A 72,089-nucleotide genomic window follows, 5' to 3' on the forward strand; every position below is an offset into this window, starting at 1 on the left:
TGTTTTCAGTCAGCTGCAGATATTACTGTTAATGTGTTGATAATGATTTTTATTCATAAGATGGCTCTGGAGATAAATGACTTATTTTATGTAATGGAAATAACTTTCCTATAGGGTGTTTGAGAGGAGGCAATAAAGATTCTTCAACTATCCAGACGGTAAAATATCAGAGAAATTCCCTCATTTCTTCAGAAAGCCAGATATGTGTCTTTTTTTAATGGAGAACTCTGTATTAGTAGGGAAGACAAATTTTCCTTAAATAAGCAAACCGATTTAATTGTACTGCATTCCCAAATAACCACAACCTTTCAGCAGCAGCACGCAGGAGTTCAACAACACTTATTTTGCTCCTCTGAATGTCCGTCGGTGACTCATCTTCCTTTCCAGGGACATTTTGGCGAACTGGAGAAACGCCACAAGGCAGGGCCTGGAGACCAGGCTTCAGACCTAGGGTGATGTGTTCAGTACTTCCCCAAACCTCCCACGTGCCACAGGCAGCAAGTTTTACATCCTTAGCTAATTATATATGAAATAAAATCTAGGGCCAACATGCTGACTTCACTAGAGAACTCTGTTTAACACAGAGCAGATTTTGACTCTGGCTCACCGGAGGAGGTTCTTAATTAATTTTCATATCTCTTCTTTGTGTTTGATGTTAAGCATGAACTGTAAACAGCTCGGTGAATCGGGCCCTGTAGAGCCATGTCAGGTTATCCAGTGCAGGTACCCTCACATTGTACTGAAACAGCCCCCGGGTTCCTCCATCGTGTGGACAGACTCTGCAGGATGTATAGAGAAACATGTGGATTTCAGGAAGCACAGGATCAGAAAGAGGCAGCAAAAAAAGAAAAAAAACAAAAAGAAAGAGAAAAGAAGGAACCCAAAGCAAAAGAAACTTTTTGGACCATGCTGTTTTCAAGCCCTCAACTATACTCTGAGCTCCAACAAGAGTTTACATTGACATTATTTACTAACAGGTGGTATTTATTAGAATCTTACAATGCAACAGTGGGCAGAAAACAGGAAAACACTCATTCCTCTTTGGAAGATGGATTTTTTTTTCTATCTTTCTTGTTGTTGTTTTTGTTGCTGTAACTAATTTATATATTTATTTTTACAAAGTAAGCCCAGTTAGTGAAAATTATTTTATGCTCCCTTGCTACTATACCAACAAAATGAAATCCAAGTTCCTGCATGATGTGACATGTAAACCATTTGTGCTGAAGTGACTGCCAGGAAATGGATGGAAAGTTTTTATCCTGAAGAAAGACTCAAATAAAATGCTAGCGTAATCTAAAATGATTCACTGGCAGTAAGAGCATGTTTTTTTGTGTGTGTTTTCTCTTTTTAATGATCAATTTAGCTCAGCCAATATGAAATAACGAAGGGCATAGCAGGGAAAGTGATGTTTGTTCCCTCTGATGTTCAGCAATTCTGAAAAGTTAGCTTTCAGAAGGAAAACATAATTTTGTTCACTTTTCATGGGAAAAAGCACCTTCAGCAGTGCTGCCATCTATTTTAAGGCACACATTTTAGAGTATCATTAACGTCTTACGAATACTAGCATTTCCTCAGGTTCCTTAAGGCAGGTGATGATTTAAGACTCTTGGCTTGGCTCTGTGTAGATGCTGCGATCACAGCTGTACCTGCTTGTCTCCTTTAGCATTCTGGGGTGCCACGATTCATCTCTATCTCCTTTCCTCAAGGCAGTCAGATAGTAAGCAGCTCATGTAAGAAGGTAAGTTAGCAGTAACGAGTAGGAGTAAGTTAGCAGCCAACAGAGAACAGATAAATGCCTCGTTCCTTCTTCAGAAGATAACTTCAGATTTTCAAGGCAGCCCCTTACTCCTTTGCTCAGAGAAGGTCAGAACTGAGTGCCCATTTTTCTGAACTGTAGGAATAAAGTGTTTTTTGCCATCGAACTCTAAAATTACACAGCCACCAATCACAGAATCACAGAATGGTTAAGGTTGGAAGGGACCTCTAGAGATCATCTAGTCCAACCCCCATGCTCCTGCAGGGACACCTAGAGCACGGGGCACAGGGCGGCATCCAGGAAGGTTTGGAAGATCTCCAGAAAAGGAGACTCCACAACCTCTCTGGGCAGCCTGTTCCAGGACTCTGTCACCCTCACAGGAAATAAGTTCTTCTTCACATAGGGGTGGAACTTCCTGTTTCAAATTGCGCCCATTACCCCTTGTCCTGTCACAATCAATCCATCTTCTCTCTCCTCTGGAGCTTCTCTGCTATCACAGAGCCAATTCAACGTTTCCCCCAAGGGCCAAGAGTAACACCTGAGAAAAAAGCTTCACTTTGTACGAAACCAGAAACGTGTGCAGCCACCAACGCCAGAGAGCCCTTGGCCCCGCTGCTCCTCGCACGATAACTTCAGCCCTGTCTCAGTTCTCGGGCTGCTGCAGCTGGGAGAAGAGGTCTCTCCCCACCTGTGTCACATCCGTTTCAATCTTTGATTCACTTACTCAAGGAAATATCAAGAGGTTTCTTTACGTGTCAGCAATACGGCTGGACAACTGATGTGCTGGAAAGTTCAGCAGTATTGTGGAAACAACTGCTTTGACGCCACCATTTGCAGCACCCAAAGCATGGAGGTTGGATCCGGCTTTCCTGGATTACTTCCACTGCACATTCTTCTTCTCCTATCTGAAGACTTTCTTTGTGAGCAAAGAATGAGGCTGCATCTTGGGAGTGACTGGTACCTCCAAAGATGATTCTGGTAGATTATCATGCCCTGCTTCCCTGCTCAAGGAAACGATGCAGGGCGCTTGTGGTGATCGCAGTGCTAGCATAAGCAGCCTGCCTTTCAGCCACTTTTCAATACAACACCAAAGCAAATCCTTGCAAGCTAGCAGTTGGATTAACTGACGTGTGTTTAGACACCATACTGTCTTTACGTAAGGCAGATTTTTTCCTGCAAACACGTCGCAGATAAATTTGGCCTTGCTGAAGTCAACACAAGCTTACCCACTATCTGAATAATGAATATTTAGGAACTGTGATTTAGACTTACTTTTGGAAATAGTAAGATCAAGAATACCTTCTTATGTTTAAAAAATGAAAGAGATTTTTAGAAGTCTTGTTTCCTGCACTGAGTTTTAATGAGGGAAAAATTCTAAGAGAATTAGTACACCAAAGCAGCTAACCAAAGGTAAAAGTTACATTTAGATAAGGAAAACTGACTGCCTTTCTCACCATTTCAACTAATAAACATTACATTTCTAACCACCACTTGGTCTCTAGGAGCAGTGAAGACCAACATTTAAAACCAGTTAGATTACATTGTAAGCAAGGCTCTACACAGCCAGCCAAAGGTTGACTTTAGGGCTGTTACATACCAGGTGTTTCAAAAGACATTAACTTTTCCAATTTAAGAAAGTGTCCATTTCCTTAGGCCTTCCCTCAGCATAAAAATTGCCTCCGCACACCAACATCAGTCAGATATGTGATTCTTAAACAAGAAAATAACAACAGAGTGATTTGTGCATGTGAAAGCCATTATTCTTGCCTACACCCACACTTTTTGTTCAGTCTTGTTTATAATACAACCCTTAGAGCACCATGTAGAGTAGCTGTAAGGATAATTGAATGCCTGTGCTAACACAGTACAACTGTGTACAGCTTCATGCAGACTGTCCCTTAGCCTTGGCGACTGCCATCCACAGCAGCACTATGAGACACAGCCAACACCTACTCCCAGTCCTAGCTAATATGTTCTTGCTTCAGTGAAGGCACTCTGGGTTTGGGACTTTTGGTCCCTTTCCCTGTGCAGGCTACATGATCGCATTTGAAATGCTGCTCAGATTGGTTTTCCGCATTTTATGTAGATTTTTTCAAGAGAGTTCTGCTGACGGCCTTACAGCATTCAATAATTTTGGCTTGAGGAAGTTGAGGATCAGTAGAAATAGCCAGTGAATGTGTATTACTGTTTCTGACTGATTGCCTGGAAATGAAAAATTACAGCAGTTCAAGAAGACCCTTTTTCTCCTTTTCTGCAAATCTGTTTTGTCCTCACTGACCTAAGCAGGGATTCTTTTGGCTTTGGATTAGGCTACATCCTTACAAAAGACAACGCCAAAGCACAACCGAGCAAACTTGCCAGTTTACATGTTTCATGTGAAGACAATACTTTCCTATGTTTAGCGGCATGATGGTATCAGCATGATGGTATCATTTTCTGTTTCTTCCTGTCTTCATTCATGCCGAAGCCGGAACCCAAAGAATCATTGTTATATTACAGAACTGTGGTAAGGCTCTTACAGTAACTAATAATAACAGTGGATTGCTTTTTATCAGCGTGAGGCTGGCTAACTTCTGAATATCATGTAAAATGCAAAGTGGACTCCTTTCAGTTTCTTTTCTCAGCAGTTCTCCCTTCCCTGTCTTTAGCATAAACGATACGGCCATCTCCTCAGAATAGAAAACGGAAACAAAGAATTCACGAGCCCGCAACAAGAGCAAGTGCCACTCAGCACACACGCTGCTCATCTGCACCACACGTTAGCCCTGGGGAGGCCGGGTCGAGCCAAGAGCTGCTTGCTGCTTGCGTGTGGAGCCAGGGCCAAAGCAAGGAGCTGGCAGCAGAGCTACTGGAGGGAGCTCATGGACGAGCCAAGGGCAACGGTGGCAGGGGCTGGAGGTACTGGAGGTGCCGGCCTGGCCAAGGGCTCTGTGTTCAGCTGCCAGCTCCCCCTGACTGCCTCCAGCTTGGATTCCTGCTTGGAATCGCTTGCTAACATATGGGAGGATGTAGGAGAGCCACATTCGCGAGGAGCAACTTGGAGACACGGCCGTGCGGCGTGTTTGGAAGTATCGGCGCATGTTTTCAAGAACAGCTCCTTGAACTTTCCTTATCTGAAACTAGGAAACCTGGGAAACTTCCACTCCTCCCCTCTAGCTTACTGTACAGAAGAAGCCATTATCACAACAAAAGCTAGATTTAAGGTGCTTTGGAAAACTAGCTCATGGCTATCCTTCAGTAATCAGTCGTGATGTAATATAGACCCGGCAATCAGCAATTGGTTACTTTTACAAAGTAACCACAACGACTTCAGTTCTAGCTGGAAAAGCACGCATCGCTACAGACACACAGAACTTTGACAGCAGAGAAGACTGTGAAGCAGAGTTATAACGAGATAAAAATGCATGAACACAGAGAGCAAGCACTCTACCACACTGAAATAAAAATAAAAGCCTCCAGAAACTTACCACTGAGGTTAGAGCCATCTGAAAACTGTAGATTCGTGCAAGGCCAAAGTCGGCTAATTTTATCTGCCCACTGCTGGTTACAAGGATATTTTGGGGTTTCAGGTCCCGATGTACCACGCGATGTGAATGCAGGAAATCCAGTCCCCGAAACAACTGAAGCATCATATCCTAAATGCCAAGAAGAAATCAATATGTGATTATCAAGACAAGGTGGCAAACAGGTAAACTCAGTCCATAATCTGCAAAACTAATTTAAGTACTGACTTGAATATGTGCACAGGAGATAAAAACACCTATTAATATAAAACAGGCAGGATGTTGCTGGAGCCAGCTGACTTGAGCAGGTGTACTTATCACATTAATGTATTGTTTCCAGTTGAATTATTTGAGGTTGATTGATAGAAGTATAAAGCCTGGTCAACACACTTTGAAGAAATAGCAAAAGCATGTCCATAAATCCCAGGACAACTTCAAAAGAATGCTGTCCAAGTTAGAAAAATACATAGCAGCTTTTTGCTCTTAACTCTAAACCACACAGCGCTTTGCGTCTCACAAGTCTATGCTTTGTCTTGCCTCACTGAAGTGGAATTTTATCATTCACTTCAGCAGACGCAGGACGTATTTTAATCAGAAAAGCTGATTATATGATTGCGTTGTCAGGATTTAATGTCACAGGGGGAAAAATGTACGTAGAAGAATCTACTGCACAGACTCTACACAATAAGACAGGAACTATCCTCAGATCAAAGTCTGGCACCATATCTGTGTAATAATCGTAAGTAACAGTGCTTGGTTTTGCCTTCTGTTGCACTACAGTGATGCAATCTTTCATGACATCTCCACAGCTGAGGAAAGTGTTTCATCTGTACCCGTTGTTTTACATCAATCTTAGTAACATGAAAGGAATGGACGAACAGACTCAAAACTAAATAGTAGAAATCCCCTGAATTCCAAATTGGGAGGACACCGTCAACTTGAAAATTATTTTGGCAAAACAGTTCCAAGCAGATGCTGTGACATGAAACAAAGGAAAAGAGACAAAAGAAGGCAAGAAACAAAAGGGATAAAGCAAAATTGTTTTTGCTCTGGGCGCTTGACACCAATTTGTATAAGTCCCTTTCTATGCTTGCTGATGACACATGCCCTGTCCATTAGCCATGCAGCAGGTTGACCTCTATTAGCAACCAAAATGATGCCAAAAAAAACACGAGAAAACAGAAGGATGAAGTGAAGTTCGTTGCTTTTGTTCTTCTCTATGGACTCTTCTAGAGACCATCACAGGACCTGGGAAATCCTTGCACATTTTTTTTAAGCAAATATTCAGAGCACATTGTTTAAAGGGCTGCTGTCAGTAAATGGGTTAAAATAGCTCAAAACGTTCAACATTTTATAACATTGCTTCAGCTGGATGCATTTTGGATGCCTGCTATGTAATTTAATAAAAAAAAATTATTTTCACGTAACGTTCTCTGACCATCAGTTATTACAAGACTCACAGATATTAAGGCTGGGAGTGATCTCATCTATGATAAAACAGGGCCTATATTATAATTGCCCTATAAATGCCTGTAACAGTGGGCCACTTAAGAAAGATTATTCTTGATCTGAAGAGCCAAATGATGGAGAAACAACACAAGCTGTGACACTGTTTAATTAGTTATAACCATCTCTGGGGGATGGCAGTAAACTGAACTCTCTTTTCTCTGCTAGCTAATGCCTTTCACTGCCTTCACTTCCACAGGAAGACCAGAGATCTTCTCATTTTGATAACCAGTGTAATGGGGTTTGCTCCTCTAAGGACATCCAGGGCATACTGAATAAGCTATCTATATAACTTCCCCGTGCAGTCCAGAAATTTGTGGAAGAGCCAGGACTGCATGTTTTGCAGGTTTCAGGCATCAGCAGAATTAATACGTGCCCTATCTGGTCAGTCTGTGCTATTATAAATTAGGTCAAAATTGCAACAGTGTTTGGATCAAGCTTGCAGAGATGAGGAACACAGAGACATATCTAAGCATGTGGTTATCTTAAGCATGTACTTAGTTGTTTCAATGAATTTGGGCCTAAGTGTTTTATTCAAGAGGCAGACATAATACCAGATAAACTAAGAAATAAATTTAAACAAGCTAAGGCTTAGGCTAGATCACTGGTTAGTCCCTTTTTTTGTCTGACATTTCTGCATCATACTCATTTGTCATGAATGCAAACTCATTCCTTAAGCTACCAAACACATCAACAACATTTTTCCTGTAACTTTTACTGGTTTTGTTTCATATTTCTTCTGCAAGCTCAGTGAATACAATTCTGCCCTGCTAGCTGCAAGTCGCAAGCAATGTCTTCGGCTTCTAAATTCTGAGTTTTCTTCTAGGTCTGTTTTAAAAAAGTAAAGTATTTCAAGATGGAAGCTGGGCATCTCTTTCCCTTGGCCAAAGAGACTGAAAAGAAGATGAATACAATTTACTAAAGTTCTTGTCACACATAAAAAAATAAGATGTGCAGCAGCCAAGTGTACTAGGAAAGTACACTTACTTACTTATTTGTAAGTTTAAAAGGTCTATAAGATTGTGACTGCCTTCAGGCAATCATGGCCTTACATTGTTTTCACTTTCAGGCTACATTTTGCAGTGTCCTCTATGCATAAAACTAAAATATTTATCTGTAAGTCAGATGAAAATTGAGCTATCTTGCAGAGGCACTGAAGAAAAATACACTTTCCTTGGTGACAAAATGTAGATTTAATTTTATAAAAGTCTCAAAATGGAAGCAGTTGGAGGTGAAATTTTTGTGGAGATGCCTCTGCTTTTCCATGTTCCACCAAACATGGTACCAGAGATGGCATCCCTCAGCCTGCTACTTTATCAGCACCACCTGTCAGGAACAACTTGTGACGAGCCTTTCAAGCAACATCCTGCTGTGAGTCTCAACAACGTGCAGAAATATGCCTTGCATAGTGTTCTTCGGGGGAGTGTGAGGCTCGGGCTGGGGCCTTCCGATCCAGAAATCCCTCCCAAGGCACCGCTTTTGAGGATACCCCTCTGATCCTTTAAGTGTCACCCTCCACTTTGGCTTCTAGCAACAACAACTGTCCTTTGGCTGTATTAAGTTACACTTTGTATAACTACAGCCAGATTCTCTAGATGGCTCCCTGATCTATATTTATTTATTATTAGGCCAAATGTACAACAGAGGGAAGCAGTGACACTTTTCCATGCATAAAGGCCATTCAAATCGCTTTGAATTGCTCTAGATGCAGTTGCTGCTCCTGCCTAACCCAAAAGGATATGGCTTAGTTGTTAACTAAATAATTCAAATATCTATCCAATAAAACCAAAATTATGCAGTAAGTGTGCAGAGGTTGAATTTGTGTTTGGATAGAGGGCTGCAGAGCTGTGCAACTTGGTGAAACCACCTGCCCCAGCACAGCAGTTGAGAGCCCGCACCAAGAGGTAGGTCACCCAGTGAGGGCCACGCGTTTTATGGCCCTGACATCTTCCCCACTGCTCCGTGGTCTGGAAGGAAAGACCCAGATTCCCCGAGGCCACGGGGATGCAGGTTCCGGACACCAAAGGAAGAAAGGCCCTGAAGTCCATAGATATCCTTGGTCATATCGCCAAACAGAGTAGCACAGCACAGACCCTTTCCCAGCTGCTGACAGACCCTGAATTTGTACAAGAGCACAGGTCTTCTGGAGTTTTGGGTGGGGTGGGCCCTTCACTTCTCTCTGCTCGGGTTGTCTTCTTGCATTTGTGCAGAGCAGAGCAGCATGGCCCGTGCCGGCTGGCACTGGGATGCTCCAAACTGCGGAGTCTCTTCTGAGTGGCAGAGGAGCTGCCTGAAGACTCCCCTGGCCTATGGGATCAGGTGGAGTTTCCCAGCCACCAACTGCTTTCATTTTAAAGGATGTTTTCTAAACATGCTGGAATGAAAGCTTAAAGAGTCTTCACATTCTCTGGGGCCTATTTTTGAAACAGAATAATTACAGCACTTTTATGATTATACTTTGTAGCAAACAGTCAACATTAATTAATGCCCCCAAAAAAAAGAGGCATTCCTGAGGAATTACATAGTACAGATACATGAATAGCAAAAGACATGATTAATGTTGCTACACTGAATCCCGAAGGCATGCGCAATAACTTAGTGACTCTCTATCAAATGCAGTGAAATGCAGTATTTTATTTATCTTGTCCTGGCGTGGGGCTGGGACCCCTTCTGCAAGCCCACCTAGATGGCAGCACTGGTGATGGGAATCCATGGGGTTGGCGGCCAGGACACAAGGAGAGGGACAAACAATCCTGGATTACCAAATTGCCATGGTGAAGGTGTCTTGCAGAAAATATTAAAAAATATGCCTTGAGATGGGGTGGTGTCCAAAGGATATTCACAGTTCTCACAGTCTGAAGACCTGCTCTGCACTATACATACAGCTTGGGACTTCTTCCTGCAGAACACATACATTGCCTCACATACACACTATGCACGTATATACTCATCTACACGTTAGTGTTTTGAAGAGCCTCCCTGAAGGCAAAGGTACCCCAACCCACCCAGCAAAAAAAGAGAAGCACTAAAATAAAATGGTCTGTTTTAAAATAGCTAGACCTGTCTGTTAGATAAAATACATGAAAAACTAGAGTCTCTAAAACATTATTTTGAAGACAAATCTAGTTATAGTAGAAGCAGTGAGGTAACTGAGATTAGATAAAGTCCTAAATGAGTTAGTATGAAGTATTATTCAGAGAACCAGATCGTAATCAGTCAATTTGATAAAATTTGCACATGTCACTATTTTGTACAGACTTGCTTGTGTATCCTGAGCATTGCGTATCTGCTTCATACAAGAGTAGAACACCTGTATAGAAGATTGACACATTTTGGGATAAGCGCATTTTAGTACCAGTAGCTTAACATTGCCAGGTTATCACACAGTATTCCATTCATCTACTAGGTTTTGGTTAGGCAAAAAAAGGTGAAATAAACTCATCACTGATCTCAGTATTTTTGAAGCAAAGTCTAAATTCAGCATAAGGAATGTGTACACATTTACGTACACATGTATAGACACACATATCAAAACATTTCATTTCAGCCAGATCAAAATGACTTTATGTCTATAAACCTTCCCACATAAATTTCTGATTTCTGAACTCAGCACCCATGAAGCCAGTTTGCCATCAAGTTTTACTGTTTCTGTTGTTAATTATTCACACTGATGACAAGAATTTGCAAGACTGAAAGGAAATCTATATAATTCTTGTTCTGATTACTTATTTTTAGTGATTCAGTGTATCAAAAATTCATATCAAAATGGAATTACCAGACATGCAAATGAGACACATAAAATTTCCTACTTGGCTGCTGGAACTTTGAAAAGAAAATACATGCAAATTAAATGAGAGCACAGGGGGAATTTGCTTTAGCAATTTGACAGAAACTGGTAAATGTGGGTCTACTAGCAAAATCTGCTCTGAGTATGAAGTTTTTAGAGCAGATAAAATAATTAACGACCTTTTCTTCCACTCATAAGTCTTCCCACTGGCTGCACCCATCAGAAAGACCTACGGAATTTATAGCTCTGGGCCTAGATAAGCAAACAGTATTTTCCCCTCTGTCTCTGGATGATACCATGACAGTTGTGTAGGTCCCCAAATACTTCCCGAGAAATTTCCTTTCTTTTGATATTGTTCCTCTGCTACAAGCTTCTCCTAAAATTGCCTGGGAGACAGCAGGACCTTACAGCACGCCCTGGCTCAGTGGCTGTTACCTGTGCTGTTCTTCTATTCCTCTCAACATCTAAAAAAGAGACGAGGTCTGCAATGAACCTATAAACTGCTCAAACTGATCATTGTCTCAATGGCTTGGTGAGCCCAATACAAGGGACATGAAGTGGCATCCATGATTCGTGTGCCTTCGCTCTGAGGTCTTTTCTGGCATCTGTTTGGGTATAGGCAGTCCTCACATTTAATAAGTACAGCTCTGCAATAGCAGGACATGTTTGCTAGCTTGGGCAGAACTGCAGCCTGGATTTTGAAGCGTGTTTTTTTTCCTAATTAATTCCCACTTCTTTCCGTTGTGTCTATCAACACGGGAAGTCATCTTTCGTATGACTGGTGCTGTGAGATTTAGCCCTTATTCCTTCTGGGCTACACACCAGACTCTCACTTGGCTAAGCTGATCTATCTGGGGGCACTGTGTACACCCCCATAGCTCCATCACCCCTCAGTAGTGTTTAAGACTTTTAGTTAAAAAAAAAAAAAAAAAGACTTTGATCACTTCAAGTGTTTGATAGCTACCTCCTCCTCTCATCTCAGGACATCTCCATCTTCTCTTTTTAGCCTTGGCTTTGGCATTCCTGGGCAGTGTTTTGGGACGTCATAGGTGGATCACCACTTTGGGCCGCCCCACGGGGCCACCTCAGAGATCAGGGCATTCGCGGCTCCAAAGTGTCAGGTGGCTCCTGTTAGGAGCCCTCATCCCGAGGGGACTCCACAGGAATCACTGCCTCGCTCCCGGATGGGATCTACATTTCCCACACTATGACAAGCGAAGAGCCAGCTCTCCTCACACTGCCGTCGCCGTTCCTCACGAAGGAAGTGCCCCAAAGCTGCTCCACCAGCAGGGCAGCCATCCAGCAGCACCTGCGTGAGCCTGCAGGCCTGAGGGCTCTTTTGAATTTACTCAAGCTCTGCAAAGGGTTAAAAATATGGCATATGTTGAGAGTGGACGCTCCTGACTTGCAGGAAAGCCACATTGCCGTGGGGCCCCGACTAGGCTGCTCCTTCCCTGCAGCTGTCTGTGCGGAGCAGCTAATTGTATCCACTCGTTTAACCTCAGGGTAACGTCTGGAGGGGACCAAGTGCCACAAGCGCACTTATTATTTTATTATTATTTTTTTTAACGGTCATTTCCTCTCTGGTGTAACTTGCATGACAGCATGTGACAAGCAGAAATTAATGGGGACACTGCTGTGCCAATACCTCTTGAATTGCTCTGACACTGGCTGCAGGCTGCCTGCTTGGCCACCCAGCCAAGACCTCACATGAAACATGGCAAGGGGCCCGCAGCTCTATTCACTCCCGAGCCAGCTGGTCAGTGATTAGAAAGCCGAAACAATGACGTGCACATACATCAAGGAAAATGCTTTACAAACAGCCTCGGACTCGGGAGGTAAAGTCTGCTGAAAGAGTAAATCTGTAAATTCACCTTCTGGGGACTGCTAATTCCGGCTAGTGCTGGAGGTGAGCAGCAAGGTCCTGTTAGATGGCTGCGCTGCACTCTTACCTGAGCACGAGGGCTAACACCAGTAACTTCCCAACATGCTCAGAATAACGTGCAAACGGCTTAGATCGCATTGATTCAGGTCCAGGGGAGCATTCAAATTATGTAAATACATAGGGATTTATGACAGATACTCTTCCTAATGGTCTGTCAACACCTTGGCACCGTTGCTGACATTTCTGCAGAAATCCTCACTGGGTTTGTCTGCAATATGCCATCAAAAAGGCTGAGATCTGTTTATACGCTGACAAATAACAACAAAGGCTAAGACTTTAGAAGGATCCCAGGGGATCTGGATGAGCAGCTCTCCTACACCCAAGGCAGCTTTGAACATTTTAGCCAAGACTTTTTTGAAATCTGTTGAATCCTTGGCTAGATATAAAAGGCTGGAGAAGAGCCTTTCTCCCTTAGTTTTGCTCCTCCTTTTTTTAAATGCATATGATCTCTATGAAATGTCTGCATAGCAACAAAAAATACGCTTTAAAAATGAGAAAAAAAACAATAGGATTCTATTAGAAACTCAAATAACATTAAAATCAATAGTACTTGGGTAAGTCAGTTCTGTGGAGCAGAAATCAGGGTTACTGAGGAGTTGGGACTTCCATTCATTTCATTTCTTTTTGATTGCTTCCATCAGTGAAATATCTAGGAATCCTGCATGAGTTTCAAACTGAGGGAGAAGCTGGTCTCCTATCAGGCACAACCAAAGCCCAGTGCAGTCACTGGGAATTTATCCATCAATTTTCAAGGCCTGGGCTGGCCACACTGCTTTTTAATGTCACCCTTCCTCCCACACCAAGCAGAACCTGCAGGACTTTTAGTGAGTTGTAGCTAATCTCTTTGAGACATGTGTCAGTGATTTTGACACTGGTCATCAAAATACAGCTATTCTCTTAGACACTCTTAATAAGCAGTTAAGTGTTTTTATTAAAGCTGTGAAAACAGAACAAAGTAAGAAGACAATCCCTTCCTCACACAGTAAGTGAGGGTCAGCTGTATACTTTTTAAAAGATAGTTTTCAACAACATTTTTATGTACTGACATGGCAAAAGTATTGTGATGTTCATCAGTGGCTCAACACTGGTGTCAGTTACTACCTGAGCGCTAGTCCCAGCAGTTCATTTACCTTTTCTGCCTCTGTTGCCCTGTATTATAAATTCAGGGATAATGGTTAACTATTTCATGAGTGTTACAAAGATTAACTGGTTAATGTTTGTTAAATACTCCAAGATCTAGAATTAGCTTTTGGTTATGAAAGCGTAACAACCTTCAAGAAAACAAAAGATAAAGATTTCCTAGATGTTAAGTTATGGGTAGAAGTGGGCATTAAGGAAGAGCTTAGAGCAGACAGTGGCCTGCTGGGAACCAACTGGGTCAGGAGAATCAAGCAAAGATCTCCATAGTTTGCTGTGCTGTTACAGGACTAGGAGCTCTAAAAACACTCATGAGGATGAGAATCTTATTGATGCCTAAGTACATCTAAACCAAACATAGTAAAAAAGAGAACTGTTTCTTCAAAACATGCATCAGCTTGGGTTGCTTTCTGTGTTTACAGAAACTACTCATTTTCAATCGTATTAACGCTGAATTGAAAAATCAATAGCTCTTGAACCACCAGTTTTATAAGGTGAACAGCCACTTTGTCCTACAGACAAAGCACAGTGAAGAGATGTGGCAAGAGGAACGAGGCATAGTCTATTGTTTTCACTGACTGCCTGAGAAGTTTGAGCATCGGACTCTTTTTTTTCTGATATCATATTTTTTCTTCTCTCTTTTATCCCTTAATGTGCTCTGCTTCCTGTTCCTGGACTACCTCAAAGCTGACCCTTCTTCCCACCTTCTCTGTATCCCATCTTGCTTGACCATTTCCTCTTTTACTCTCCTGCCCTATGGCTTTACTTGATTTCCTTGAGGTGGTGTTTCCCACAGACTGGGTGATCACTGAGCAACATAGACAAGCAGCTCATCATCTGATTTCAGGTACAGCAGTACCTGTCTGTAGTAAGCAGTAGTAAGCAGTCATCTGTTGGAGATGTTTGCTCAGAGCGAGTCTTTTGTAAAAACAAATGGTTTTGATGGTCCAGCTCTAGTAGGAGCAGCTGCAGCAGCAGATATAGTCCCCCACATCTGCTGGTGCCCTCCAAAGTACTGCATGCCAGTAGTCCCTCCTGTTATGAGTGGAATAACACTGATTTACACTAGCTGAGGAGCCGGCCTTGTTTTCTTCTGAACACCTGACTGGTTCTTAAAAATGAGGACTCTTCAACTGGTAATGATACGATGAGGAGTAAACCTACTATTTATTCACATTAAGTTTAGCACAGTAGATAAGAATCAGCTCTGCTTGGGAGGGAGGAGGGTAAGGAGGAGGCACGGAAGAGAAGTGAGACATGAGAGTCAAGAGCCTCTGGGAGGGGAGAAGGTTGTCCCCAGTGTTTCACAGGCACAATACTCCCCCGGCTCTCCCCCTACACTAAACATACACTTTAATAAAAAGCCAAAAGTATATTAGAAGCTGACTTGTAGAAAGGGCTGATCAGTGGAACAAATTGCTTACATGAAGAATTATCTTTTGAAACTTAAATGTCACAAATGATGCATGTGACAAATGCATCATGGCTTCTCAAAAGGGCAACTTGTAGCAGGCAAAAAAGTGTGGCATTTATTATGTAAGCCAATTTGGAAAAGACAACAACAGGTCTTCTACTGTATTTCCACCATTCATGGAAAAACTGTGAGAATAAAACTAGCTACGATCCAGACAACCTGCACATTCATGAAGGCTTTGCTTAATCAGGCCCTAGAAAGATAAGTCTTTTGTTTTCCCTATCAACAAACAAAACACCGCAAATCACACAATACAATATCAAACTCTATGTTATTCCAAAATGACAGTCAATTAAGTAGAAGCAAACTGTATATTTAGACGAACAAATGAAATAGGCTAGGGATCACTATCAAAGGCCTTTTGTTTTCTTTTGTTTATTAAACAGCAACTGTATTATTTACTGCAGCTTTGCAAGCTAGTGAGCAGCTGGGTGTAACACATTGCCATGCTGTGTAACCTCTCCTTATGCTTCGTTAGACTCCTTATCAGGGCCAGAAGAAAAGAAATCTCTCTGTTATGCTTTTCCTGTGGCAAAGGAAAAGACAAGATGATGACTTTCCAGCTCATTTCACTTGTACAACGTCCTCATCAATCACCATGGGGTAGGTCTTTGTTATTTCCACTGGAGGACTGTTCTTAGCTTTCTGTCACAATAAAGCGTGACTCCACTAACTAGCAAATCAAGGTTACCTCCACCACATTTGTAAAACAAAACAGAACGCAAACATAAGGCGAAAGGCTATTCCTGAAATATTTTCCAGTGTCCCAGTTTCACAGATGTAAACCTAATCTGAATTGTGTTTTTCTTTTCATTGAAATGAAGGCTAAAGCCTGAAACACTCACAGCAGTTGAGGTAAGGAAACTAAACTACCCATTTCATCAAGAACCAGAAGTTTTCTGCTTGTTTTGCGACTTTCTGCTCCAGAAACCAAGCAAAAAAACTGTGGTTTATTTTTATTTTAAACTCTCTGTCAAGTATGCATCCCTTAGCAGTTTTGGTTCGCTATAGCCCAAGCACTTGGCCTCTATTCTCCTTTTCCTAGTCTTCAATAAGCCCTATAGATATCAGTAAGAATTATGCGAGCAAACAAAAAGCATAAAAAAGGTACATATTCTAATCAAGGCAAAAACATAACAAAAATGCTTTGTGAGATGCTCTCTCCTCCTTTAACTTCATGTTTTTATATGCCTGTTCCTTTTTGGTCTGTGTTGTTTCTCACTCGATAGTTATACACAGCTACTATTACTATTGTAATAACAATCATATGGCTCAAAGATCACTGTTGACTTTGTTGAGTCTCAAGTTAGACATTTTTACTTAAAATACATGAAAGACATCTGTATACTCTTTCATTAAATGCATTTTACATTCGTAATATCCTATGTATTCTTTTGGAACCATTTCCATTAAAATGCCAAGTCTGGGTTTGGATGGCAAGTATTTCCTTTGTAACACTAAGGGAGGAGTAAGCCACTGTCAAAATTTTTCTCTAAAAAGTTCTTGCTAAAGTATTTACGTGTCAGAACAGGAATATCTGAAGTCAATTCCAAATGAAAGACTATTTTAGAATGAATCATAAACTAAATGTTAAAAAAAAGACAACACACTGCCATTCCAATGCCCCTTTCTGTAAAACTAAACATAAACTGACTCTGTCGTTGCACTCACAGAATATTGTAACGTCTTGGAGATTCTGAGATCTCTTAATTGCAGTTATGCAACAGAACTGTCACATCCTAAAACAAAGGACAAAAATTCAGCAGCTGAATTTATTGACTTGGAAATGAAATGCTCTTAAAAGATGGCTAACATGTCTTCTTGATTATTTTTGTCATTTTAAAGTTACAGTGCAGTGCCTTCTATTGTATAGATCAAAGAAATGGAACATTTTAAAAGTTATCGAGAATTTTTTATGTTGTTGGTTATAAAGTCACATATTTAGTAGCAGTGAAAACTCTTGAGTAGTGATGTTACTTACAATTAATCCACTAACCAATGGGCTCTTATCGAATGTTTACTGTTCAACATTAATATGCAAACAGCATATTGTGCTATAGCTTTTAATGAACTGGTCTGAAAGGTAAGAAAGAGCTTCTTTGAAATGTATGTTCCCAAGGGTCAAGCTTTTCTAAGGCAAATGGGATAAATGCTGTGGCCAGAAGAGTTATGATTCAAAATAAATAATTAAATGAGCCAGCCTGTTAAATCTGTGATCTGCAGGGTCCTTTTACCATTTCAGCATCCCTTTACGTAGGTGCAGCTTTGTAATAAGCAGGAGCCTGGTTCCAAAGACACAGGCATTGCTCACATGGGGCAGGTGACTTCCTTCACCTGAAAAAGCATTAAGCATTTGAAGATAAGCAAAATTCATGTTAATGACTAAGCTGAGACTCCAGAAACAACAGTTTCAAGTCTTCTTTGCAGTTGGTAACGCTGGATAACAGCTGATTCTCCTCTGTTGGAATCAGCTGATTTGCAGCCTTTCAACCTCACGTCCCATAAAGTCACGGCAACCTGTTCATATAAAATTAAGCAGCCTAAGTAAGTGCTTTGCTGGATCAGCACCTCTGCTCCCTTTGGGGTTTGTTGTATAAGGCCTGAAGTTGAACCAGAAGGCTCAGGTATACATTTCAACAGATCATTACATGCTTTGTATACTGACATAAGTGGCAGACTGTATAATTGTAATGTTAACAGAGGAGTCAAAAAAAAAAAACCTAAAATAATAATGCTTATGAGTTTTTGAATACTGCTTCCAAGCCCCAAATTAAGGGCAGATTTTGATGTAGGAGCTTGAGCCTTTGTAATTTTCTCTTACTTTAATTGTGAACTGTTTGTGCTTTACATGAAAACAAATGCAAGGCTGCTTGCTCACCCATGCTGGCAGCACCGCACCGCACTGCACCGGTGCCTCGAGGGACCCGCGGTTCAGCCCACCGAAGTATCTGACCCCTTAACGTGCAAATATTACAAAATCAGGTCTGTTCGATTAAAACTACAAATAAATCAATCATTTTAATTTCTAATTATTATTCCCTGGCTGCCTCATAAAGAGCCAACACCAAACAGGATTTCTACTATGTCACTCATGAGTCCCTTCTAATTTTCCGTTCTTCTGGCAGCTGCTTGCTAACTTCCCAATAATGTGTATCTTTGTTTGGACTTAAAAAAAAAGAAAGAAAAAAAGGATATTCTCAAAGTGGAAAGGAGCTCATTTTATTTCCCTTTGAAACCTGAGAATCCTGTAACATGACGCGTATGCCGATTACAGAGAACTGATACACAGAAAGGAAGCAGTTGTGCAAATGTGTGAAGTGGAGGTGGTGGGGAAAGGGCAGAGCAGAGCAGAAACACCATTTCAGACAAATAGCGCTGCTGTAGGAGAGGGCTATCACACTTCTAACACAGTGCCCTGTAAGGGCCAGCACTTCACACAGTAAAGAAGGACCTACAATGGTAGCCACTGTGCAGCCTAGGGTTCTCACAGAGAGAGGCTCTTCCATTAAAAGCTCACAAATAAAATGGACAAGACAGACCCCAGGTGGAGAAACAGTGTGACGTTTCCATGAAATTAATTTTTATGGGAACAGAGTCAGTTATGAGGAGGTAAGCAAGGTAGAAAGAAAAGTGATGGGCAGAGAAACTGTGGAGAGAGGGAAAGAACAGAAGGTAAGAGTGTTATATAAATAAATACAAAGTGAAAACGAGGTGAAAAAAATGAAGCAAGAAGGGAAAAGGAAGCAAGCAAGCAAGCAAGGAAGGAAGGAAGGAAGGAGCTGGAAAAACTGAGATCGCACAGGCAGAGAAAAATTCGTTGAAATCCCTGGAAGCGCTCAGGGCCTCGAAGCGTTTTGCTTTGGCTGCTTCAGCAGTGGCGAAGAGCTGTTGAAGCCACATCTGGCTCTTTCCGTACTTTCATCCTGGAAGGGTAGGGATCTGATGGGAAGAGCGAGCAACTGCTCCGGTTCTGGTATCTGTGTGGGCCGTGAGAGTGGGCTTGTCGCGCACGTGCTCCCAAGGACTGGGGAGGAGGGAGAGGGGAAGCCTCAGCTGGCCCCATTTTATGCTCTCCTTACGCCCGTACTCCAGCTCAGCCGTGTCTGATGGTGCAGCTGAAGGATAATTTTAAGCTCTACATACGAAAATACACTAACAAAATCCAGTCTCTAGGCATTCGCATGGAGTTTTCCTCTCTGGCGCAGGGCTAAGTACATCTGTTACTGAAGAAAGAAACAAATACGACATAGCTTGATTAAATCAGCATGCCACTAAAGTAATACCCTTCAATTTTTTTTTTTAATTGTGGGATACAATAACTTGCCTATTCTTGGGCATAAAAGCAGTGCATATAGCTATTGCAAGTGTTTAAAATTTCTCTTGGATCGACTGGAGGAAATAATTTTTAACAAGTAATTTATTTGATTACTATGTTATCTTATATTAGACGCCATGTCTGGCTAATTAGTTATTTTGTTGTCCATGGCCATCTCATGAGCTGTTATATTAAACTGCCAACAGTCTCTGTGCTGGTGCAGAGGAACTGAGCTGCAATGACTTGGGTTGGCTGCATCATGTAGCCATGCTGAGTTCAGCTCCTAGAGCCTGGAGTTCAGTGAAAATAAATACATTTGTCAGGCACTCTGAACACCTGCTGCTTTGCAACTGTGTCACCCTGCCTCCTCTTCTCCCTCTCTGTCTGCTTTTTCCAGGGCGAGGTGTAGCTCTGTGGGAATGCAGATGTGTAACGGCTTGATTTCCCTCAAGTGCAGAAATCACTGTTGAGGAAGTGATTTCGATCTGCTCCATCTAAAAATCAAGAGCTGCTCTTTGAACACCTCCTCACAGCCTCACATCTGCTGCAGGGTGGCCTTCAAATTATGGGCTAAAAATAATAAAAGGATTTCAAGCAAAATTTAGAACATGGATAAATCCGATTTAGTCTATTGTTGTGTCTGTGCTTTGCATGCACTGTGAACTGAGACATCTTTCTATCATGGCTTTAACAGTAGCAGCTCCTCTTTGTCTAAGAGAAAGGCAGGCTCTGGAAACACGACCAATGCTTCCACCGATCACTGAGGCAGGATTATTTGCAGAACATCCTCTCTCCAACACCACACCACCACAGCGGAAAGCGTCTCCAATACTCCTGACTCCTAGGAACTGCCCCTGGCTCCATGAGTGAGGCATGAGGCACCAGATGTATGTCACTCGTCCAAATGGCCTAGCCCCACTTTCACATCTGGCTGAGCATTGTTCCTACCACATACTCCCTTTCTTCCATCCAGTGTCATCAAAGCACCTCACATAGCAATTGCTAGCACACTGATATTTCCCTGTACCAGTAGTCTGAGTAACCAAGAGCACTAATCAAAATAATCCAGTAGCAAAACCCCAAGTAAATCAAGAGCATTAATAGCATAAAAACATGCTAAACAATAATCCAATAGCAAAAACACGACTAATCCAAGAGCATTTAAAGGGAGTTTTAAATAATAGGATTCATTAGCTTTTTAAAAAATTCTTGCATTACTTCAATGCTTCACAATTCAGCTCCACAGAATTAACAGAAATTGAGTTGATAGTGACAACTCACTTCCAGTGTTTGTAATTCTGCAATTTTTCAATGACTTGATCATAAATTATATCCCACTAAAGCGGGAGAGAATCCCCATTCCTGACCACAATTCACAATCACTTAAGTTTCCTAATTCCCTTTCCCTTCCCGAATAAAGATGATTTTGGCTCTTCCTCTATTGCAAACAATAGAGGCCCTCTCTCTTCCTCCTGACTTCAAAGGAGGATGAGTCCCTTAGGGACATACTGAACTGTGCTGCTGCCTACAAGAATTTGGACCATAAAAGAAAAGTAGATTGAGATGTCTATTTTAAGAGTCTTTGATAGACATCTTTTCACAGTGACATTTGTAATTCGGTGTCATCGTTTTGAGAGCCTAAAACTATTATTTCAGTCAGGTTGCTTTAATGTATCACACTACAATGTTGCTTGACCACTTTCCAAACTGGAACAACTCACAGAATGTGAAGCGCTCCAGTGACTTCTACTCTACTCAGGACAGAGTGATTTAAAATTATTGGCGTTCATCACGTTTCTATAAGTTCCAGTTTGTAAGCAATGGAGGTTTGAACAGTCCTGGCCTAGAGCACTGCAAAAACACAACTATATGTTTTGCTCATTTGAGGATGTTTGCATTTGAATTTGGAAATGGTAGGGAATGGTGATACTTAACCCCACCATCCTTAAAATCAGTGCTTGGGCACTGATTATAAAAGTTTCGAATTAAGGAGATAACTGTGTAGGTCACAGAATCACTGAATGGTTGAGGTTGGAAGGAACTTCTAGAGATCTATCTTGCAGCATTGTGCACCGAGCAGTCTCTCCATCCAGGTCATGACTCTGCATAGTGAGGGCAGGCCTTACGTTACTGCCTGTGCCACCACCCAAAGGTGATGCAGCCGTGTCCTCTGCACGTGGCAGCAGTGCAGGGAGGTTGCAGGACCCTGCCATTTGCAGCGAACACCCCCTTTTTAAGGGTTAGTGCCTGAGGAGCTGCCATTTGTGCAGAGCCTTCCCTTGCAGCACTGAGAGCAGAAAATCAGAGGACATAAAGGAAGATGTGCAGCCATCTCTCACAGTAACTTATCAGCCTGGTCATTTTGTTTTTCGTGCACTTACAACAACAACCCTTCTTCAATTTATCATATGACTTCAGAACAAGATTTATTGGAAAGCACTGTACAAGATCTTTTGCAGCTGTAAACTGGAAACATTTCACTGAAGCTAATGGATTTACACCTCTTCTGAACACCTAGGGATCTGATCCATTATTTGTGGACTCTGGGCTCCAAATTCCTCACTCAGTTTTTCTTTCTTCCTTCTGACAAAAATACCGGCAGGAAAATTTTATTAAAAAGTCTTTTCTTAGTATCCTGCTTACTTATTAATTCTAGTAGGCTCCTTTCTAGTGCAATTGCTCTCAGAGGAATTGCTTTTAACTTGGTTTTGTTAAATATGGCAACACTCTAAAGACTGCCTGTACCGTGGGGTTTGTTTTCCAGGAATATCTCGCTTTGTTTTCAGAACTGCGTGATTGTGCGACATCTGCTCCACATCTCAAACGTGATCGGCTGAGTAGGTACAACTGTGGCAGATGGCTGATGACTCACTCACCTTTTAACACTGAACCCTGCTTTGCTTTCTGAGAAGCAACATCTTCATATTAATTTTCTAAGTGTCAAGCAAAGATGCGATCCAATATGCCCGGATTGCTAGTATGTAACATAAGTTAGGGGACATGAACAGGATGCAAAACAGCAAGTGAGTATTTATTCAGTTTGTGGCACATGGCTTGCATTAGTATTTTAAAATTTGGTTCAGTCACTTCCAAGCTTTCATTTGCTATCAAGTAAATTCACAAAAGGAAATTAGTTTCACTTGTAGCAAAATCTGGATCCCTCAATCAGATCTAGGCTCCCTATGCAAAGGAGAAAGGCAGAAATAATATCCAGCAGAAGTCATTCACTTGAGTGAGGCTTCAGGAAACAGCAGATGGATTTATATTAAACCTTGCCCCCTTTGTGCCTGGGTACCCTGCTCCACCTTGGGGAACACCATGAAGATTTGCAGACCAGCACGGAGGTCACAACATGGCAGTAACACATGTACCCAGGGCACCAGAGACGTTGCTGAGTTCCCTTCACTGCCGACTGCCAGTTTGAAAGCCTATACAGTCCCTGTGCCTTGGGTAGCTTAAATTCTTATCGTTCAAAAAGAAAAGTATTACAGGAAGCCACAAGTTTACTTACTTAGCAAGACATTGACTGGCAAATTTCATTACTAAAATTAAAGAACCTTAGCAAGTTTATCCCCTCTCACTCATACATCTTGGTTTGGCAAATCAAGATAACCAGGAGGACCTCCAAAGCACCATTCTTTACCACTTAATTTGTGCATTTATATACCAAACCATCTTGTGCATATATTTATTTACAGCTAAATATGGTTACATGCATTATAATATCTTAGGTATATCTAACCTAACTGGACAACTCTTTTGCATGCACATGATTTCCATATTAAAAATGCAATTAGGATTACTACACCCATATCCGTATCTTACTAAACTCCTTTGGGATCAAAAATAAACATGCTAGCCTCACAAGCATCTGTTCAGAATGCAATCTCCTAGCTTAAACATGTTTCAGTACACAAAATTTAGACATCATAATGCTTTAATGTCCCGTTAACTATTCTGTTAATAAAAAAAATCCCCTTTCTGTGGCAGACACACGTCACTCCTACTTCCACTTCCTTTATGTCAACTAATAAAAGCCAAGTCTAAATCAGCCAAGTCTCTTGGAGGCTCAGTGGTTCACGCCGTTAACATTACCAAAGACCCATGTATGACTAACAGCTGTCTCTTAAGGAAACTGAACTCATACCTTCCACATCCAGAGAAACTGCCCTAAAGTTGAAGACTATCCCAGGAAGGAAAGGAGAGAAGCTGATGAGAAAGCAAAGACGGAAGATATTGTCACTGCTGATTGTGATTCATCCAGGATAGAATAAATATTAATCAGTCATGATACAGAAGGCAAATAAGAGTGAGCATGACTATAACCCAGCAGTTACAAAGACAACTTTTACTGTATTAAGGCTTGGAACATAGGTCTTCCCTTTCCAAGGTACATGCTATGCCTATAAGTATTCTGAGTCATGTTCTCCATCCCTCCAGCCCAGTGAGTACTCCACAGTAGAAAAATGGAAGATCTTCAATAGAAAAGATTTAAGGTACCTCTTTCCAAAGTAACTTGACAGCCAGAGCTGTCACCACAGAAATGGGCTGTAGCACTGCACGCATAAGCCTGCGACCGGCAGAGGACCTGAACACTTATGTCCTCCATCTCCCCACAGATCCGCCATCTCTGGGGTGATTCAGGCCAAATTGTACCTTGTTTATTCTCAGGGCTTTAGATATGAGAGAGACCTTGCTGAGCAGCATTAAGACTGAAGCCTTAGTTGTGTTTGAGTGATTGATACAGTTTCCTCCTCTAAACTACTACAGCCTGAATGTTATCAGCTAAACATGAAGAAAAAAACTTAAAATAGTGTTGTCACTTACATTACTTGATAGTTAAAATCCCTGATTACGTGCCAAATCAGCAAAAACAGAATCCAAAAATAAAATAGTATGTAATGATGGTAGTTTTTTCACGCAGAAAGGACCTTTTGGGGCAGATATTTCTCTCATAGTAATCTTATGTCATTCGAGTTCCACTAACAACTGTTGAGTTTACACCCTGGTGCCAAAAGAGGCATATTACATCCTTCAGCTTCGAGCTCTCCAGAGCTTACTCAGCTCATTTGGTACCTCTGTATTGCTGACATGCACAGAACTTTAACAGATGGCCTTACAATACTGGCAGTTGTTTTGTACTGTGCAAGTGGTGAGGGGAAATACTCTACGCAAATTGCATGCAATACTGCAAAATAAATGAAGTACAAATCCCTATTAACCTCAAAAGCCAAACTATAAAAAGTCAGATTAGTCATTGACCAATATATGTGCTGTGGGTTAAATGTTCAATTGCTGCAACATGGCAGTATTTCCCTGCAGTCAACAGAACTATATTTTGCTTCAGTGTCTACTAGGAATATCCATAAGGACAGTGTCACTAGGAAGGCACCAAAATGCATTAGGAATAATTAGGACTAAGTCCTGAGAACCTTCCTCACGTGATCAGCCCTAATTGACTGCCAGCAAAACAGTACCTGTGTAAACTGGGTATTTTCAGGATAAAGCACATAAATAATCAAGCAATGAAGTACAACTGAAGTTAATTAAATCTATCCTTCCTCCTGTACTGAACAGAATTCATAAACTAGCATGTCAGCTACTGTGCAAATGTTGAAATCAACAGAGGTGACTAAGTAAACAGTAATTTTACATTTTTTCCTCACTCACAAGCTGAGTTTTACTGAGGTTTTACTTTTTTCTGGCTGCATGAAATGCAGTTTCACCGTGCCTAAGAGGACAGAATTGCTACTCCTTGTTTTTGTGCTGTTAAATTTGCTCTTTTATTGTGCTAAATTATCAGATATATCAACTGGGTTGAACTAGTAAACTGTGTATGCTGAAAAGCGCTTTTTCAAAAATAAAGAGAGCAATTTTCTTCACAAATACATAATCGCCACAAAACATGTTTGCACATGTGCAGTACAATTTACTAGCGCAAATTTAGAACAGGTTTTTAGAAAATCACTAGAAGAGTTTTAGACCAATACTTACCTCTTCTGTTGGCTTTGAACTAAATGTAACTGGAAAGATCTTTCATGGGCTGGGGCTTCAGCTCCCACTCAGGTCAATGTATTTAGATACACGATATGTGAGCCACCTTGTTGTTGATTTCAGAAAGTTAACTACGCTGAAATAAAGATCCCATAGCATCTTCAAAGCTCCAGAGGGAGGGAGAACCCTACAAATATTATCATAAAAGAGCCTTTCAGATGCAAGTGTTGTTTTCCAGGCTTCTGCTGGGACTGAGTAAAGGCTGTATCCATGTCTTTAATTTTATTTTATGCACTAAGGTTGCTTATAGTGGCTGGAACTGACTTCTGTCATACATTTGTGTCTCTGATACAAGCGAAAAGATATTTATCACTGTTTGTATTATTTTATATTGAAAGATCAAACAACTCCTAAGTCTGAAGCTGTTAACAAAAGCTATTAAAATAGCTAAATTTTAGATAGGTTTCATGCTTTCTCTTCCCATCTTTTTCCCCTCAGGATTCTTGCCAGACTAAGATGACACAAAGTATTTCCAGAAGTACTTATACAAATGCCAGATAATCCTTCCCTGAGAGCATAAATTATTTCTCATGATGAAGAAAGAAAAGCAAAAGAAATGTTAAATAGATAGAGCCAAAACATAGGCACATCAATATACCTCTACTTCTGTTCCCAGGCTTGAACATTTTCTCAAACATTTCAAGCTATGATCCCTGATGTAGCACTTCACTATGGAATTCCCAGTAGAGAAAAAAAGAGGATTTGGAAAACCTATTTTAGTATCAGCAATACAAGCATTTCCTATCTTGGGAAAAGGTCCTCCTTTGCAGATGCAGAGCATGAGATGACCTGCGATGGGAAAACTTCATGATCGCCCTGCCAGGTACTGAGAACGTTTCCAGCTTCCACCACAACTCGCTGCCCACCGGAGCACAACCCCTTTTCCAGGGGTGCCGAGCCCAAGCCCCCTCCCCACACATCCCTGGTGAACATCTGCTCTGGAAAAGGACAGACACCCTTCTGGTCAGAGGGACATGAAATGAAAACAGTCTCTTAGGGACATCATGCAAACACAGGAGAAGAGCAAACTATGAATAAAGAACAAAAGGCAAAATAAGGGAACAAGCACAGGATTTATGATTTTCCCGGCACTCTATCTTGTCCATTCTAACAATATCCAGCGCTCTGACAGACACCTTCTCGGGAAGGTTCAAGTAGCCCTGGACTAAACAGTAATAGAGTCATCTGCTTGCAGGCCCAAGTAAAGGCCATTCTTAATGATTTGCAGTACTAAATTTGGTAGGAGTGCAGTAAAATAGTTGAGTGTCAGAGGACTTACTTACAAAACTAAGAGAGGAAAATGAGTACAAGGTTTCCATACAGAGAATCCACCAGTTACTGACTGCAGATCTCTGCACTACCCTGGAAGTGGGACATTACTCAATTTTCATATGACAGAATCCTGTGGAAGCAAAATGCAGTTTGCCCTTGCAAGGCCTTGCGATTTTATCCTTTGTCCTGCCTATCTAATATTTTCTGAAATAATACCCGCAACTTTTCTTCTTAAATACCTTTATAGTTTCAGTAGGTACTCCAGGCTCTGGAACTTTATCCAAATAAGTAGTCAAGTCTTGATCCACATGTTCAAACACTAATGTTAACTTGGTCTCTCTGTCTGTTCGTGACACGGTGCACACATCAAACAATCTGAGAGGAGGAAAAGGAAAGAGGAGGTAAGTACACAGGATTCAGTACAATCATACTTTCCAGTGTATATACATAATTCTAAATTTCTTAAAGTATATAGATTAAAAATATAGAAAGTAGTTTTGTATTTATCCGTGTTCTCTGCCTCATCAACTGTACTCCTTTCCCTCCCCTGTTCTCCCCTCAAATAATACAAATAACATTTTGAGAAACAAAGATGCAGTGTTCACATGCACCTTCAGTTTCTTTCCATAAGATTCCCCTCTTCAGAACCATTACATGTCTCTAGAATTAAATTCTCTTTGGGAGAACTCAATTTTTGGACACTCAATTTTTGTGCTAATTGGTCTTGCAATCTCTGAGAAGCAAGTAATACTATCAGAGTCAGGATATAGCTTAGAAAAGAACTTGAGGCACAAGGTACCCCTTCCAAGAGCGCCTTCTTTTCTCATCCCTTTTGGTCACTCTTTTAGTAGAATTTCTTCATCATTTCACCTTGTTGAAGAACAGTAAGTTCAAGCTAATTGGTCTCCGGAATGTCACATTGATATTATTTTATTTTATTGATTGATTGATTTTTCATCTGAACATGAGAAAAAACTTCTCGACTGTGAGGGTGATAGAGCCTTGGAGCAGGCTGCCCAGGAGGTTGTGGAGTCTCCTTCCTTTGAAATATTCAAAACCCTCCTGGACGCGATCTCTACATGCTATAAGCTAACTAATAGTTATAATTAAATGTATAATTAATAATTACAATAAGGAATTGCTAAATAATATCTAATGCTAAATATCATCCTTTTATGCTATTTTTATTAGGTGACAGTAGAGTCAACAAAAACGTAAACACAGTTATTAAAAAGAAGACTATATAGATAAACTAAAGAACATAGTATTGATAGCACTTCAAAAGTAGCACCGAAGGTAGGGCTTATCTTGGTCAACAGCACAGCAGCTATGTTGTTTTATCACGTGTTTTTTTTTATCCCCATACTTAGCAAAACTGCTTATTTACTTTGGGATGGTGAAAGATTTCTGATAACTATATCAAGTAATATCTTTGTTCTCAGTCCTAGGGCTAAACACTTCATATCTGTAGCCAACAGCTTAGGCACAAAGCCTTTGGGGGTCATTAATTTTTAAATAGGTCATCCAAAAAGACAGACTAGGAAAATATTTTGAATTAAGTATTTACTTCTTATCTTAAATCTCAAAATGTTTCACAAGAGAAGGGAAGGCAGGAATTGGCATAACTGTGAAGACTGCAATCAGACTGCACTGTGCTTCACTTGATATGTTATAGATTACACATTTCAGGGCTCAGGTCCCACTTTAAGAGCATTTCCTATATCTTATTTGAAAAGAAAAATTGCTTATTAGGTACCACGTTTTGAAAATGAATGCATGCACAGTACTTTTTTCAGTGAGAAAGCACTGAATCATAACCCGAAAAGTCATGGCAGTTTCATAAGTTAAGTATTTTTTGAAAACACCTCTTTGATAACTGGACTCCTTTATCAGTGTTTCCACAGGGCAGCGTGGTATAAAAATCTGCTTTAAAATGAAACTGAAGAAAATTATCTGTTTTCTAGACATACTTCACAAGACTGACAACAGCACTCAGATTTTTCAGTTCTAGCCTCCACCTTCCCAACATGCATCAAACCCCGCTGTTGTTCCAAGCTCACTACAGAAATACCAGTGTGGGTCTTCTAGGATGCTGCCAGCCACCACCAGAAGAAACAGTGGAGCAGCAAGAACTCACATTCACACCAGCTGAGAATACCACACTGCTCTAAAACCACCAGGGGAAAGAAAGTCTCCTTCTTACTAGTGGGATATAAATTGAGCCCCAAACAGTTTTTGGTTAACAGTTCTTTACTGTGACTAAATTTTACAAAAATAGTTTGTTAGAGGGTTTTTTCTTTGGGGAAAAGCTGAAAGAAAGTTGCTACATTTTCTCCAATTTTTTCCAAATCAAAGCTTACAGGTTGTGGAAGAAAAGTTATTTGAGAACTGGGACTAGAGAATATGGAGAGTGTGTCACCCTAACTCTTCTAAAAAAATACAATTTAATGTGTATATATGAACAAATATTAATTAAATGGTTACGGTAAAAAAAAGTGACTCTAACAGCAAATGTCCAAGCACAAGTCTCCTACGGGGGCATTATACAGGAGATATCTGCCTTGCTTATGGTAAAATCAGTTTCGTGGAAAGTCACACACCACCCTGAAAAGTGAAATTAGCTGGTATTTGGCTGGAGGTTAATAATCTGCCATATATTTATATAAATCAATGTGGAATGTAGCCGGACTGCCTATAACCCCAACACATGCAAATAGAGAGGAGCCAGACAGGTCTGAACATCTGAACATAAACACTGGAAAATATTTCCAACTGTGTGATTCCTTTGTGTTGACCTACATTTACCTAAAAATGTTCTGAAACACCTTTTTTTGCCAGGTATTTAATACACTGGCAAAATCATCCTTTCAACTATAGCAGAATTATTACTCTATAAAAAAAAGGAAAAAATATTCCGGAATATAGAAGCAACGTATAACTTCCAACTTACTTTAGAAGAAAGTAAATGCTGACTCTCTTTACTTCTTATGTGTAGGGCTTATTTTGATTCTGGCTTTTTCTGGCACTGCCAAACTAGGAACTCAAAGGAGAGCAATTCTAGTCGCCTATAATCACATCCCTGAGAAAAACCGATCCATCTTTCACTTGCATACACCTTTTATGTGACAGGAGAAGAAGTGCTTCACGGCTAGTAATAAAAACTCCTGATCCAGCAGCAGGCTGGGTGGAAGCACACAGTGTTTACTCACAGAAAATACATCTGCTGCCTTAAAAAGATAATTATTTAAAGCATTGCTTATGCAAGTCCTTGATATTACAGAAAAAAGTAACATCTGGCATTGCCTGTGCTAGTTATCCTGGAAACAGATAGAGTGCAATGAGGCCTCTTTACTTGATAGCTTCCGTAGGGATAAGACCAAGATTTTCCAAATTACATTCTTTTATATCCACTGCAAAAAAAATCATCCCTATACACAGCTCCATCAAACTGCCTTTAGTTAGGATTAACTCTGCACCTTCTTTCAAGCCACTTCTTTGCGTTTTTCTGTGTGTAACTGCTAGACTTGCCTCTCTGCAACAGGCTGCAGCATATGGCCTTTTATTTAAAGAGCTACTTCGTCCACACTGTCCTAGCAGAAGTCAATCTTCCTCAATTAATACAGGATTTCCATACCGAACACTCTGTAAACACAAGCCCTGCCCTTCTATTGTGTTCACCAAAGAAACGTTTGAATTATTTGATTACAGTAAGATCCGCTATGGGAAATCCTGCAAGTATTTGACAAGATGTTTGGCTGGGAATCACATGTAGCTTGATGTGTCAAGCTGAAGTTAAACACTGTCGAACAGATACGCACTGAAGATCTGTGCTTTAATGCAGACGTTTTTTCAAGCTAATTGTACTAAAATGAAAAAGCTTACTACCAAGAAATTTAAGTTTCTGGGGGGTTTTATATTACTAGCACCTAGTGGGTCTTGTTGTAACCTGACAGAATGCCTGCTTTTTTACAAAAATACCTTGTCTTTTGCATGCAGAAAACAAGATGATGCATCTTGAAGTCTTTGTAGCTTCCTATGTGCGACAAATGCAATTTCAGTTCCATTGTGAACATTAAATGCTTTTAGAAGAAATGAACCATTTTGCAAGTTCTTTTGAAAAATGCTGACTCTTCTCTAACTTGGAGCCCTTAGTTGTTACTGTACTTGCTTTTGAGATGCTTTGTGGACTGCTCTAAAGTTTCCCAAGTGTAATAAGAATTTTTTTCCTACTACTTTTTCTGGTGACAGGGATCAAAACCATCCATTCAAGACACCTGCAAGAATGTTCAAAACAACAGCATAGTCTGACATGGAGATATTAAAATCTGTAGGATGTGAGCTCTCTTGTCTACTGTCACACAGATGAGGAAACACAATTGGAAAATTAGTCAGAACAGAGTCAAAGGGAAGACCAAAGAATGAGATAGCTGCTGCCAAAGCATCCAAAAGCTTATTGTTATTTTTATTGCAGTAGGACTAATCTGACATGAACAAAGATCCTGTTACTGTGCTGGTCACTCACAGCACTGAACAAAAAGACAGTCCCTGCCCTCAGAAAGTTTTTAAATAACAGGGATTTATTTTAATTTTCTTAGGAACAGTCTCTGCCTTGCTGCTTCCTGATTTATACATGGCAAAGAAAGAGAACTGGAGCCACTGATTTATGAGAAGGAGAAAGGTTTAAGCAAACCATGGTGTGGCAATTAGTGGCATCGGAATAAATTGCAGTTCTAAGGCTTCATAAGTCTGCATGAAGTCTCAGAGGAAAAGAGTTTGGTGGTCTCGACCTTGCTCTGAAAGACATTTATCCAGATGACAGAAAACCATGACAGAATTTATGTATGATTGACGGTGTTTACACAAACACCACAAGACTGAAATACCAGGACTATTACAGGTCATGGTTGAGGTTTATTGACAAATATGTGTGGGAGAGCCCAAATAGCTTCTGCTTTCACTACATTTGGCTCAAGTTAGGCCTGGAAGTCTATAATTTTCATGGGCACAAAAATTTCAGCCTCTCATACCTAAAACCATTGACAGTCAGGCATCCTTTGATGGCATATTTCAGTAGCAGCCTTAGATTCTTCTGCTCTTTGAAAGCCTCTTGGTTTCTAGGACCTGGTTTCTTACTAGTCACTTCATCCACCCCAACTTTTTAAACTATGTTGTCCCTGAAAAATCCTATTTTCTTTGCACTTTTTTTATTTTAGCTACCTTCTCCTTTCCTGTTTTTGAAGAAAGGAAGACCCTGCTAGCATCAGTCTCCATTTAGACTCACATATACTTGGTGTATGGACCATATTGCAGATGAACACAGTAGTTTGGCAAATGAACTAGGACATGTGCATTGCAAGAATCATGTTCCACATAGCAAAACAAGAAATTGAACTTTTTACTCCAAAATGTGTAACAATGTCTTTCCCTTTCTCCAGGACCTACTTCTCTGCCATATCCGCATCAGAAATCACCTTCTTCTCCATCCCTATGCACATGCAGATGCACAGGCCTCTAAATTCAAAGTATCTCATGTTTTTGGAAGTGTGCTTTTTCTGAAATAAAATTTCTAAAATCACGTAATAGTACAAGACTTTCAAGTTCCCTTTTCAAAAATGTTTGGGGTCTTCTGGAGCTTCTCAATTTGCTTGTCACGCTAATCGCAGCTGCACTGCTGAGCATCAACACTGTGTCTCCATGGCGGACTGCAGCGTCACACAGAGACCCTTGGACAACCCCCAACTGACCCACCTCTGCACTGAAAGCCCTGGGTGGGACAGCACAGCACTGCCTGTAGCACGGTAAACCACACAGCGAGCTCCACCTTGCCAGAGCCAGGTTCCAGAAGCATGTCCTGATTAATTAAAAGAAGCTTCAGTATCTCTACATGGCTGCTGGCCACCTTCAGCCGCAAAACCATTGTATCCGGAATCCTTAATGTCTACATTTCTGCTGATTTTTGGTGGGGGGGCATGGTTCAGCACGTCCTCCCTGCTCTGCCATCCTCCCAGGAAAGAGTAGCCGTGTCTCCTGCCGTCATTCTTTCAGTAAAATAACAGAAAGGGACAGGAGGATGTAACATCACATATAACAGAAGAATTTATCTCAGATAGGCCGACATCAGGAAGATGAGATGTTTTCAACTCTGCTGTCACTTAGCCATTACCTGGTGTGTACAGAGCAGAAATAGCTACCGCATAAAAGTCACTGCCTGATGAAAGGCAGGCAGCAGTACGTCTTATTCCAGCAATATAGGTCCAGGACCTATTCCAGCAGCATCCAGCCAGTATGCTTTCTTAGAGCCCAGTCAACAGTGAGGTTTAAGAGAAGGAAGGGAGATATTAAGATGACAAGCAATCGTTCATCTGCAAGCTGAGCCTTGTGCTGTAATTTTTTCCAGTCTCTCCCCTCTAAGCCTTGGAAAAATGATTTAAAATGCTTAGTTTCATAAAGGATGTTCTTGTTCTTTAAGTGTGTGTGAGAAACAGAGGCAGAGAAAGGGACAGTGAGAAATAGATGCTCTTGCAAGCGAAGCAAACGGCGCTGGCGAAGCTCCGACGGTGTGGGCTGCCCGGGCAGGCTTTCAACACGCGGCTCGGCCTGCAGCCCTGACCTGCAGTGCTGGCTCTCCCACGCCAGCCCCACGCCGGCCCACGCCAGCCCGGGGGCCGCGTCGAAGGGTTCTGTGCTGCAGGCAAACGTCTCTCGGCTGAAACCACCAAAACTCATTTTCATTTGCAACAGAAGCCCAGCTTTGCGCCCAAAAGATGAGAGGGCCAAATGTACTCACTGTGCTAAAGGATTCAGTTGTTAAGACTTTTACTTCAACAAATACTACATTTGACAAGATGTTCTCTACACCTCTCTCTGTTTCTAGCCTAATGCCGCCTTTTCTAGCTTCAACACTGACATTTCTTGTTCACCTTTGGGAAGGGAGATTATTTTTAATAGCCAGGGAACAGAAATGAATCTGCTAAAGCTCAGCAACTCAAACAACATTCCCACTGGCAGAACTTCAGCTTCAGGACTCAACCTATAACCCACCCCTTTCCCAAAACATTTAATTCTTACCAGTCTATGAACATTTTCAAGTCATTGGAACTGATTTTAAACCCAAACTTGGCCATGCACTGAGCAATATCTAGAGAAACTATCAGCCTGTTAATGACAGTATTTACTCTTTATACTGCCCTACCAAACAGACTCTCTGTGCCGGACAGACCAGGAAAACAGCACAGCCTGTTGTAAGGAAAGTCACTGTCAGATTCTTTAAGATCAGCAATAGCTGTCTGAGCTATTTGTATTGCTCTCATGCGCTCCTCAGGCATGCAAATGTACGCTGCTTTTCAGAGTTATGTATACTGCTGTTATACACTACTGAGCGCATGCGTAAGCTTCCAGTTTAAAGTACAAATTAAAGATGCTCTGATTCTTTGGGACCGTATGTGCATCTTTTATTAAATGTTTCGAATTTTTGGGAGAATACCTTCCTCAGGGAAAGCTGCATTCCTTTTTAGATGGTTTCCATCCTTTAAATGGCTCAACATGCAAATAAAACCTATGTCTGAATACTGATTTTGTTGAATTCAAATGAAAGGACCACAGAAGCTACCCTTGACTCCCAGCTGTACCTAGTGCAAGAAGGGACACAGTGAAATCCAGTCTTTTTTCATGTATAGTCCACAGTCAGACTGATTGCTACAAATTCCACATTTCAGTTTATATTTTGAATTCATGATTGTGCCATATGTAAGCTGATCATCTTCCTGGGCTTTAATAAAATCAATACCCGATCTTTAGAAAATTTCAAAACTTTATGAATTATTACTTATTCTTGTCTTTAGTAGCTCAAAAATATAATCTCTTTTCCATTTGGAAATTGCCTACACTTTAGACAACTGACTTATTGTGAGCTTAACATATCAAAAATAACGACAGGAAGAATACCACTCAAATTCAAGTCAAATGTTCTTTCTCATACAGTCTTTAAAATCCTTGCAATATCATAGCAGAGATTTTTTTTTCAACATTTTAAACATTGTAAGTAACTCTAACACAAGTCTGTTTCTAAATTTGCTTCTAAACTCTTGCTTTGCTGCGATGAATGGGGAAACTTAAAGGCCAAGAAATGTCATATATCTCTTATAATTAACCCACTAGTCACTGGGCAGACTACAATGCAAAACCCTCTGTGCCTCTTAACCCTATATGCATGTGGCCTGCACTTGGGGAAACTATGGATTTGTTACGTAAGAAATTATAATCCTCTTATGGAAAGGACTAAGTGCTACCGCTACATGGGCCAGTAGCAACCACACCACCAAGCCACTGAGGGAGATGCAAAATGGGTGCTGACTGACCTCAGCATCTGAGTGGTAGGGCTGGGACAGAGCATTTGCAGTGAATTTTCCTATCTAGTTCACACACTATTTCCCCAACCTCTAGGCATTTCTTTCTTCCTCTAGGCATGTGCAGGAAATCACAATACCTACTATGACAGCAGCTTTTTTTGTAGAATCCTGGTCTTGCTTTTCTTGCTCCTGCAGGGAGACTCCTACAACTTGGGGTGCTGCATGCAAGCTCCCCTTTTGGGCTTCAATGGCCCCGTTTGTACACAAAGTCTCCTCCTCCGAACTTTTTTATTAGCTTTATGACTCACCTAAATTCCTGAATATGGCCATGCTTCTTGGGAAAGGATGTTTGTGATTTATTGCAAGGAGTTCATGACAATATTTGTTTTCCTTACACTCTCAAATGAACTGAACTATGAACTGTTGCTTTCTCGGTCTTCACCTGGGAGACTAGGAAAACATCAACGGATATTAACAGTTCTTGTTATCTTACAAATGGAAACATCAATTTGCCATCAGTTATTTAAGCTGCATGAAAACAACTTTTAAAATGTCTAAATCTCTTGAAAGCATCTGTTTATGGACAGCTAGAGCTAATGGTCCCTTGCTGCTCAAAGTTTCCTGTAAATGGACCAGACGTATCTACCCACTTCCAAGGCAAGCACAGCAGTTAGGCAGCAGAAGCAATTGTGCTGCGTGGCAAAGTGAAAACTAGCAACAAGTCTTAGATTTTATCTATAAATTCCACACATGCTTGTCCTGTATGAGGTTAAAAGACGCAGAAATAGAGACGCAGTTCACAACATTTTTTGGTTATACTTCATACGAGCGGTGACTCTGATTGATTGGGCTTTGATGTCAGATTTACTCCCAAGAAGGCTGTATGTGCTAGGAACTGCTGACCAAGGGAGTCCCTTCCTTCAGCACACACTGCAGTGGGCTCCATGACCCGAACTGGCCTTCCAGGGAGCTCGTACTGTGCCTGTCACCTCCACAGAACACGCTGAAAACTGTTTCCCCCTCTGCCCGTAGTCCGTGACGCTCTGCAGTTATTCCCAAAAACCCAAGGACCATGGCAATTGCTCACACAAGTAGGAAAGACAAACAGAATCTGGTTTTGCAAGATAGCCAGATCTACGCACTAAAACATTGCATTCCTCTTTGTGTATTCTTAAAGAAAACAGGAGTAACAGAGTTATATATAAGTTTACACTTAAAAGAAATTCCAGTGGGTGAAGAGGGCAGAGTTAAGACTTGCAAAAACCTGACAACTCCACCAAATGCAGCTTTCTTTGGCTATATATCATCAGATAGTTCAAGTGCCGTCCATTAAAAATTAAGACTCTAGGGAAGTATTGGGCTCTCTCCTCAGCTACCACAAAAGAAAGGTACGTCATGTAATTTAGGCGCTCAGCAGTTTGGTGGTTAGGCTACGCTGAGCGTGCCTGCCCCTGGTGTGCTCTGGGGAAAGAGGAAGGGAGCAAAATAACTCCCTGGAGGTGCTTTCTCTCCCTCTTGGCAATAGAGGCTGCCTAGGTTACTGACAGAGACCTGACACTTGATTTTAGTTGAACTTCAGAGAGATGACTCTATCCCAGATAATTTAGCTGGTGGGATATCAGGATACGTTCAATTTTTGAAGAGACTTTCTTCTCATGAGGAGCTTAAGAAAAAATAAGAGGTGTTCAAAAAACCTACACTGAAAACACATCTGACATACTCACTTAATGCCACAGACCTTTATCAGCCCTAAAATTCTCTGCACACAAGAGACTCAGCCTAAGCCTCATGAAGTTATTACATGTATTTAAATGGCTTTGGCTCAGGCCCTGAATTTTCTTTAATTTGAAGGGGAGTTCCACCTGTGACAACTCACAGGATGCAGTTTAATATTCCTGCTGTACTGAAAAGGAGCAAACGGGACTAATAAATCTTCAATAGAAATTTACAAGATTTTTTCTGGCTTAATAAATTTAGCCAGAAGGCAGTTGCTCTTAAACACTCACTATATAAAAAGAGATGGATCCTCATTTCCATTACCATGCAAATGCCTTACTCATTTTGTCAGAATTCAAGCCACTGCATTTTAGAAGTGCTTAAAAATGGAGCTTCATGTATATATATATATATTTTTCCCCATAGAAAGGTTTGCATTCTGCTCAGTACAGTCACAGCTATGTGTGCTCTTTGATTGTTCTATAATTTCTGTCTTGTTTTAAATTAATTCCCAGCACATGCCAAAAAAAAGCCCTAGAAGTATGTCTTCTCAGGTGCTTTCATCCTCTGTTCCTCAGGTAGCTGTCTCATAAATATGTTTCCTCTTTTTCCAACCAGTTTACATGATACTGCGAGCCAGTCATTTATAGATTAATGCATGCTGAGTTAAGTATTGTACAGGCTGTACAGCTTTTTAAGTATTTCCTTTACTCTCTTGCAAACATATGTAAAAGAAAACAAATTAAAGATTATTTGCAGAGTTTGGCAATGAAAATGAGGTGTTAGTAGCATTTTGAGCTAGCAATAAATTTTATTTGACTGTTTTATTACTTCAGGGCAATGGCAACTATTTCTTTTGGGGTGCCTTTTAGCAGCATGAGATTAGGATTTACATTTTAATGCAAGGATAATTTTGGAATAAATTCATTATTTTTTAAGTGAGGGCATATGTCAGATATAAATAAATAGCAAAATTGTATTTTGGCTGATTTGCAACAACACGTCTTTCACGCTTTCGAAGTAACTGAACACACTTATACAAGAAACGTTGCAAAACAAGGTCTGGTTCCTGCGCTAAAACAATTTTATGTATAGGCAAATGAAAACAAGATGAATATTTAGGCAATCCTTGCAAGCAAAGAAAAGTGTAGTCTGCCCTGTCCGTGTAGTCGGTATCAGTCAAGGAGGACCATGTTACTACATGTTTTTTTTTTTTCAATTTCCTTCTCTTTTCAACCTAACATAAAAAAATACCCAGTCTTCATTTTACCACTTCTTGTTCTACATGTTTAACTATGTTCTCCCATCAGCCTCTCCTCAAAAGTCTCTATTCTTCCATGTGAATAAGCAGTCAAGGAAAGACCAAATTTCCACCATATTCCTAACCATACTAGACATCATTGTTTATGTAAAGATTTTACAACAGAATTGCAACAGGTAATTTTATATAAAGAATTCACCTGCTACTGAAAACCCTATTACATTTTTCATGCCAGGTTTCTCTCTCCTTTTCTTTTTCTTTTACTCAGCTTCCACATCTCTCTTCTCATCTATCCCTGCAACTTTCTTCTCCCAATCTATTTTCCATCACTATTTATTTACTATCATTTGAATGATTCTGTAGGTCTAACTCCTCAGCCTCAAGTATTAAAATTATCAATTTACCAATGTAGGTACTTGACTTTCTCAATAATTCCCACCACTCAGGTAGAGAAAGATCATTTCTTCTCCACAGCAAGAATAAAATCAATTCTCTATCACTAAAGGCCTATAGTAGGCCACTACAGGGAGCTGGGCCTGTTCAGCCTGGAGAAGAGAAGGCTGAGAGGAGATCTGATCAGTGTCTATAAGTACCTCAAGGGAGGCAGTGAGGAGGATGGTGCTGGCCTCTTTTCAGTGGAGGCCACCGACAGAACTAGAGGTAATGGCTGGAAATTGAAGCACCAAAAGTTCCACAGGAACTTAAGGAAAAAATTCTTAACAGTGAGGATGGCAGAGCGCTGGAACAGGTTGCCCAGAGAGGTTGTGGAGTCTCCTTCTCTGGAGATCTTCAAAACCCGCTTGGACGCAGTCCTGTGCCACGTGCTCTAGGTGACCCTGCGTGTGCAGGGGGGTTGGACTAGATGACCTCTAGAGGTCCCTTCCAACCTTAAGCATTCTGTGATTCTGTGATTCTATGATTCTATAATGTAAAGCTGCTGTTGGATAGTCAATTAGTGCTAAATATTGATACTTTTTTTCTGTCTATGAACATTTGCCAGTAGAACTGGCCTACAAAGATGAATATAGTTGCACCTATATGTCCAATGTACAATGAAATAGAAGGATTTAGAAGATGAAATAAAATTCTAAACTTTGCTGGAACAAATACAGTTAAATTTTGAGATTTTCTTGGCTTTTCCACATATATCCACATAAGCTTATGCACATGCGCACAGCTTTCTAAAGCAACCTATTCACTTTACTAGAGTTATAATCTGTTGACAGTTCCATGATAAAAAGTTGTTTTCCAGCTTTGTAGTTCAAGCTATGAAATAACTAGTTCCAACAGACATGTGACTGAAACATTTTAATATGTAAAATCTGTTAACATAATAAATCAATTTAAATTTTGTAGGCTGCTTCCTAGTAATGTGAGCTGTCATGTCTAAAGATGACATAAAAAACCACCAACCTTGAAATTCCAACACATTATTCCAAAAGCTAAAGGTATATGCCCACCACCAATCATCAAGGATTTCAAGATTTTGATAATTCAGGGGTGAACCTTTGACAGGTTGGATACCATATTTTTTCCAATTACTTGTAGTTGTATCATCAAGTAATCTGCTCTAAGGTTATTTCAGTTAGTTATGAAGGAAGAGTGTGTGTAGCATCAGGATGTTATTAATAGTGAGATAATTGGCCCACTTAGTAGCAAATGTTGTACCAGACCAGTACAGCAGGGTGAGAAAAACAGGAAGGAGACTTAGCATTTGAAAAGACTTTGACAGATGCCTTAAACCACTTGGAGCCTGAACAAGTGGAGGTCTCTGATCCACATCTTCAACTATTCTTCCACTTGGAAAAGATGAACAAATTTTGACCGAAATGGCGCCTGTGTACTGAAGTTCAAGACTGGGTACGAGGTAACCAGGATGTGACTACCCATTCCAGCTACATCCTGTTCCCTTTCGTACTTTGGTGCCAAGTGCAAACTAGAAGCAGCTTGAATCAGTGCATTTTACAGAAACCCACAATCTGCTATTAGGAGGAGCACATTTTTGCTACCTTAAAAAATAAAAACGGCTTCTACAAACTCTTATCAATAATCCCTCTACTCCAAGATTTGGTAAAAAAAATAAGGTCCCTTGTAAAACTGATTTGTTGTTTGATTATCATCTCCTCTATTTTTGATAGCCCAAGCACCCTCTAATTTCAATACTAGTCTTTTGTTCTCCTACCCCAATTTCCTATTTGCTTTTGTAACTTTTCTTATTTGCTGTACAAATTCCCCACTAGTGTTTCCATTATCCACCTTTTAACTTTTGCACCATACCGATAGGCATTAATCTCATCTAACATTAGCTGGGAGTCCACTCTGTATTAGTCACCCAGACAAGGCATTTCCAGAGGGCAATGAGCTCCATTCCAGCACAGGTACTGGAGTGGCTGAGATGAATCATGAGCAGAATGCACATTCTCTCTCTCCATTCACTATGGAAAAAACCTAAATCATCATTAGGTTGGAGTATACACTTCATATTTTGGTGGCTAAAGCTCGATGACTGCTCACAATTCTTATCTGGCATTCCTATTTCATTGTTTTACACCTGGGTAGGGGTACCTTCTCTGCCAAAGAGGTGCACATATGTTTAAGCCATCCTGTACCTGGCACCAAGAAAGAGGCTATAGACCCAAAACAGTAACTAAGATTTCCAAGGAAGGGTAAGTACCTGAAGTAACAAAATGTCCTGCTACAAATCTCCATTGAACTAACTACCATGCTAAATCTAAGCATTTTAATACAGTCCCTCTAGATTTTTTAACTACTTCCTCTTTTTTAAGCTCTCTTTTCTAAAGCCTACTGTTATTACCAAGTTTTGGAACCATCCTTTCTCCAAAGATATCAAATATAATTATCTTGTGGCCACTATTACCTTGTGGCTTGACTGTAAAAAGTTCTTAAACCAACTGTTGTACATCACTTCAAAATATGTAGAGAATAATCTCTCTTACTTGTACTTTAAGAACAGTTCCTTCATCAAAGGGGTCTATAATTCCATTCCTTAAACCATGTCCACTTTATTAACAGTGGCTGAAATTATCCTTTACTATGCTTTTAGTAAATTTAGTTGACTTTCCAACCTCTTCCAGAATTAAGACTCAATATCCATCTACAGATGCAGAGGGTGGTAGAACAATCCTACATGTCTGTTTTGTTTCTTAAGACTTAAGTTTTGTTTCTGCAGAATGGTCTTGACTACTTAGCCTGAGCTCACTAAAGACTAAGCAGCCTTTTAAATGCATTTGCTTAGAGATGTAGCAATATCCCATGAATGTGGGACATTCCAGTGTATCTAAAACATCTTCTAAAAACACTCCCTCATCAGCGTTATTCACCTATCTGGGTTTCATCTATAGCCACAAATACCTTTCATTTTCAGTCAAATGAGTTACCTAACACTTTTTTGCAACTACTTTTGGTTTTGTACTGCTGTAGTCTCTTTGTGTCTCTCCTTCTGCTTGCATTTCTCAACTGGATAGAGATTTGCTTTTGTATAACTTTTATATAACATCCCCAGCAGATGTTTTAATTGGACGTAATAAAATAAAAATAATTCTAAAATCATGAGAATAAATGCAACCTGAACAATAAGCAGCACAATGGTAAGTAATGCCAGGGAACTCTGTCTCTCCTGTTCTAATAAAGTTACAGACAAAAAGGCAATGTGATGAGTGAGATTCAGTGGAATGAAAAGATTCAGGTGCTCAGTCCTGCTGAAATACTTGTCTGTGCCCTTTTGAAAATAGCAAATGTTAGAAGTTTAATGGAACGTTTAATTGTCATTTTCAAACTCTACAGTCATTGATTCAAACCTGCCTGGATCACTGTTCTGATCAGCTATCACTGTTTTGATCAAAACTGGTTGTGCAGCCTTTGAAGAGATGCACACTAGGACAACAAGTTGACTGGAGATATCTAAGAGAAAACCTCAAAGACTCGTGGCAGGCCTATCTCTATTATCAATCTAGAAGGTTATCTAAGGATAAAAAATGCACTAATTAAAACTGCAGATGCTGCTCAATCTCAGTGTTGTAAAGGTCACATATAAACCAAGTATGAGGTTAGAAAAAAATATCAAATGAGATCCACCTTTTAACCTACTCTTGTCAAGAAAAATAATGCAGGTCATCATTGACTTACACTGTCAGTAAGAAACCTGGAAATCAACAATAAATGTTATTGTGTTGTACTAGTGAGTAACAAATTAGATGTGCATTTTTTTCTACTGCAGTACATCAATTAAAAAGTCCCTAATTGTAGATATAGCAACATTACTTCCTTAAGTAGTGAGACGTATGTAGCACTTAAATGACTATTCTAGGTGAAGTACGACACAGCATAAATTACAATTTAGGGGTAACAACTTGGGGATATGCAGCAAGTATTTGAGAGTGCAATATTAAAGTACAGAAGAGTTATTTATGGTGCTAAAGAGGAAGATAAATGAGAGCAGCAAAATTGATGAGGATAAACTTGGAGTCCCTATCAGTCAAAAACCTCCTGATGAGAAAACTACTTGTATACCACAAAAGACCCATAAATTCAGAAGCTGCAAATCTAAAATCTGCATGGAAAATTCTCACATTGTATACTTGAGAGAAGAGCTCCACATAGACTGCCGGCTGTAATAAATACTTTTTCATCACAAAAGTAAGAATTTATGATTTCAACAACTGGAGTGGGTATAAAATCACTGCAACTCTATGCACTTCAACTTCAGCAGCAGAAACTCAAGCCTTAAGTTTACAACTGTATTCTTGAATTAGCTGAAATATGTGAATGCAGTTGCCCCATTAGTAATGAATGTTAGGCTGCTCACCTAAATGAACAGTTCATGGTGTGTATTGTTTTTCAGAAGGTAGCACAGGAACAGCCTAAAGATTTTTCTTCGACTGTAATCTTCTGACTAAAATATTCTAAATGCAATGATCTACTAATGCAAAGTCAGAGAGCTTGAAGGTCATAATCCACTTTTCTGAGGAATGTCATACAAGTCTGGTCTATTGAAGGGTCCAAGTTTGTCAATTAATTAAACTTTATTATCAGACACAGTGATATTCTTGATAGCAATGAGGGCTTTTTTTGTGAAAATGATGTGGTCACCTATGAGGGCAACTGAAAAGCAAAAATAATAGATAATACTGTAAACTTGAAGATTCTTAATCTTTAATAAGCAATATACAATATTTTTGTAATACATTTGTATTTATGCGATGGAGAAAGAGGTAACAAATGGAAGTTTGATGCATGGTAGAATGGGAGGAAATTATACTAGAAGTTACTAAAAGGGACAGAATTTCAATACTGATATCTAAGAGAAATCCACCACATTTATGTATATATGTTGCATTTTATCATACCTTTACTCAAAATGATGTTGCCAGGGGGTTTTAAGTTTGCTGTAAATACAAGACTTTCATATCCTATATCTGTTTTTAACATTGCATATGCTTTTTAAAATGGATGATGATGCATTTCTATCCTGCTAAGTTTTTCCAGCTCCTGTAGGAACATTCACAGTGACTGATTCCTTGCTACAGTAAGTGAAAGTTAAATGTGATAACTGAGGGTTTCACCTCCCTCCCTTTCCATGGGGAAGGGGCAGAATGTGCAAAGTCCTCTAAGGTTGTTTTGTTTCAGAGCTCGCTGTGTATCCAAACTCGCACTCCCCCATGCATCTAAGTACAGTCAGTACGTTCCCAGCTCCTCCTGCCAAGTTAAAATGAAAACGGTCTTAGTTCAGAAATGATTGAGGTGGTTTGCTCTAATCAAATTAAACCAGCCAAATGTTCCTTTCAAAGGTAACTGTCTACCCTGCAGCTGTATGCAAAATACCACATCAAATGTGAAAAAAATAGTGCTAGAATTCGACCCTTACAGTACAGTGCCGGCTCCGCGGCTGCGAGAAACAAAAGCGTCGGCGCAGCAAGGATCTGTGCTCACACAGAGCTCCTGGAAATTTGCTCAGTTAAGAAACAACCGACAAAGTACGGAAATTTCCGGTTTATAATTAATGGATTTCGGGGAGAAAGGAATTCCCTGAAGGTGTCGAACAGCAACAGGCACCTTGAGGCACTTATCGTAGTGACCACACTTCCAGCAGACATTGCAGGACTAGCCAAAAGGTCTCATAAAAGAGAAAAAAAACTCACATAGACTTTTCCATTCTATTTCTCACTTCCTTTTTGTATCTCTGTCAAAACATGTAACATTTTGCACTGACTAATGTTGCAAAAGTCCAAGCTCAGTAAGTTCCATTTAAGCTTAGTATGATTCATCTGCAATAGAATGGGGTTTTCAATCATTAACTATGGGAAACTCCTACGAAGATGAATTTTATTTGAAATTATGTTTTTTTTTTTCTAAGAAAAGATCAATTGCTTGCTTATGATAAACCAGAGAGATATCCAGTCAGTGTTAGCATTTTAAACAACATGGAACTCTGTACTATGCTTGCAAATTGATTTCAAGATATGCCAAGGAATCCCAAAACAACTCTGCTAATATCAGCAAGTTGGCTCATGCCAGTACAGCCTTCATTCCAGTAACTGAAATCATCACCTGGTCCTAAAACTAAGCGAGATGCTCCTTAGGGTAAAGAATCCTCTGCTTCTAAAATTTTAAAAATACATCTGAAGCTTCATATTAAATAGTTTATTATTACTCATATAATACAATATTCATTTTGCTTAGAGAAAACACATAAAATGTAAAGTGTGATTTTAAATGCTTGTTCAGAAGAATATTTCTTTGTGCATGATTTTAAGGATGGGAAAAAATGCTCTAAGGATACAGGTAAATAGGTAAATAGGCCAATTTAAACAATAATTTGCATGCACTATACTGATGTATCTTGAAACATCATGGAAGTCAACAGTCACATATCCACTATTTGATGATCTTCCTATCAAAACCCTCTCAAATCAGAAAAGCTTAAAGAATACTATTCTATTCTCCCTGGAAAATTCTGCATCAGTTCATCTATTGATGAACTAGAAATGTTTTTTCAGTTTAAAGGAATAGCTCATAGACAATCACGCCCTTCTAGTAAATGTATATGTATATAACAACACAGTTATGACCAATTACTGAGAATCCACTTCTCTGGCAAAACTGGAAACCAATTAGATTTCATGCGCAGGGTAAATGCTGTATGTGACAGCCACAATTTTTTTGTATGAATGGCAACTTGTATTTTTTTAGGGTTTAAGGTTATGGAACTTTATAAAATAATTTCAGAGGTTCAGAACAGAAGTAAGTCAGGTACTCATTACTAAGTAACTCAAAGATAGACACATTTAACAGCCCCTCTGGATGCCAAGTTTGGGTTACTGTATATTGCCTTTCTGCCCTATCAAGATAATTATATTACTCATTCCACATGATTTGCTTGAACTTCGAAGAGCAAAATCCTCTAGAAATAATGCTCCAGTTAGTGCAATACAAGTATTAATATCTATCATTCATATTCTTAGGTGTATGATCCCAGTCACTGTTTTGTGAGCCCTGATCAGAAAAAATCTTTGAAGTTCAATGCATACTTAATGCCATATCCATTCCTACCGGATAATGCATTAACTCACGTGACAAACTTCAAACATTTATTTGAATCCTACTGATGTAGGTACCTGAGTGACCCATTTAGCACTCAGCTAAGTGCCTGCCTGCAGCTGCTTTCTTCCAAACGCCTGGGCAGGACTGTCTGTTCTTTCCTTCTCCCTGCTCTACTCCACATCTTCATGGGCATCAAGGTACCAAGAAGCATCCTGGAAAGTTCCCGCTAATCTGCCCCTGCATGCTGGGATGTAGCATCTGCTGTCCTGCCCCTTCCATGGCTCATCCCATGTGCAGATGCCCTCCTGCTCCCAGGACAGACTGGCACAATCTGAACTGGCTCACATTTTCCCACACAAGGACTAGAAACCTCTCTTTTATAGAAAACTTAGGTTCAGTATAAAATATCATGCTTTCTGAAGAAAGCTTTCACTGCTCTCAGAAAATGGATTTCCTAGGGCTTAAAGCACTCCTCCATGCTCAATCTTTCCTTCCCCATATACTCTTATCTTGTCCTGTTTCTGGTACATTATGTATTGGAACTAAACTGTCGCATCCGTTACTAATAAACAACCCATATGGGCAGGAAGATCAGCTCTTATTTTCCCTTCACATGCTTTTCATCTTCCCCGTAGGGTTGCAGACAGGTGACTACAGGCCAGCATCCACATGCAGTCATTTCACAGCATCCTCTGGCAACCTAATGAACTTCTCCAAATGCCCCATCTATACCCCATCCAGTACAGCTCGCCCTGGCCCTCTCGCTGTTGGAGACTCCATCTCCCCGGGCAATCGCTGCCTCCGACTCCATCAGGATCACAGCGTCCCCCTCCCCAGCACACTTTGGAGCGAGGGAGCATCTCCCAGGCTGCTCCCAAGCCTGGAAATTCCTCTCTTGGCCAAAGCCCTTCCTGTCTTCAGATCCTGCCTTGAAGATCATCCTGTTTGCGTGAGACTAAAACCGACTCTGAAGCTCACTCAGTTTTTCCTTCCCATTATTCATCCACCTCTTCTATCTTAATTGAGATGAATTGGACACAGTAATCCTTTTAACGCTGAAAATTTTAAGTTTCAAGTTCCTGTTCTTCTGCCTTCCTCCGTCTCTGCAGCTTCACTTTCTACACGCATGACAATCCTGCTACCAAATAACACAGAGGTCTCCAGTGCTTTCCATCCAGGGACTTGTCACATGCCATGTAAGTGGTGCTATACAAAAATAAATTGCATTGCACCCTGTTGATCTGTAGGAATGATGTCATGCACTAAAAGTTTAACATTAGCTTGGCAGAAAAAGGAAGTAAGGAAGGAAGCAGAATTCACTGGAGACAAACGCCCCCTAAAATAGAAATGCTTTGCGGTAAGCGTTGGAACACCTCAGTCGTTTGAGAAGATCATCATTCAAGCTTAATAACAGTACAGTAATAAAGCCAATACCAGTGTTACCACGTGCTACGAAGAGAAATAAAACCAGCTACTGCGTTTTGAATTACTTCTTCCATTGTATGTTCCCATATGATTTGAACGTGATGAACAGAATAAACAAAACAACTGCAATTTCAAATTGCTTTGCACAAGCACTTCACTATGCACCAAGGAGTTATTACATATATATTCTGAATGCCTCTGTATCAGGGGGATCTTAAGACACTTATGGAAAAGATACCTCCATCTTGGTATATGCAGTTCAAAGACCCAGACCTATACGTGCTGCTGGGGTCTGGAGCAGAGTCAAACACTGGATCTATGTCTGTGCACGGCGGGACGGGAGCCCCGTACGCAGCCCCCCTGCCCGCCACGCTCAGCTTCCCTGCCAAGGGCATCAGTTGGGGCGCTCCATGAAACACCCATGTGCAAAGCAAAAGATAAGAGGTGAGGATCGCTGGACTGCCAAAGAAGGGAAAAAACAACATAGAGCTGTACTGCAGAGTGGAGTCCACAGTAGCGTCTACGTTTCATCAGCTAAAAAGTAACATAAGACATGGAACAACGCAGAACTGGGCAAATAAATGCCATAACTGCTGGGTTTCCTACAGACTTCTCCCTGTAAAAAACAGATTGAGGAATAAAGTTATGCTTCCAGATCGTTATGTTGAGCAGAAGTCATTTATCTGGGCTACCTATTCTGCAAGTTAAGAAAAAGGAGAGAATTATGATTTTAAATTCCTTATTATATAGCAATTAGCATGTTGTTGAACGGCAAGACTTCTAACCCTTATTTTTGAAATAATATCCCAGGTCAGATTATATTCCAATAGATTATACTCCAGTATTTTCCTGGTTGTTTTAAAACATAAGACCTACTAACCCACACAAATACCCGAAGAAAGTTAGATTTATCAATAAACAAACAAACAAACAAACAAACAAAAACATCAGAAAGCAAAACTTCAGAGTTTTGCAGCTTCGCTCTGTTGCTTAACGTTCTGTTGAATATATGTGTATAGATATGCTAGAAAAGAAACACTGCAGAACTACAGTATTCCCTCTTATATACGTCCTTTCTAGAGTGCAACTTTAGAGTTTGATGAGCGGTTAACATCAGAGGAAAATTATTCATCTGATTGCCATCAGGAGAGATATAACATGGACACAGTATAGTGCTGAATTTAACATTAAAATCACAAGAAGAATTTTTACAAATATATTGCAGCAGGGAATACTCCCAGTTTTACACACAGGAATTTCCTGAATCTAATATGTCATTTATTCCTGGCGAAGTCTGTCCTTTGTCTACATACATTTCATTTCTTCCTAAAGAGAACAGCACTAAATTACATAAGCGCTGGACCAATTTTTGCCAGGTTTAACTACTGCACAGAGTAGAATTTTAATAAAGTATTTCATCGTATTATCTGAAAGGTAAGCTAGAGAAGAACCTCTATTATCCTTCCACTTACACAGGACATTTCATAGACTAGAGTATACTTTATTTTAAACAAATCACTGTAACATTTGCTCTTGAAGAGTGGCTGTTTTTTGTTTTGTGGAGGTAAATAGAACAGGCTAAGGTGTCCTGATGTAGGCAACTTTTAAAAAAGCGCAAATGTGAACAGGAGAATATTTTAAGTACAAACCAATTATCCTCATGTGTTTCTCTGTGTTGATTTTTGACAGTTTTATGAAATTCTGGAGCAGTCTGTCAGCCTTTACTCTCTTTATAGTCAATGTTCAGAGAGTTTCACTACCATCATATTTTTGCTAAGGAACAGACTTTTTCCCTTCTAACCTTTCCTCTCTTTTTGTTTGATTTTGCAGTGAAGTTTTAACTAATTTCACTGTCTTTTATAGGAAAGTGACTGTGCATCAGCCTATTGCATTGCTATGGAAATGACAGACTTTGACAGAAGCCAAAGCTATAATAACTAGCAAGAAGTAGCACTAAAAAAAAAAAAATCTAAATTTATTCTAGGCTATTTAGACATTTCTTCCTTAGGACTAAAATTCTCTTCCAGCCCCAATGACAAGTAGTAGAAATCAGTTTTGGTACTAACAGCTTCTCAGGCTCTCACAGGAAGGGAATCTAAGCCCAGCTTGACCATCCTGGGCCAGAGAAGCTGCTCGTCCCATATCATGGCTCCATCCCAAGTGAACCATGGAGCTACATCTAGCTGGGTCTTTACTGCACCACGTCTTCTTCACATTGAACACTACTTCTTGGGGACAAAATAAGCCCTGGATTGCTGAGCTCACCACTATATTCTCTGGAAAAGTCCAGTTCTACCATTCCAGCACAACAAGATGCAGCAACTGCAGTTGCCATCAACTGAAGCCACAATATCCCAGCAAGCCTGCTCAGCAGCACAGATCATATGGGCCTCAATTATTTTGTCTAAATTTTGACTCACTAGGGTGACTATCAGTTTTCACTGAACAACTTGTGTATCACACATGTCATTACTCAGAGATAACTGATCCCACATTGTATTTGCATTTCTCACTTATTTGTCCATAGCTAATTGCCTGCAATATTCTGAAAAAAAAATCAACTTTTTCTTCACAAAAAAATCTGTTCTCATATATTTGTGGTTTTGCTAAAGTGCTCTGAAAGTGATGCACCTTTTAATGTAGTATTTAGACAATGCATGTGCCATGACTTGCATTTACTAACCTTGCCATGATACCAGTTTCCCAAATGCAGTGACAATGAACATTTTTGTACGCAAAATATATTCATTAATTGAGTACAGCTAGGTCAGCTGCACAAAACTGCAGTTCTTCATTTACAGTATGCCCTTTTCTGAGTATATTTACATAATACAAAAATAGTCCCCTAATTTTAATAAATTGCAAACTATTTTACCATATTTTGTAACAGAACTGAGGCATTTAAGTATTTTTAAGTAACTTTTCATTACAAGGAAATGACTTCAAAAGTTCTGAAATGCTAGTTGTAGCTTCCCTTGCTCTACAGATAACAAATGTGCATCACAGAGATGATCTTTTACACAGCATCCTTTTCATTTTGGAAGAGAGGATGTTTGAAATTGCTTCTTTTACTCCCCTATTTGTTTTCAGAAAAGATTAAAAAGATATTAAAAAAAATCTGACACTTTATCTGGAAAGATCCAGATGAACTGACAAAGAAAAAAGTAATAAATTTTGCAATATTTGATTATTCCTCAACAAGCATTGCAATTTTCAAATATGTAAATGTCTAAACCTGGACACCTAAATCCATTATTTACGCTCAGAAATTAATGGCTCGAATTTTAGAGATTTTAAGAACTCTCAGTCATCTCTACTGCCAAGAAAGTGAGAAGTTGTGCACCGTCCTCTGTAAGCCAAGTCACTTGTTTCAGTACCCAAACACGGTATGTTGCTCATGCTAAAATCCCACTTTTGAAATTTATTTTCAAAGCCTTTGGCACTGCTAACTGCCACTCAAAATAATGGTTATTAATCAAATAGTAGATTTGTTTGATTAGCAATGGAAAAGGGTGAGCTGCAGTCTGCATCCTGTTGCTCACTGCAGGGATCTATGACTTCCTACCAGCTCATTCCATACTTTAGAATATAAACTTTCTCAGTGTGGGGAAAAATAACTGTGTTCGACTGCATTGCCTTTAAAAAGAAAAGAGAAGTAAGAAAAATGAATTTATCTCAAATGATTCTCTTTTGCACTTTAATTATTTCCTGTCCTGCCTTTCCTCTTGCAGCTCCTATAAAAACCCTCATCTCACACCTTAAAACAAGCATGAGGATCACAGCGACAAGCCAGTTTGAACTTCACCTCTGGCATCAGAGTTTCTCTAGACCTGAAAGAGACTTGGCATTAGTAAAGCACAGAATATTTTCCTTTTGCCATTTAAGGTGCACATACAATAATATTCCTCCTAATACTGCATCATTGCCTAGATGCAGACCAGTCTCAAACTACTGCATACTGGGATATCTGCAAAGTGAAGCTTTTTTGGTAAAGTTCACTGCAATAAAAGAGATGCTCATGGGATGCTACAGGTTGCCAGAGAAATCTATAGCAAAATCATCTTCCAAAACGTCTGCTCAATCTAAGGTATGACCACGCAGTGAATCTGAATTTGAAGCACAGAGCCAGAATGAAATACATTATAGAGCAGGAAAAGCCCCCTACAGTGTTCCAGCAAAAAAAAAAAAAAGTCATGGAAAAGAATCCCTCCATATTTTATGTTTCCTTCACCATGAATGTGAAAAGTTCAGTAAAGTGTTTAATTAAGCCAGAGACAACATGCTCGACTTTTCTGGTTACACAAGAATGTAGCAGCTTATGTCAGGGCCAGCATTACCCTTGATAGCATCTGTTCCAGCAACGGGTCATTTAGTCAGGGCTTACTCCCGTGCCAGTGGCACCACTCGGCCGGCATTGTGTCCTTCTTAACCGCTGTAGCAGAGCCACCCGGGCTGGGTGAAACCCGTGACAGCGAGGCAGCTCTGAATCGCATGACTTCCCAAAGCACCAGCTTCCCGGCTGTCACTCCTGGGCAGCACCATGCACGTCTGCAAAGCCACCTGAGAAGGCAGCACACGCTTGGCCGCAGCACAGTGACAACATTGCAAGCTGGTTGCTTGCGTCACCCACGTGCCCGGCCTGGGGGCTGGTCCACGACAGCCGCGCACCCACCATGTGAGGGCCCTGCTGAGCAGGACGCCCGCCCCGCCGCTCACCTGACCACGTTGGGGTGCTCGAAGGTCTCCAGGTGCCTGAGCACGGCCACCTCGCGGATGGTGGAGAGCGGCATGCCCTCCTCGCTCGTCTGCACCCGCACCCGCTTCAGCGCCACGAAGCGGCCGCCGTTCTTCAAGTCTCGTGCCTTGAACACCTTGCCGTAGGCTCCCTCGCCGATCTCGGCCACGCATTCGTACTGCTGGTCGGCCAGGTTCGTGCCGTCCTTATCCATGCTGGCACCGCTGCTCTCCGTCCCACGCCCGCACTGCCTCAGGCAGCGGCTGCCGCTCTCGCCCACTTCCCAAAACTAGTATTTTGCTCGTGCTGCCAGACGCGCCACACGGCCGGTACCTCTGCTTGAGGAGCAGCAGGACGTCCTTGCCCTCTGGCTCCCGTCCTTCGGGCCCCGATGTGCCTCCTGCCTCTGCTGCCAGGAGCTACCACGCAGTTCTGGGGAGCATGGTGTGCGCAAAGCCACCGAGAGCTGAGGGACAAAGCAAGCGAGAACAGAGAGTTAGGCCTGGGCTGTCTCCTGCCCTCCACCTTCTGCTGCAGCACATGCGACTCCCTGCAAACTTTCAGTTTATCTCATTACTTTGCATGGTTTAAAACTGAGAAAATGAAGCCCATCTACCGCAAAGCAAAAGTGGTGCAAAGGAACAGCACGACATGAACCACGAGGCTGACAACTTATCAACGCCTTGGCATAGCTGATACAACACTACACAGCTACCATGGTCTGCAGTGCTGGCTACATCACACACCTGCCCTCTTTGGAATTTTAGTGAGCAATGGGCTTAATATCCCCTGAGACATGGACGCCAGAGCTGACTCTGCATGTGTGGTCCAGGAGCTTCTATCAGGGCTGTAGGACTCCAAAATCTATTCAATGCTGCATGGTGGAGCCCTTGAAATATACCCCACGCTATATTACTGTTACTTATTTACAGTACTTAGAAATCTCAGCCTTGATCTATTCTCCCATGTGCCAGGCACTGCACAAACATGTTGCAAAAGACAAATTTCTGCCTCAAAAAGCCTGTGGGGAGAAGAAATACATATATAAAAACACATAATAATAATGTGCTACTATTGTGCTGAGCTATTTTCTGAAGCACACACTGCAGCAAAGTTACAGCCATGCAAGAGCCTTGGCCACGCACAGCTCTCGCTGGATGTGCAAGGGGCAGCCCGGCGCTGCGCGCTGCGAGCTCGGGCGCGCGAGGAACGCGCTCGCGGGAGCAGCGTGGCCCGCTGGGCAGCGCACGAGGCTGGCGATGAAAGAGCCCGCGTGGGCACCCTGCCACCGCCGGCGCCGCCGCCTGCAGCCCTGCGGGAAACGCGCTCCCCTCGCCCCAGCTCCGCACCCATCCTCCCCGGCCCCCTCTAATATCCTGGTCCCGCGGCTGCAGCCCCCTCCTAAGCTGCATTTTCCCCGCGCCACCCGCAACGAGAGCCCGCGCGTGGAGCCCCAAGCGCAATCAAGCGCAGCCGCTCTCACACCTTGGCCGGCGCCGCAAGGCAGAGGCGCAACGCGCAGCGCGGCTCCGTGCGCGGCGCTCCGCGCTTCTCCGCGGCGGCCCCGCGGGCTGCAGCCCCCCTCGAGGAGCCCGTCCCGCCGGGGCCGCCCCGCTCCGCTCCGCGCCGCCCCGCGTGGGCACCTGCCCCGGGCGGCCGCGGGGCCGCCGCTCCGCGCACGGCGCCGCGGGGCCGGCTCGTGCGTGGGGCGCCCCCCGGCGGCAGCGGCTCGCGGGCCGCGCGTGTGCGTGGCCGCGGGGGTGGCGCGCGCTGGAAAGTTACGGGCTCGGGGGGCTGCGGCCGCCCTCGCAGTGCCCACGCGGCGGGGGAACTCGGGCGGCGCGCGGGGCCCCGCGGAGCCCCCACGGCTCCACCGCGCGCGGGGAGGGGGGAGGACGCGGGGGGACCCCCCGCCTCCCCAGAGGCGCCCCCGCCCCCCCGCCCGGACCCGCACGCCGCGTGGACGCCCCACGGGGGCAGCGGCCACCCGCGGGCTCCGGCGGGCGGTGTGTGGGCCGCGGCTGCGCGCAGCACATGGGCGCTGCCGCGTTACCTGCTCTGCTGCCTCCGCCGCCACCGGCTCCCCAAATAATCTCCAGCCCCGGGGCTGGGGGGTGGGGGGAGGAAGGGGTGAGCCCTCCCTAAAACAAACCTCCCGTGGAGCGAGGCGGGGAGTGCAGCCGGCCGGGGGCTGCCCCTTCACATGGCGACGTCTCCGGCAGGTCCCGGCAGCGGCCCCCCGGGCCACACAGGTAGCGGCTGCTGCGCGCCCGGGCCGCCCGCCGAGCGCATCCTCCCGGCCCCGGCCCCGGCCCCGGCCCCGGCCCGCGGGGGGCGACTGCCCTCGCGCCCCAGCCCGCAGCTCCCGCCCCTGCCCGGCCCGGGCAACGCGGGGGAAAATAAAAAATAAAATAAATGGAAAAAAAAAAAAAGAGTGAAAATCAAGCCCTCGGGCGCGATCCCCGCGCGGGCGGCCCTGCCGCACTCGGGACCGGCTCCGGCCCCGGCCCGGGCGGCCGCTCTCCCGGCGCTGCCGCCTCCGCTCCGCTCCGCGCTCGCCGCGCGGCCTCTCTGCAGCCTGCGAGCAGCAGCAGCAGCCGCTTGCTGCCTTTTTTTTTTTTTTTTTTCCCTCTCCTCAACTTTTTTTTTCCCTTGCTTTCCCACGCTGGCTGAATGTGACTTGACCCCGTTTCAAAAAAGTTTGACATAGTGCTTCAACATTTCCGCATTCCTCCGCGACTACAAAGGCTGCAGCCGCCTCCTTCTGCTTTCTGTCTCTGCTCTCTGTCTTCACACTCAATGAAATCCTTCATGTGCCTCTGCCAAAGGCGGCCGCAGAGCGCAAGGGTCGCGGCGGCCCGAGGCGCCCCGGGGCGGGGCGGGGGAGCCCGGCCCGGCCCGGCCCGGCCCGGCCCGGCCCGCGGTGCTGGGCGCTGCGCGGCCGCGGGCGCCGCCGACTGCGGCCGCACCGAGGAGCGGGGCTCGGGGCTGCGCCCGAGCGAGGGGGAAATAGACTTTGCTATTCATGCAAGGCGCGGGGAAATGGCCTTTCCCCCCCCCCCCTTTTTTTTCTCCCCTTGGGAAATAAATTCCACCCCCCAACCCCCCGATAAACGCCACTTCTTGAGGCTTTTGCTGCTTTTCATTCAGAGAGAGCGCAGGGCTCTGGCAGGAAGTGAGCACCCATGAATGCTTTCGGGAAGCGGCAAGAAACTTCTTTGCTGAAGACAAAAACAGAAAAAAAAAAAAGAAAAAAAAAACGTGCAAAGTTTTTGCCCCAAAGGGCTTGTGGTGAGGGAGGCCTGGGGGTGCAGGACCCCGACGCACTCAATGTCTTGTATGCGGTCACTTCCGACAAACAGTGAAATTCCCCACAGAAAAAAAAAAAAAAACAAAAAAATCCCCCGTCAGATGCCCACAGATCTCCCCGTGCACCTGGAGTGCCCAGTTCCCCTTCTGTGTGGCTGCCACCTCCCAGCAAACGCTTTCCTGGCCCCCACAGGAGGCAAAGGCAGGGACAGCAGAGCCACCACAGCAACCGGTCTGGTCCTGGTCAAATTAGGAGGGAGTTTCCCCCTCTTACAGCGGGAAATGTGACTGAATTCAGTGGCTTTAGGGACCTGCCAAAAGCTTTGCCTTGGATGCTGTAAAATGCTCAGATTAACACAGACAGTGGATCGAATACTGCGCAAACTACACGAATTCAGGTCAGGAAGAAGCATATGTTATATATATAATATAAGCACATATATAATATAAAAAAATTTACTCTGTCTGAATTCACGGCTCTCCCTAGCTGACTTGAAATCCCATAAAATTTGCTGCCCTGGCTTCAAACGGGACAGCAGCAATTCCACGTGTGCTACCTGTTTTTGGGGATGCGGAAGCAGCACTGGGGGTCAGGGAGCTGGCTGGGAGCAGAGCAGAGCCCTCTGATTTCCCTGGAGAAAAAGGGAGCTGACACTAATGACCCCTTTGAGGAAAAGGCCAGTGTCATGTGAATGTTTGCAACAAAACATGCATGTATTGCAAGAGTTTAATTTTGAAAAAAAGAAAAAAAAAAGGTTTTGCAATATACTTTATTTCCAATATATTTTATTTCCAGTTGCAGAAATTCCTCATCAGCTTGCTGAAGTACAGGATTTAAAAGAAATATAAATACTCCCAAACTGCTAAACCTTTAAACAAGAAATTAGCAAATATTGAAATACACAGATCAAATCTTCTTCAGAAAGATGTGAAAAATCACATTGCATTATGAGCTTCACATGTGCATACGTTACTTTGTTCTTTGATTTGTAATATTTATGGCTTTCTCAAATGCATGATGTTTGCCTTTTTATTTTATTTTTATATTTTTATTCTTCCTAATCTTTATGGAACTGTAACAAGCTTGGTGCTGCAAATCATCCTCAGGTTCACTTCTGAGGAAGGATAAACAACAACTTTTGTTGCTGCCTCCCCCTGCAGATCTCTGATACCTTTTATTTCCAGGTGGACAAGTGACTGAGGTGGGGGCTGAGTTTTTTGGACAAGCAAATGTACAAGTTAATGTTCAGGATGGACTTGGAAGAGAGAATTCTGCAGTCCCCTGATTTTTTCCCTTGCATTCACATTTTATATTCTGTTAATAAACACAGTGCCTCATAAGCTAATATTTTATCCTATGCTCTCCCAAAATCTTTTCTGGAAAATATATGTTATGGTCCTGTCAGCTAGAAGTGTTGTCTGCATTTCTGTGAAGTCAGAAGAAGCCGTGGAAGATTTTAAGGCTCCTTCTATCAAGCTGAGTAAGTGTAAAACACCGAAGTGCCACGGAGTCAACATGACTTTAAATGATACTAAATTTTTTTCAGGGAGTTTTTCATAGACCGATGAGAAAATTTCTTTCCTTTTCTCCATCAGTAAGACCAGACAATTTAACTACTTGGTGTCACAAAGCAGCCATACAAACCTCTAAAAAGACCTGAACCAGTTTTCTTTTTCTGAAAGTTATGTGATGTCGGGAAGACATTTAAAAACATCGTTTCATATAAACATTCAAATAAAATAGATTGTACTACCAGGAATTCGTTTTACAGGATGAAATTACTTACCTGAACTGGATGGATACTTTGAAAATTTTAAATCTATTACCTCTGTTTTTAAGTTGAGAGTTAAGAAGATGCTGCAAATAATAAACTCTTTAAAAATGGTGTACATCATAAAAGCAGTCTCTTTTAAATCAAGATTTTTTTCTCTTTATAACAATCTTTTACAAATGTTTAATGTTTCGTTTTCATAAAAGCAATATTCTACATTTAACAGTTCTGATTCAGAGCAGCTGAGCATGCATTTTATTTTCTATCAACAACAGAGGTTTTTCTGCACAGAATTTAGTATATTCTGTATTTACATTATTGCTGAAAATACCTTCATTAAAATTAATGAAGTTAAATTTAGAAATTTACATCTAACTTGAGTAATTAATGCTTTAATAAATTCAACAAATAATGTTATGAAATTAAGTCAGAATAACATTTGTTGCTATTTCTAAATATTTTCTAAGAAATATTCATTGTGCTAGAAAAACAAAACTTCGGGAATGCAAATGTAAAGAGGAAGAAAAGAAATCTCCATCTGCATCAGCGCTTCTCCTGTTTCCCATCAGCTTAGTGAAATTGTTTTATGATCTTTTCCAATTCTAGCATGTTCTAATTATTGTGTTTATTAAATAACACTGAAAAAGAAAAACAACTTATAATGAAACACACTTGAAACAAAAAAAGTCTAATGTGTTATTTGAAGTAAATAAAATGTGAAATTGAACCACACTGAAACTAAGATTAAACTCATATAGTATGATGAAAAATAATCGTACTCATAAAATGAAGTCTGTCATGTTTTGCTGGAAATAATGAATAAGTCAGTGGTGTGGAAATGGATAACAAGCAATTACCAGAATGAGTGTGCAGCAGTTGATTAAAATAAGCTGGTAGTGGGCAATACCAAGAAATGTTATGAATAGACTAAGATTTTCAGAAAGGATGAGACACAATGTGTTGTTTTGTTTTGTGCATTTTATCTGCGTTTCGGGAAGAGTTTGAGCTTCTGCTGGGGATTCCTTGGTTTGATCTTACAAGAAGCGTTTGACAAAAGAGTGTGAAACTTGCTTGTCAGGTTGCATATTTTTGGGAAAGTTTTTGGAAACTAACTCACTCTGATTACTGTGTTCTTGCTGTCGGCTTTTTTTTGTTAAGTTGCATCCTCAGTTTTGATTGATAGGATTTTAACCAATTTTGCTTGGCATTTATTCTCAAGAAAACACCTTCAGAGATGAGGGACTAACTATTGTAGGAGAGAAAAAAATCAATGGAGAACATGAATATTAAGAAGCTGTGATATCTAGAATTCGTTCTAATACAGTAGCATGAAAACAGCTTTTTAGAAATCCACTTCAGTCAACAGAAAGGGGTCTTAGAAACAAAACAATTAGTAGTAATATTTCTTAGAAAATTATCCCTAAAAACAGATTTTAGATGCCATATCTCAGACTGAACTTCGGAAATAATTTTTTCCATCTATTATCAGCTGTGTTAAATATGTGTGAAAATGCAATATAAATGTACACTAAATATTTTAAAGCGACTTTTAAGGAAGCATAGGTAAAATAAGGCAGGTGTTTCAAATACGTTTCAACATTAAGAATCTGCTCCAGTAAGACATATTCAAATAGTTTAATCATGTACCTTCTTAAACACCTGAATCAGAACACAAAAAATCAAAGTCATATAGATAGAAAAATAATTTATTAAGATTCACAAAATGTTTTAACTAATCCAGGTGACAGAAAAGACCATCTACCTCCTGTGAAACGTATGCAACCACTGTCCAATTGGCAGTGATTAAGGTATCAATGCCAATTACAGTCGGACTGTTTAGTTTATTTTTCTTTCAGTTGGAACCTTTGTTTGGAGTTGGTGATTTTGTGGGATGGGAGCAATAAGCTCTGCTGCAAGGCTGTTGCTTGGTGGTGCAAAGACCACTGATGCTGGGCGCTCAGGTGCCCACCTTTGCTCGTATTTGCCCGTGTCCGCCTTGGAATTGCCTGTCACAGGGTGGTCGAGGCGACCACGTGCCGCATGTGCCTGTGAGATCTGCAGGCACTGGGGCTACGCTTGTCCAGGGCATTCCTGGGAATGCACCTGGCTGAAGCCACCTGGCTGGCACGTTGGCTTCTCCGGTTCTTCAGGTATTAGCCGGAGAGGTTCGGCAGCTGGAAAGATGACTTTGGGGGGTTATTATGCAATGGAAGATGAAAGGCAAAATGCCCATTGAGGGAAAATAAAAAGAAATCAGAGAGAAAAAAGGCATAAAAGCAGCAAAACCCGTGTTTCTGCAGCCCTGCTCCTCCGGCCTGGCTGCGGCGCGGGGGCTCCCACAGCCGGGCTGTGCGGCCGGGCTCGCCAAGCCCCCGGCAGCCGGCCCAGAGGGAAGCGCGCCAGCGGCTGCTGGGGGCCAGCGGGACGAGGTGGCTCCCGAGGAGCCTGGCCATCTCCCATCTGTGCTCCCAGGCTGGGCGCGACCACGGGATTAAGCCTCTGGGATGGGGCTCGGAGGGAGCAGAGGCATCGGCCACCCTGCAGCTGGCGACACATGACACAGGACATGGCAGAAAGCTGACTCTGTGTTTTAGTCTCTTCCAAGGGTTTTCCCTGAGTTTCTGTCACTGCTTGCTGGCATGGTACCCTTCCATACTTCTCTGTAGCAATATTTGCCATGGGTAAGATTCTTCCTCTTCCTTTATGTTGTATTTCTGTGCTGGAGTGGCTCTTACACCTGCTTTAGCCAAGTGGGTGCAGATATTCACTGTGTGTGGCCATACCCATTTTCTTCCCACATTCTGCAGACTGTTTCTACCTAGACAGCGTTTTCTGCTCAGCAGAGGAGCAGAGCCAGCTCTTCAGCTGCACCAGTCGATGTTGGCCCTGGGAGCATCCAAGTCAGCCCCATGCGCAATCCGTACGCAAGAGCCTGGCCGGTCCCTCTGTTGTGCATCGTCCTCACTCGAACAAGCAACTTCCAGGGCTCCCTAGTGCAGTGCGGCTGTGATCTGAAGAGCTGGCCACAAAAAGCAAGACTGCCCAGCTGATCTGGCCCTAGGAAACAGAGCCCTGTCTGGCAGTGAAAGGGACTAACACAACATTTTATACTTTCTTTTTCTTTTAACGTTACACAGAAAGGGAGCAGACTTTGACTACCGATAATGTATTGACCACATTCTTAAGTGCGATCCACTGCCAGTCTCCTTTCAGGAGCCAAATGGACATACCTCGTTCATCCCAGCATCTGCGTGGCATCCATACGATGGACCACTAATAAGCCTTCCTTTGTGTTTCACTTGGGAATTAACTGAATTTTATCTGGAAATCACCAGTCCATCCAGAATCCCAGCATGCCATTTGTATACTGTGTTTTAGAGAGGAATGGCAAATTGATTTCTACCTAAGAAAAACTGCAACAGCATAGTTAGAGCATGCAAGGAAAATGAGTGCAGGAGATAGGAACACACCCAAAGTATGATATCACTGTAACTTAATGAACATGTAGCAAATAAATCACACAAAAATCCTGCTATATACCTTCTCTGGTGTCAGTGAGTAAATAAAAGTGTAACGAAAAGTAAACTGAAATTATGTAACATTTGACTGCAAAAAAAAAAAAAAAAGGGAAAAAAAAAAAGAAAAAAGAGAGTAATACAGAAGGCCTGATGAGAAACTACTGCCCTAAATTATCAAAGACAGAGCACGTTGTGTCAGTCTGCGACTGGAGGGAGAGGGGATGGGACTCTCACGGAGCTCTTCCCATTGGGAAACCGTGCTCCATTATGCAAAAATAATGGAGGGACTTTTGTATCAGAGATTGATTTATCCAGGTCTGTCAGGCACACGTCAATAAATATTTGGCTTCATTTGTGGCACAGGTCTCTGTTAGACATTAAAATGCAATTTATAAAGATAAGCATGTAGATAAGTACAAGTATTGCATGTAGGCAAGCAACCAAAAGAGGGAAACATCTTTGGGGAATCCTCGATTTCAGAGAACTGGGAAAGACTAGGCTGTTCTGAAGTCATCTTGCATCTAGCTTTATATGTTTATGATTACATACCATTTCTGAGCAATAGTATAGGAGCATCAACATCAGCTGCCATAGAAAGCATGCCATTTTGGATACGAAAATCATTTTATATGTTCTGGAAAAGTGCTGGGCATATGGAAGCCCTGTGGCTAACTACTTTTAAGCATTTGATAGCAATCATTTAGTACTAATCCCTCTATGCCTAGTGTCACATCAGTGCCCCCTCTTAGTTTATTCCCAGAGAACTTGTAAATAAGCAGTAATATTGAAAGGCAAAAAACTGGTCTGATTTATATGATTCTGTGGATTAGAAGTATGGGTTAAGAAACAAGACAAGACTTTAGGAGCAACCAATATTAGCAAGGGTGACAACAAATTACATCATGCAGTCTAAGGAACTTTTGTCTGGCATCCTCTGGTAACATGCACACGTACGTGTATATAAATGAAAAGCACGTCCTTCCATGGGGCTGCTAATGCTGACAAGTGAAGTCAATATACTCACCCATCACATCACCTAAAGCACCCATGCCTATAAGTAGGCGTGTAGCCTATGTACCAGACTGGCAATATTATTATTATTTCAGTGAAACTGTAACTATTTGGAGGAATAGCTGACAGTCTGAGTCAACGTGTGGGAAACAATGCACGGGGTCACTGTGCTCTGGCAACAATGAAGCTGACAGGAAAAGGTAGCAGCATTTTACATGTTTTTTACTACAATGCTGAGAGAAAATCATTACAGGCAAAAAAATAGAGCTGATTTAACAAACTCAATTTCACTACAGATCTACTTTAGGTAAGCTGGGAAGAACTCAAGTTGAACTGCTTTCTGGTAATTTCTTGAACCAAAAGTTCTAGGTGGACAACATGATGTTTTGCAGAATTTAAGCTCCTGTACTTCATTTTATTTTCTTAAAAGAAGTGTAGATATCATTGCTGTGTCCACACAGATCTGGAGGCCATTTGAACAACAGTTCTGTCAGGCTTAGAAACCCTCTATTGTTTTAAGGTGGCTGATATTAAATGTCACTTTTAACTAGCACATCACTGTGCAAAATACCTGAGGACAGAAAAGCATGGTGTGGATGATGTCCAGTTGCTTTAATTTGGCATTTCAAATGTAAGAAAGAGACTCAAGAGACTCAATCAGAGACCAAGAACCTCGGCTTTTCTTTACCCAGAATATGCTCTGCTTACATAAGTGCAACACTTTCATGAACAAGTGCTTGAGCACTTAAAACCAATAAGCACAACCAGTTAACACCCATTTTCTTTTCTGTACTTTCTAAAGTGACTAGGAGCATCTAGCTATTGAGGAGGTCCTCACATCTTTCCCCCACTTCTCTTTCTGATTTCTTAGTCCAGTTGTGTTTCTTGTTGTTGGTTTGTTTTTGTGCACGGAGGAGGCAGTTGCAGATTCTTCATTTCACTCTACTGCCCTAGGTTGGGAGCTGATGAGGACTCCTTCAGCGTTTGGGAGCTGGTGAGGACTCCTTCACATTGCTTGCAACACAGCCTCAGGAACGCAGTGAACTCTACTGAACCCAAATTGCCATTTTGATGATGTTTCTATACTGCACATTTGCGCAGATCTCAATCTTGCTACAGCAGCACAGCATGTTATATGTTCTGAGGTTGTGGAGATCACAATGGCTATAAAATGCTGCTGTGCTCTGTGAAAAATGAAGATTAGGCTTTGCAAGTAGCGGGTAGGGTGTTTTCAGGATGAAATCTCCTTTGCCATCATTCTATAGAGTATTATGTGACGCCATTGCACATGGATTTACACACATAGCTCCTATTAAAATCAATCACTGTTAGCTGCATAAAAAGCCCTTGCTTGTCCACAGGGCTAATGTGTCCCTTAAGGCTGCAATACATTTTAATCTGTTTAGTAAAGGTAATGCAATACTACAGTATGAAAAAGACCTGGGAAACTGATGTTGAGCATGCAGTAACTCATTTTAGGAGCTTTCCAGATTCATACATACACGAGCTGTTTATTATCCATCCATTACAAGAAAGCTTCTCTCCAATATAATTACGCAGTAGATCACTTATGATGGAGTGCTGCCAGTACCAGCACTGCCCTTGCCACTGTGGCCAGCTGGTGCTGGGCGGCCAGTTCCGAGGGGCAGTCCTGGCTGTCCTCATGAGAGGCTCTCCTGCAGCTGCTCCAGGAAATTGCTAGTTTGCTTTCACGCCTGGCACAAGCAGGGGGAAGCACTTGCTAAAAAGGCAATGTTCGAAGTCAGCATGTCATTTTTTTCATTTCTATATCAAGCAGAGGAGGTAAAACTGGGACTTCAGGTAGCAGTTGACTGCAACGGCAGACTTTTTAAAAACATATGAGCAGCTGTCTCTGGAGACCAGTATTTTTTTCCTCTGACAATGGTTGATAATGTAAGTCTAGGAGAAATGCTCAAGCACAGTGTTAGGGGCTCCCTGTTCTACCATAACTTTTTCCAAACAAAGGAGCTTCCTGATGCTTAAAAGAAGGGCTGAAAAGCTCAGCCTCAAGATCTGGCTGTGCAGCGAGCACCTCCAGGTGAGCAAGGCAGAAATGCTACGTGTGCCAGCGCAGCTGCTGCTCCGGTGCCTCTGCTGAGCCCAGTGCACGGGGTGCAGGATCAGGACGGGTCCTGCACCAGTGCAAAGTGCTGCCATGACTTGTGCCAGGGAAGTCAAGTTGCCATTTATCTTCTGCCAGCCAAGAATATCTGAAACTTTAATGGGAAATCACATCACCTTACAATCGTGGGCATGCACAGATGCACATGTGCATATGCCTGCAGCTGAAATATCTTGCCCTGAGCAAGATCTAACACCACCGACAAAGTCTCATGGCATATTTGAAAGAGAGGATGGTAAGAGGCAAATTAATAGTGTGGGGGATTGCATTGGGTACTGACAACATAAATATATGGAAGTCAGGTTAGAAATATAATTTTTTTCTTTCATTGTCTAAAAGTTTCACTGTGTTCAAACTTATTGTGCCCATTTGATAAATACTCAGAAAAAAAACCCTCACAAAAAAACAATCAAACAAACAAGAAAAAAAAAAAAAGAAGCAAGAGCAGAAGGCAGTAGAAAAGATATGTGTGGACATGAGTGTTTCATCCTACCTTTCCACTGCTGGTGTAGGACCCCCTTTTACTGAGGTCCTTGTAGGTCTCTCTGCTTTACTAAATACATTTCACTGACCTGTTTTTATGCCACAGCTGAAAATATCTCCTGTGGCAGAGTTCGGAAGTGAACCTCTCCATACCGACACTGTCTGAACGTTTCGGTTTATTCTTATATTCGGCAAGAGTCCAGGGAGGGCCAATGTATCAAAACGTGACTTACAAGGAATTTAGCTGTCCAGATTTATAATAACACTCTCTGAAAGCTCCCACTCATGTACTGCCTAAGCACAGACACCCTTCCCTCAGTAATTCAGGTTTCTGCATTTGGGGATACAGTTTGAAAACAAGATATTTCCAGGAATATCCAATATTAATGAAGTACAAATGTCAGTAAGATGGTATTTTAAAAATTGACTAAGAACAATAGGCTTCTCATGAGTCTATCTTAAGGTAGAAGTTAGACTGATTTCCTTCCAAGTATGCGTTTAAATATTGTTTCCATAGTCCTTGAAAGCTCTTAACGGTTACGAGTAACAGCTTTGCTCTAACACCTGCCATTCAGAGAAAACCAGATTACTGCAGTTGAAAGGTGTGCTTACGTTTATTGTATAGCTAGTGTACTTTCCCATACTTAAAACAGTGATTATCAGAGACTAATTATCCAAAGGCTTTTATCGCAAGATAAGAATCTTATTGCAATTCTCACTTTTTATTGCATGAGCATGCAGTGGCTAAAATCCAAACATGCTGCGTGGAACGGCCTTTTCCCTTGAAACCATGCCGAAAGGGAAGAAAGGCAGGCAGCACCGCAGAAATATTGCTCCTGGCCATGTTCCTTTCACTGGCATTAGTCTCCTTATGGAAATCTGAATCCTTCTTTTCTTCATTATTTTAAACACAGTGTAAAAGGTTGGGGTCATGGTGTACATTTTTCTACCGCATTTTCCTGACCATGTGCTGCATGGCCAAAGCCTGCAGCCCTTTAGCAAAAACGGCTCCAGTTCAGGTGAGGAAAGCTTAGAAAATGAGTGTTCTCTCATATTGTCAATAAACACTTGGGACAGAGCCCTGAATTAAGAAAATTCCCAAAAGCAATTGAATTTTGGGGCTTAGGTAAAGATGCGGGGGAATTTGAAGGGTTAGGCAACGACATACCATCCCTAACCTCAGTTCGTTCTATAAACATGCTGCCAAGCGGTGAAACCGCTAAACTTTGTAAAGATTCATTATAAAATATATGGACAGGAAAACAGAGACAAAAAGACTGGCCCATGGCAGAGACAATGCAAGAAAAAATGAATTTTGCCACCTGGACCCAGATCAAAGGCTCATTCCCTTTAAAGCAGACCAAGAACTGATGCGCTAGAGTAAAAGAAATCCCTCGTGAAGAGTTTGGGTTCAGCCTGCCCCAAAATTGCGCTCTGGGGAGCACCAGACTGTGAGGAGGGGCCGATTTCCCATGCACAAAAGGCAAAGAAAGCTCAAGGCTCTTGCATTTCCAGAAGAGACCCAGCACTTTTTGAGACTGAACCACTGCTGCCTGGACTTCTTTTTTTTTTTTTTTTTAGTTAATTGGGCTCTTTGAATTTAGTGGTTATAATACTTAATTTTTACATATATATATACACACATATATATGTAAAAATAGGAATGACCATAACTAGACAGGAAGGCATAGAAGCTGGAAATCCACAGACATTGGGATGCATCAAAAGTGACAGCTTTTTGTATGGGATGTGACAGCTCCTCTAAAAAAAAAAAAAAGAGTTCTAGGGAGAAAAGCATGCAAATGGGAGGCCTGGTTTTCAAAAGTCCATCCAGCAGCTTGCATGAGCTTCCAGGGGAGCTGCTGGGAACTCACAAGCTTTTCAGAACTCTAAGGATTTTAAAAACCAAGTCTATTATTTAGATGTCTAACTTGAGGCTCCTGCTTCTGAAGTCATGTTTTATATATCCATAATGAGTTGGAGACTTATTCATGCTCCAAGAGAAAGAGATCTGAGGATAAAAAATCCTGACTAATTTCACTTATTATTCAAGGGAATTTTTGGAGCTCTTCTTCCTGAAAACATATAAAACAGACACTGAAATTCAGTAGTGCTGCAACAGAGTTATTTTTATTGTAGCATTATATAAATTTTTTAACCTAATGATTCAGCATAGAGAAAACATAGCAATGAAACCAATAACTGTGGTTATGACTTATCAGCTATACAACACGAAGTTTGACTCAGTAAAGCAAGATGTCAGTGCCACAAGCAACAGATGAAACATCCAACTGCCTTTAGCTGCAGGATGGTAAGCAATGCCCTAAACTAAAATGAAACTACAGGGTGTTTTTTTGGTACTAAAAGGTCAATAAACTTTACTGATGTAAGTACCTTTGCCTTCCCAAGCACTCAGCGTGGTGTATTTGGAAACTGATTTTTTTTTTTCTTAATCGTTCAAGCTATTTAGCAGACGGAGGAAATGAACAGGACACAGTTCATGCTCAGTTTACCTATTGCAGTGAATGTGCAAAACTAGAACTGTGCAGGTAGTGATGATCAAGGTGAATTCATCATATTTCTTGGCAGCCAAAGAAGCCTATAGCCCTCTCTGGCAGTACCTCTGCGCTGCCTCAAGCATTTGGGTTATAAAAGATGAGTAAATCTTTATGTTTCCAAATGGGACACCCGTATGACAGTTGAAAGGCTGTAACTGTCAAAGCTGGATCTGTGGAGATGCATATGAGAAAAAAAAAAAAAAGATTGCTAGACTTCTGGGGATAAGCAGCACTGCTGAAGTCCACTAAAGTCCAAGATGCTTTAAATCTGCTAGACCTTTCCTGTTGGCTCAGACATATGTAGCGGTAATTAGTAGGAATTCAAGAGGATGATTCAAAACACTATTCCTAGTTACTGATCTGAAGACTAGATGACTCATTCTACAAATCTCTCTCTTTCTAGACTTAATGCCTCTCTTTCAGACCACCAAATATAGGAGACATGAATCCTCTTTTTGAGGTCTGGCAGAACGTGCCCTTCCTGGAGGGAGCTGAGCCCACCAACGAACCACCGAGTCTGCTCTGCAGCATCCAAGTGGGGAAGGAAAATCAGCAAGTCCATTTTTGGGAGGCTGCACTGGATTTAAACGAGGAGACCAAGCTGAGCAGTTCAGTGTTTGAACCTTGTCATCAAATGCTTGACCCTAAGTATCTGCTACCTGAGGTCCTGGCAGTAAGCCTGTGCTTCAGACCTTTAGGGGTAAGTTGGACGGTTGCAAATTTTTGAAGAAGGTTAAGAAAGGGAAGCGATTCATTATTATCCCAATGCAATCAAGATGTTACTAACAATTTCAGTTTGAAAATCTTTAATAGGTGACAATACATACCTTACTTATAAGATTATTTCTGGTCACCTCTAATAATCGAGCATGCTCTCAAATAGCATTTTTTTAAAAGCTTAAAACTAGGTTATTCAGAGTAGCCTCTGGGATCTAGTGCCCAAATCCTTCTGTAGTGTGCAGTTCCCTCATGCTTTCAGGCAACTCACAGAATTCCATTTTTTTTTTAATTAAAGCAAAATGATGAAACAAGGTATCTTCTTTCAAGAATCTCGGAAGAGAGGATGTGCATTACAAAAGGTAAAGGAATGCTTCAGACTAGAGGAAGTAGAGATGATGAATTAACAGAAAACATACTATCATATTAAACATTCTTTTAAATCAGCGTAGTTTGTTTCTTATCAAAGGCTTGCTTTTAGCTCCCAGTTCCACTAACTACCTTTTGAAATGGATCCCAGGACTCTCCGTTCTTTTTGAGTTTGTTCGTTTTATCCAGTGGTAGGAGATTAAAGTTAGAAAACAGGAAAAAATGTTTTGCCTCAAATTGTGCCAAAAATGGGAGCTGAATACTAGCACTCTATGGGCAAAATTCTCTACTACATCTTAGGCAGACCCACTGACTGCACTAGCAGTTGGAAAGAACACAGCTCAGAAGTTGACTCCACTGAATATAAGAATGAAACTTTTTAATATTTGTACCTATTTCTACAGTACTATGAACTATATATGAAGTCAGTGTCATATTCTGTGACCAGTTTACAGCTATTTTCCACTCTCTGTGTGACTCTGGCTACACAGTTGAGCCAGACTCCTTCTTTTGAGCAACTTCAAGCTAGAAATCCCCCTGCCGTGCTAGTAAAAAAAGAGCTGGGCAGAAATATTGTCAGAGATTTCTCTCAGCATTTTAAGATCTGATATGTAAGGAAAAGAAAAAAACAGAATAGCATGATGCTAAAAATAAACAAAAAGCAAAACACATCTAAACACAGTTTTAAAGACAGCAAAAATCATAAGCAAGCATAATTGGGGGAAAAAAAATTCCTTTCAGTTTCTCTCAAATTTAAATTATGTCTAAAAACATGTTTCTTGTTGTATCCTATCTGTAGACATTTATGCAAGTCTAATCAAAAGAAAGACTTTATTCTTCGTTCCTACTGGGACTCAAAAAAGTAAATCTGACTTCTGTGAACCGGACATTCAGGACAGACTTTATCAGTTGCTTCTTTCTCTGCTTAATCATCCTTGGTTGATACTGATGGTCTAAGGGCCCTGAGCCCCTAGAGGAAAACTGATTTTAGTGAACTGCACATCTAGTCTAAAGACACTTGTTTCTTACGAGAAAACACTGCCTCCCACCACACAAAATGATGCTGAGAGTGTGGCTCTGGAGCTGCAGATACAGCTTCAGAGCAGGTGAGGTGGCCTGATGGCACCCTGAGCAGCTAAGCAAATTTTTCAGCATCGTAGTCAACTGCAGGAGAACTGTGCTGGCTGCTGTGTTCCCTGTGACCCATATAAAGCAAGACAGGGACAGCTGAGCAAACATGTCACATCAGGGAGGACCTTAACCAGTTCCTTCAAGTGTTCCAAGAAAGAGACAGGACAGTGAGAAAGAGAGAACAAACATATAATGACAGCGAAGGTTAGGAGGTGAAGGTGGAGAAAATGAGGATTACAAGTTGGAATGCTTTTTGCTCCCCACCAGCATCTAGAAAAGAAGGTGGTAGGATGAGTGGAATGACTGAGCTGCATAAGTTCTGCATTATGGTGTCTGTGCATCTTCTCCAGAGCCTATTCCAAGTCAGTGCATCCTTCTCTTTGATGGTATTTTGTATAACAGCGAAACCCCAGCAGAACAATTCTTATTATTCTAGTTTCTGTGCCCTTATGTACATTCATTGTGGAACAATTATTAAAAAAAAAAAAAAAAGCCTTGAATTTGGTGGCAAACAAGTAATAGCAGTGTTTTGCTCTCTGGGCTCCCTCTTCTGGCTCTGGACTAGTAGTTTTCTAATGAGCACGACTCCAGGAATCTTATTTGTTCCTATTCAAGTCAGTGATGACTGTGAGGAACACAGACATAAAGAGGAAATCTGGCGAAAATTTGTGACAGGTGAATATTTGGCTGAGGACATGCAAATATGTTTTGTTTCTGGCCAAAAAAGCCAGAGAATAGACAGTTACTTGAGGGAGAAAAATAGTTTAGAGTGTAGCATTTTTTTTTCCCAGAGAATTATTTGATATGTGCACAGAAAATGAATTAAAGACTTCAGTGATAATACAACTTTCTGTTTTTCTGTTTGTCTCAGCTCATGCAGTAGCCAAAGGATCATGGCATGTGCCACTTACAGTGATTTTCAGTCATGCGGGGTGATTATATCTCCCACAGGAGGCAACAAGAACGGTGGGCACCCAGCACATCAGCTCAGGTCTCCTTTGAGAGAGAACTGCCAGGCAGCAGGTGCCACATTTACTTGTGCCTCTAACCTGCTGAAGCAGGGTAATTGTCTTAGGTCTATGAATTGATTTGAGCACCGTTTGTTGATTAGTTTTGGCCCTGCAGAAGTCAAATCCAGCTTTCTAACCTGCTGGAGAACTTGTGTCCTGATAGAAATTGCCAAACGGTTACAAAGATTTCCCACCATTTGGCTTCCATGCTGCTGCTCTCCCACTGCAATAAACTGCAACCCATCCTGTTGTTTCAGTTGAAGAGAACGATGAAATATAAACTGAAAAAGATACTTTTCACTTCATTTTCCCCTTCCATTGCCCTATTTCCTTGCTAGTAACTATATAAAAGCGAAGTGCTCTTGACTGGATTTCATCGCTGAGCTTTACACAGTGCCAGGATCTATCTTTTTACCCATCCTCTTCAATCTATATTTTCCACTGCACATAGGCATATCTGAATGCCTACCATAACATATAATAGTGTAACGATCACTTATGGATGATAATAGCTGTGAAAAAAAGATATATAATGTCTATGAGGAGGAAGCCTACCTTCGTTTTCTAAGAATTTCTGCTATGTTGTTTTGTAAACAGCTGACCTGTATCTCAGGGGCACTATGAGGAGTTCCCCCTTTTTTTTAGAATGACTAATGCTTTCTACCTTGTAAAAAATATCATTATCTTTATTGAAAAGTTTCTATATCTTTATGGACTTCAAGTAGACTTTGAAATTTGGCGGTGTCTTGGAGTCAAAAAAAAGTTTTCTGTGGGGACTCCATAAATCTGCTCAAAACTAGACAAATTTTAAGTTGTCAGAAATGTAAGCTTTTCTGCCTTTTACCTTGCAGAGCTTGGTTTTGATTGTTTGGCTTGGCCAACCTTTTAGCTTTGCCACCAGTACCCAGAGCAAATACTCAAGGTAGGAGATATTAAAGAGATCCTCCTCCTCCTGCCATCATTTTCCCTGAGATCCAAGAGACTATCCATTCTGGCTCTGTTCTCACTGTGGTGAAGAACTGTACTTCTACGACCAGTTGTCTGTTAAAATAGGAGTGCTGAACCTGGAGAAGGAATCCCATTCCCTCAGATGTCTGACTCCATTTCAGAGCCTTTTCTGCTGGCTCCAAACAAATCTGAGAACCTTGTACAGGTATATGTAGGGAATGGATATGACCTACAGACAGAGCCCACTGTGGCTTGTCCTAAGGGACAGAGCTCCTGTCGGTTAACAAGCACCTTGCTAACACATGTGGGTGCTGCAACCATTACTTTAGCCCATAGTAAACTTCTACTGCCTCAGAAACCTCCAGGCTGATCCAGCACAACTGTGCTGAACAGGCGCAGTCAAACTGTAAGGTTGTATTGGAGCCACTCACACCCTGTTTCACAGTGTACCCCCAGGCAATGCACAGACTTTGCTGTAGACCTAGCGTTATTGTAGATTCACGCAATAAATAAAGAACTGGGAAGAAGAGGTTTTATTTTGTTGGCTTGGTGCAGCTATGGCTTGTTATATCTTCAGTTATATGCATAGCAAACGTGACTGCAATTTAGTACTTTTCACAATGAACAACTGGCAAATCTGTGATATTATGGACTTGCAGAGTCGTGGAATCATATGGAACACATAAACTATTAACAATGCTGACATTGTTTACATCCAACTGCCCCCAAATCAGTTCCTCCAACTTGTATTTTCATGCAAGCTCTAAGGAATTTAATGAATATATAGACCTTAGAGATAACCTTTTTCCTAGGCATGAGCTACTCTGCTCTGCCAGCTTGGACCCTATTAAATTTGGGTTGTTTTCCATCTCTAGATGCTATTAGGAGGCATAATCATTTGTGTAGCACCATAAGTTAATACAGAGCTGCAGAGTAGAGATGCTGCCTTGAAAGGCTTAAAATGTACAAGGCACAAAGAAGTAAATCATTATGCAGAACAACTGCACAGTCGTTTGGTTATCACTGAACACACTATAAATGGATATTGATGTCCTGTGACTCCTGGCTGGGGCTGCCCAGTCAGTGTGACCCCCTTCACTTCTTCTCAGCTGTTTTTCAGGGCCACAAACTATTTTTTTACATTAAGAAAAAAAAATGTGTCTTTTACCTGTCTTAACATGATTTAAAACCTGGAAATGTGGGGGAGACTGAAGAATATAACAAGCTAACATGGATACACAGCGATGCTTCTTGAATTCTCCAGATGATAGGCACAATTTTAAAACAAATGCAATTATTTTCATAATAGAAAATGAGTAAGTTATT

The 72,089-nt window shown here is 41.5% G+C and overlaps 1 protein-coding gene across 1 annotated transcript; it reads right to left on the reverse strand.

Moving 5' to 3' along the window:
* Positions 1 to 5,043: 5,043 nt before the first annotated feature.
* LOC148592835 (cyclin-dependent kinase 6-like) lies at positions 5,044 to 52,030 on the reverse strand. The gene is made up of 4 exons (XM_088533446.1): positions 51,776 to 52,030; positions 26,989 to 27,124; positions 5,224 to 5,391; positions 5,044 to 5,127 (listed from the first exon to the last, which is right to left on the reverse strand). Exons 1-4 carry the CDS (start codon positions 52,006 to 52,008, stop codon positions 5,044 to 5,046), a joined length of 621 nt encoding a protein of 206 aa, XP_088389572.1. The 5' UTR covers positions 52,009 to 52,030.
* Positions 52,031 to 72,089: the final 20,059 nt, after the last annotated feature.

This window comes from Tinamus guttatus, unplaced genomic scaffold (assembly GCF_059628265.1).
Source record: "Tinamus guttatus ecotype Peru unplaced genomic scaffold, ASM5962826v1 Tinamus_guttatus_pri_ptg000503l, whole genome shotgun sequence".
Taxonomy (NCBI): domain Eukaryota; kingdom Metazoa; phylum Chordata; class Aves; order Tinamiformes; family Tinamidae; genus Tinamus; species Tinamus guttatus.

Coding starts and splice junctions, on each gene's coding strand:
- LOC148592835 (XM_088533446.1), bottom strand. CDS start 52,008: ATGGATAAGGACGGCACGAACCTGGCCGACCAGCAGTACGAATGCGTG. Junction 27,125..51,775: donor GAGCACCCCAACGTGGTCAG/GTGAGCGGCGGG, acceptor TCCTCCTCTCAG/ATTGTTTGATGTGTGCACCG. Junction 5,128..5,223: donor AGATGGCTCTAACCTCAGTG/GTAAGTTTCTGG, acceptor TCTGCTTCACAG/TCTTCTCTGCTGTCAAAGTT.